The 72,089-nt window shown below is 39.9% G+C and overlaps 2 protein-coding genes across 2 annotated transcripts; both read left to right on the forward strand.

The window, feature by feature from the left end:
- The first annotated feature begins 44,585 nt into the window (after window positions 1-44,585).
- LOC148861014 (pectinesterase/pectinesterase inhibitor-like) lies at window positions 44,586-46,771 on the forward strand. Its single transcript, XM_088983392.1, has 2 exons — window positions 44,586-45,667; window positions 45,767-46,771. The coding sequence occupies exons 1-2, from the start codon at window positions 44,662-44,664 to the stop codon at window positions 46,462-46,464; spliced, it is 1,704 nt and encodes a 567-aa protein (XP_088839518.1). The 5' UTR covers window positions 44,586-44,661; the 3' UTR covers window positions 46,465-46,771.
- A 4,216-nt stretch (window positions 46,772-50,987) lies between these two features.
- LOC148861015 (putative pectinesterase/pectinesterase inhibitor 13) lies at window positions 50,988-53,106 on the forward strand. The gene is made up of 2 exons (XM_088983393.1): window positions 50,988-52,050; window positions 52,155-53,106. The coding sequence occupies exons 1-2, from the start codon at window positions 51,039-51,041 to the stop codon at window positions 52,850-52,852; spliced, it is 1,710 nt and encodes a 569-aa protein (XP_088839519.1). The 5' UTR covers window positions 50,988-51,038; the 3' UTR covers window positions 52,853-53,106.
- The last annotated feature ends 18,983 nt before the right edge of the window (window positions 53,107-72,089 follow it).

Here is a 72,089-nt window from a genome sequence, read left to right on the forward strand (position 1 = left end):
ATTTGATGTCTGTCACTTCTGCAAATAGACCGGCCATTGGAAGAGGAACTGTCTTGCCCACCTAGAATCTAAGAAAGGTAACATCAAAACTTGTGTCATAGAAACTAATATGTTAATTACTTCTATGTCCTGGTGTGTTGACTCCGGGGCTTCAACTCATGCGTGTAACTCACTACAAGGGTTCAAAGTTAGCAGAAGATCGAGTGATGGCAAAGTGACACTATTTTTGGGAACGACTGCAAGTGTTGCAGCTGCGGCAATAGGAACCATAGAATTAGTTTTTAGAGAAGGAGTCCTTGTACTTAAAGAATGTCTTTATGTACAGAACTTGAGAAGAAATTTAATTTATGTTTCTAAACTGTGTGCTGATGGATATACTGTTTATTTTAGTAATATGATTACTGTTAAACGGAATGACAAATTCACCGCATGCGGGGAACTGGAGAATGGTCTCTATGTTCTACATCCTTCTTTGGAAACTAACCTAATGACGGGTTTGTCAAAGCCCTCAAAATTATTACTAGTCCCACAATAAAATATTTGCAGTAAAAGTGGTTCTAGGTCGAATCCCACAGGGAGCAAATCAGTAATCTCTTAGCCGAATGGGTAAAGTAATTGTGTGGGAAAATTAAATAACTAAAATTAAAAGAATAACAAACTAAACAAACAAGAGAAAATCAGTCTTACCGAATTCTGGTTCAAGGGTTCGGGTTGAATCGATTGGCCATCGATCCTAGGTACAATTTAGCATTCTTGCAATTCAAGCATTTAACCTTAGATTTATTAGGATAGCCATAATAAACCTTGTGTTTTCCTAATTCAGTTGACCAAACCCAGCATTCGATCAACACTTATCACCACTCAACTGGGTACGATAGCGTTCCATGTTAAACAATGATAGCATTAAGATTTGTGAAAACAGTTAAACCAAAATAACAATAATTGAGATAGCTGCAATTACTGAATTTTGTTCCATCAATCCTTTTAGGTTGAACCATGTTAAAACATTGGTCAAAGGCTGTCACGAACAATTGACCCAAAAAGATATCAACCTAATTGCTACTTGTACCATTATTTGTGACAATTATGGATCACCGAAATCATGGATAGCAGTAGGAAAATCAACATTAATTCAGTTTGTCAGACTAGTTAACATTAACATCCAATAAAAATGTGCACAAGAACCAATGAATACTTAAATTAAAAAGAAAGAAAATAAAGTAACTACAGAACCTTACAATGGAACAATCGAACCTCCCCCCTTGAACCAGAAAAAGAAGCTTAGCTACTCATGATCTGCGCAATCTCCATGCTCTTCTTCTCCATAGCTGAATTGCCTTCTTGCTTCTTGGTCTTCTTGATGATCTCTTGGATCTTGGAATGAGTGATTGCTAGAGCTGGTTTGCCCCCCTCTTTATATAGCCAAAGGAGATGGCTGTTTTCCAACTCCTTCTAGGAGATCATCTTATCCTTAGGGAGTTTTGATCTTATCTTGAACTAATCCTATCCTATCTCTTATCTAATGCTCTAATCTCAATCTTCTTATCTCTGTAGGATTACATTCACGAATTTAGATCTGATAAAACTCTCTCCTTGGAGATTACATTCGAAATTCGGACTCTTAACTCTTGAATTCGAGTTGGGCTGCTTCAAGCTACTTCTGCGAGTTGGGCTTAAGTTGTGAAATGGGCCTGGCTGCGAACTTGCTCCGACTTTGGGCTCGTTTTTGTACTCGATGCGGGCCGAATCTGTCAAAACCCAAAACATAAAATTTGTGGGCCTTCCTTTCTTCTTTCTAATGCTTCTTTAATTGTCCAATTCGGTGCCGGAATTGAGAGTTAGGCCCAGATTACTGACTGTCGCCGAAACTGTGCAAAATCACCCGATTTGTCCTATTTTCTTCCAATTGCCTTCTTTATTGCCCTGAATCGAAATACAAGAGTAATGAGTCCACTTAAGTGATAAATAAATGTAAAAGAGTGAATATTAGGGGATAAAATTAGGGTTCGTTTTGGTCTCATCAAATCCCCCCACACTTAAACTTTGCCCGTCCTCGGTCAAGCAAAAACTCAAGTAACACAAGAGAGGCTAACTATTGATTTTCAATCTCTTTTTTTTTTTTTTCTACATGAGGCCTGGTTCATTTCATGCTTTAGTTCAGACTTGGTAACCTTTTCCTTTTCATCTCTTTCTCCCCTTTTTCTTGTCCAAGAGTGATCACAAATCACCATTCCTCATGGTCCCAAGTTAAATCGATAGTCAAGGAGACAAACCTTCCAGGGCTGAAACTCCTTGGACTGCACGGGTGCTCATTGCTTTTAACAAACCAATTCAGCCAGATGCAATTACTTTCCTTTGAATCAAAACAAGGTGTGCTTATTGCCATAAGCTTGCTATGTATCACATCTTCACCACTTAGTGTGAATTCCTAGGATCTGAAGGTGAGAATGGGGTTGGGGTTCTAGGGTGAGTGCATTTTATGCTCCATCTCACCCTTGCCTTCTTTTCAAGATGTGAGTGCATTTTATGCTCCATCTCACACTTGCTTTCATTTCTAGATGTGAGTGCATTTTATGCTCTGTCTCATACTTTTTTTTTTATATTTCTAGATGTGAGTGCATTTTATGCTCCATCTCACATTAGTCACGATTTTAGTTTCAAACTCCCTTTCTCTTTTTTTTTTTTCACAAGAATCCCAGGGTTACACCACCTGATCCATGAATTCATTGATCGTGGTCTCTATATGCCTAACATAGCAAGTTCTAGAATAATCAACCCATGTTTGATAGATAATTATGTGAAAGTCAATCAAACCCTTATGCATCTTGCCTATTGATCGATTAAAATCATGAGATACCATATACAGCCAAGAAAGATTCAGTTAGTCATGCTTGCATCCTATCTTATCTATTCAGCCTAAGCACATGATTCCTGATAAGTTGAAATCGTTCAAGGATAAGTTTTCGGGAGCAGAAATTTGAAGAAGGTAAGGTATCCCAAATTTCCATCAGATTTTCCTAATCCCCCCACACTTAAGTTATACATTGTCCCCAATGTATGTGATTATGCATAAAGTAGAAGGATTTGGGGGTACTTCCCTGTTTGTCTTGTTGGGTTCCTGCTAAACACAAAAATCAAAACCAAACAAAATAACAAAATTAACTAAACACAATGGGTTGCCTCCCACAAGCGCAATTGTTTAACGTCGTTATGCTCGACGTCCTCCTTTGCTACTTTAGCTCTTGTGGTTTCAGCTTTCGGTGTGCTCCCCTTCCATCCATCATGGGCGGGTTCAAATCTGGAATAGGGGCCTTCGTATCCAATTGTGCACTCGATTCTAGCTCCTCATTCATATCTTTTTCAAAAAATTCCTGCATAGTTGGATCAATAGTGTCAACCGAATGGTCTTCATTTGGGTACTTCATAGCTTCAAAAATATTAAATTTAATAGTCTCTCCGTCACATTCGACGAAGAGGGTACCCTCATCCACATCTATTTTGGTCTTGGCCATTTTCATAAATGGCCTGCCTAATAGAAGTGGGGCTGAACTTTTGATCGTGTCCTCCATCTTCAGAATGTAAAAATCAGCTGGGAAAATTAAATCGTTAACCTGCACCATTACATTCTCAAAGCATAGTAAATCGAGTATGGCATGACATTGATAGATGCACCTAAGTCTACCATGGCATGCTCGATTTGCTTATTGCCAATCGCACAAGGTAGGGTGAACATACCTGGATCAGCATGTTTTTCTGGTAAGGTCCTCTAGATCATGGCTGAAACGTTCTCTCTAACTCTTGAGTCCTGCACCTTGTCTTCTTCTTGTCTTTTATCCACCTTCCTTGGTGAGGTAGGTTCTAGCTGCAGTTCCTTCCCGCTTCTCAGCACCACTGCACTTACATTCTCCTTGGGGTTGACTACCGTTTGTGATGGTAGTTTCTCGGAGCTCTGCACCTCCAACTTGCTAACGGCAGTGGCAAGTTGGCTGATTTGGTTCCCCAAATTCTGAATGCCGGCTCTTGTTTCCTGTTGAAATTGTTGAGTATTAGTAGCTAGAGCCTTAACTATATCTTCTAATGACATACCTGAATTCGAGGGTTGGCCTTGCGCTGTGATGGGTGTTGAAAACTGGGGCTGTTGACTGAAAAAATGGGGCTGGTATTGCTGCTGTCCTCCTTGGTTCCCGTAGCTTAGGTTTGGGTGATCTCTCCACCCCGGATTGTAATAATTGGAGTAGGGATCATACTTTCGTTGGGGCTGGCCCGGGAATCCTCCTACGGCATTGACTTGCTGCACCGAACCATCTTGCAATGATGGACACATGTCCGTAGGATGGCCAGGAATCGAACAGATACCACACACCCTGGCAGTTTGTACTTGTCCTGCAGCGAGTTGTCTTACCAAAGCAGTTAGGTCAGAAATCTGATTTTCTAAATTTACATGGCTTACCTCATTAACCCGTCTAATGGTACCGTCTGTCCTAGCACCGAACTGTTGTGAATTTTCGGCCATGTTGGAGATTAACTCCCTGGCTGCTTCGGGTGTCTTGTTCGCCAAGGCTCCTCCACTGGCTGCATCGACCATACTTCTATCCATGGGCTGAAGCCCTTCATAGAAGTATTGGATTAACAATTGTTCAGAAATTTGGTGGTGGGGACAACTAGCAACAAGTTGCTTAAACCTTTCCCAATATTCATATAATGTCTCACCACCAAACTGCCGAACTCCACATATTTCTTTTCTTATATTCGCAGCCCGTGATGCAGGAAAATATTTATCTAAAAATATCCTATTCATTTCATCCCATGTGCATACAGAACCGGGAGGGAGAATATAAAACCAATCCTTTGCTTTCTCTCTTAAAGTAAATGGAAAGGCTATGAGTTTTACCTGGTCCTCGGTCATACCGTGGGGTTTCATGCTTGAACAGATGACATGAAATTCCTTTAAATGTTTGTGAGGGTCCTCATTTGGGAAACCATGAAACAGAGGTAATAATTGAATCAAACCAGATTTGACTTCAAAGGCTACCTCAAGAGTGGGGTACGTGATGCATAAATGTTGTTGGTTCAGAATTGGTGCAGCCAACTCCCTTAATGTCCTCTCTCTGTCAGCCATTCTTTCTACTTCTTCAAAGATGGGAAGATCACAATCTGAATTCACCTTCTTTGGTGAACGATCCTTCCTTTGCTTCGCCTCTTTTATTAAACGACGGGTGGTCCTCTCAATTTCGGGATTGTACTCGAGTTCACCTCGTTGAAAAGCACGAGTTATAAAACAAAAGAGGTTAACAAGAGGAAGGTAATAGCTAAGAAATTAAAGTTGCTCCCCGGCAACGGTGCCAAAATTTTGACGGGTTTGTCGAAGCCCTCAAAATTATTACTAGTCCCACAATAAAATATTTGCAGTAAAAGTGGTTCTAGGTCGAATCCCACAAGGAGCAAATCAGTAATCTCTTAGCCGAATGGGTAAAGTAATTGTGTGGGAAAATTAAATAACTAAAATTAAAAGAATAACAAACTAAACAAACAAGAGAAAATCAGTCTTACCGAATTCTGGTTCAAGGGTTCGGGTTGAATCGATTGGCCATCGATCCTAGGTACAATTTAGCATTCTTGCAATTCAAGCATTCAACCTTAGATTTATTAGGATAGCCATAATAAACCTTGTGTTTTCCTAATTCAGTTGACCAAACCCAGCATTCGATCAACACTTATCACCACTCAACTGGGTACGATAGCGTTCCATGTTAAACAATGATAGCATTAAGATTTGTGAAAACAGTTAAACCAAAATAACAATAATTGAGATAGCTGCAATTACTGAATTTTGTTCCATCGATCCTTTTAGGTTGAACCATGTTAAAACATTGGTCAAAGGCTATCACGAACAATTGACCCAAAAAGATATCAACCTAATTGCTACTTGTACCATTATTTGTGACAATTACGGATCATCGAAATCATGGATAGCAGTAGGAAAATCAACATTAATTCAGTTTGTCAGACTAGTTAACATTAACATCCAATAAAAATGTGCACAAGAACCAATGAATACTTAAATTAAAAAGAAAGAAAATAAAGTAACTACAGAACCTTACAATGGAACAATCGAACCTCCCCCCTTGAACCAGAAAAAGAAGCTTAGCTACTCATGATCTGCGCAATCTCCATGCTCTTCTTCTCCATAGCCGAATTGCCTTCTTGCTTCTTGGTCTTCTTGATGATCTCTTGGATCTTGGAATGAGTGATTGCTAGAGCTGGTTCGCCCCCCTCTTTATATAGCCAAAGGAGATGGCTGTTTTCCAACTCCTTCTAGGAGATCATCTTATCCTTAGGGAGTTTTGATCTTATCTTGAACTAATCCTATCCTATCTCTTATCTAATGCTCTAATCTCAATCTTCTTATCTCTCTAGGATTACATTCATGAATTTAGATCTGATAAAACTCTCTCCTTGGAGATTACATTCAAAATTCGGACTCTTAACTCTTGAATTCGAGTTGGGCTGCTTCAAGCTACTTCTGCGAGTTGGGCTTAAGTTGTGAAATGGGCCTGGCTGCGAACTTGCTCTGACTTTGTGCTCGTTTTCGTACTCGATGCGGGCCGAATCTGTCAAAACCCAAAACATAAACGTTGTGGGCCTTCCTTTGTTCTTTCTAATGCTTCTTGAATTGTCCAATTCGGTGTCCGGAATTGAGAGCTAGGCCCAGATTACTGACTGTCGCCGAAACTGTGCAAAATCACCCGATTTGTCCTGTTTTCTTCCAATTGCCTTCTTTATTGCCCTGAATCGAAATACAAGAGTAATGAGTCTACTTAAGTGATAAATAAATGTAAAAGAGTGAATATTAGGGGATAAAATTAGGGTTCTTTTTGGTCTCATCACCTAACCAAAACTACGTCAGTCAAAAATCCCAAGAAAATGAATCATGATACAATAAATCCCACGTGCCTCTGGCATTACTGACTTGGCCATATCGGTGTTGACCAAATCACAAGACTGGTAAAGGATGGTCCTTTGGATTTTCTAATCGTAGAAAATCTTCCCACTTGTGAGCCTTGCCTTCAAGGTAAGATGACTAAGCGACCATTTGACGGTAAGCCTGAAAGATCTGGAGGCACACTTGACCTAATACATACTGATGTATGTGGTCCCCTGAGTGTTAGGACACGGAATCAACATGTGTATTTCATCACCTTTATAGATGATTTTTCACGATATGGTTACGTGTACCTAATGAGACGCAAGTCTGAATCCTTTGAAAAGTTCAAAGAGTTCAGACAGGAAGTCGAGAAACAGTTAGGGAGAGAAGTTTAGGCCCTTTGATCGGATCGAGGTGGTGAGTATCTCTCTAACGAATTCAGGGACTACTTAAAGGACAATGGGATAGTGTCACAACTAGCTCCTCCTGCTACACCTCAATCAACGGTGTTTCAGATAGGAGGAATAGGACCTTGTTGGACATGGCCCAGTCACTTTTCGTACGCTCAGAATTACCCACATCTTTTTGGGGATATGCATTAGAAACTGCTATCTACGTGCTGAATCGGGTTCCAACCAAATCAATTCCGAAAACTCCATATGAACTATGGACCGAAAGGAAGCCAAGTGTAAGACACTTGAATATTTGGGGTTGTCCTGCACATGTTAAAAGAACAAGTGTGGACAAGTTGGAATCCAAAACCAGCCGTTGCCTATTTATAAGCTACCCAAAGGATTCAGTGGGTTATCTATTCTATGACCCAAGTTAGCAGAAAGTGTTTACAATCGAAATGCCTAATTCTTAGAATCTGAATACATACTGGACACTCACCGTCAAGAAATAGTTCTTGATGAGGAGAGCTCAGGAGCAGTGGGAGATGTCCCACAAGTTCTAGGTAGTGACCAACCTAGAAGGTCCACCCGGGTATCCAGACCACCAGTCCAATATGGTTATGACCAAGATAGCTACCTAGTGGAAGCCTTGACTAGTGAAGAAGATCCCGTGACTTACGTGGAAGCTATGTTAGAAATCTTAATGAATGGAAATCTTAATGAAGATATCTACATGCAGCAGCCGCAAGGCTTCATTGCTGCTGGTCAGGAACACATGGTATGTAAACTCAATAGATCCATATATGGACTTAAGTAGGCTTCTAGGAGTTGGAACATCCGTTTTCATTCTGCCATCAAAACGTTTGACTTTGAGCAGAATCTGGATGAGCCTTGTGTTTACACGAAGTCCAATGGGGATAAGATAACATTTTTGGTATTGTATGTGGACGATATCCTACTCATTGGGAATGATGTCAAAATTTTGACTTCGGTCAAGGTATGGCTATCACAGCAGTCCTCCATGAAAGATCTTGGAGAAGCTTCTTATATACTGGGTCCTCGACTCTATAGAGATAGATCGAAGCAGATAATTGGATTATCCTAAGCTGCTTACATTGACAAAATTGTCAAAAGGTACAGCATGGAAAACTCCAAGAAAGGAAATGTTCCTTTCAGACATGGAGTCACTCTCTCCAAGAAGATGTCTCCTAAGACTTCTGAAGAGATTGAGGGCATTCAAGACGTTCCCTATGCCTCAGCTATAGGGAGCATCATGTATGCCATGCTGTGCACTCACCCAAACATAGCTCAACGATGAGTGTGGTAAGCAGATTCCAGGCCAACCCAGGCCAAGAGCATTGGACTGCTGTGAAGAACATACTTAAATACCTTCGAAGGACAAAAGAGTTTTTGTCTGGTATTCGATGGTGGTTCACTACAAGTTCTAGGGTATACCGATGCCGATTTTCAGTCGGATCCATATGATAGAAAGTCTACATCTGGGTATGTTTTCATGATAGGATCGTGTGCTGTTTGCTGGAGAAGCAGCAAACAGGGGACCACTGCAGACTCCACAACTGAGGCCAAGTACATTGCCGCAAGTGAAGCTGCCAAGGAAGCCGAGTGGATGAAGAAATTCATACACGAATTGGGAGTGATTCCGTCCAGCACATCACCCATCCCGTTGTTGTGTGAGAACAATGGAGCTATCGCCCAGGATAAAGTACCATGTACTGCGGGAGATCGTTGGTAGAGGGGACGTCCTAATTCAGAAGGTAGCATCAGCGGACAATGTGGCAGACCCATTGACTAAGCCACTGACATAGAAGGTGTTTGAGAAACATGCGGAAAGCATGGGACTCCGACTTGTACCAGATTGGACCTAAGTGCAAGTGGGAGCTGTTAGACAGTTTTGTATGCCCTTAGCTTCAATCCATTTTGATGTACTTTTGACATTTAGTGTAAATAAATAAAGTACATGTTTGATTCATGTTGTTTGGTATAATTCTGTGCAAGACCCTAAAACTGGACACTTATAGAAACTTGTGTTAGTTTTAAATGTTCACAACCATTGGATAAGTATGGGGAGATTTATCCTGCCAATGCTGATACTGATGTGCCACCAAGTGTTGGGATGGCTTGTTTCGGCCATCAGGGTAAGACCCAAGGCACATGCAGTATGTGATTGCTTGAACCCTTGAACTAGATCAGATTTCCAGTATTGCCCTAGACCTTGGAGACAGATGAGAAAAACTGGAATGTTACACCTGACCCCTAGACTCGATTATGACACATCACTAGGTGTCGGATCGGGCTGTCTTTGATGTGTCAATCAGTGAGATCCTTAGTGGGGGTCAAAACCTGGACATGTTGGGGCAGTCTAAGAATTCATCTGAGTGAGTGATCATAGTGACAGGATCAGCCCCTTTGTCGGACAATGGTAATGATCGGGAATGCACTCTCTTTGATGGAAACCAAACTGCCGGCAGTTGATTTCAATCGTTGGAATTTTGTTTTGAAAAATTAATATATATATATATATATATATATATGTACGGTATCAAAAGATTTGCAAAAGGTTTTAATTCCTAGGATCCATGTGAGTTTTGAGTGCGGCACTGTTCCTTGCAGCCGAGGGAGCAGTCTTCTCTTGTCGGGCAGTGCTTGAACATTAAGGGCTGAGAGGTTAAGTGTAAGACCATTTAGGATAATATCTGATGGGCTACTGTTGCACCTGCCCATAGTCCCTGGGTTTTTATAAGATGGCTTGGCCCAGGGACCACTTAATGTAAGTGTTGGGCCCATAGGGTCCATGTGATGGGTTCAAGGGGGTCACTGAGTCTTTCAGTGAATTCGGCTGGGCCTTGTAATAAAGGCTGGGCCGAACCCATGTGGCTGGTGTGTAGATCAATGCTTGGGTCCCACGCCATACAAAGAAGCCCAACTGGGCAGTAAACCCTTAATGGGCCAAAAGCCCATTGCGAACTGGGCTGATATGATTACCTATTCATGGGGCGAATTTGAGATTAATGTTAGTAAAAGGATTGGGTCTTTAACCTTATCCACTCTAAGAGACCAAGTTCAAATTAAAATTGAATCTGGTAACCTCCTAATAAGATCAGGAGTCAGCTAACTTAATCTGCAAATAGGACTAAGATTATCCCCTATCCAAATACTGATTTGGATTGGGATAACTCCCAAAAATTAGGAGGTTTCTTAATCAAGAAGAAAGAGGAGAAAACCCTATCAGAAATATCAGATTTTGAACTAGGGTTTGTATGCAAGAGATACCTCCTACGAATTGAGATTTGATCTCTCACAGACTCCACAGAGAAGAGACACAGTTCAGCCCTCTTCGTCCCTGGATTTCTCCTCCTCCAGCAACCGCCATTCCCTGTTGCAAGATTGGATCTTTGTAGCATTAGGAAGTCAAGAAATTAGTTCTTGACAACAGTCTTGCAAGAAAGACCAAAAAGGTTCAGTGTTCAAGGTTTCCAGAGGATTCTTGCGAAGAATCCATTGTGTAGGACGCACCCTGCTAGTTCTGTTCCATCCACAGCTGTGCCATCTTCAGCAGGAGAGGATCTTGATTTCTTCTTTGGGCATGAACACCAACTTTGGGAGATATTGTTTCTCCAGATCAGGTATAATCCTTCCTGTTTCCTTTTGGTTCAGATCTGGTTTGATTATGGTTCAAGTAGAATCCTTGAATATTATATTCTTAATTTAGGGAATATGATTCCAAGTTGGAAGAAGGTAAGAAATTTTTGAAATTCGCCCACCCATTCCGCACCCTTCATGGTGTCCATTAGATGGATCCTACCATTCTTTCAGGAAGGGGCTAGGCACCCCCTCCCAAGTCCAACAAGTGGGACCCTCGTAGAATCCCAAACAAGCATAATCACAATTATTTAATCAAAAGAAAACATACTAACAAAGGACAAGATAAAATCAACAAAACTACCAATTTTATCATTATTTTATTTTTATTTCAATTATTATTTTTTATTTATTTTTGTACGTGCATTTTATCATTATCTACTACTATTATTTTTAGTTATCCTTTTATTATTATTATATTTATTTATTTATTATTAATTTTTATTTAATTTTTCCTATCATTTATTTCATAGTTTTTATTTATTAATTTTTTTATATTTTATTGGTTTTATAGAATTTTTATATATTTTTTAATAATATTTTTTTTTATTTTTGTGTAATTTATTAATATTACTATTTATATTTTTTTGAAACTTTTATACTTTTTATGTTTTTTACTTTCTCTTTTTTTTTCTGATTTTAATTATTTTTTTATTTCATTTTTATTAATATCTGCTTATTCTTCCCTGAAATATATCATACCTATCAAGCTATACACCTGAATCTGTAACTGACATCCATCCCCAGTCTCCCAATTTGCAAATAAATGATCTGATGTTGTTTTATTACCTCTTTTAATTCCTCTTTCCTTATGCAATTTCTTTGTTTATTCACCTAGTTCCTACCATATCTATTAATGAGAATATCACATCTTTTAGCATGACATTCATAACACAAAATACAAATCTATTTGCTTCAAACATGAACTGTTGAAACCTCGCCAAATAGCATAAAAAGATTAACATCAAATCATATAGCCAGTTTTAATCATACAAGAGTATGGATTCAAAAAGAGGTGGATCGGTGGCAACATTAACACATAAATTATCCACATCAGAAACTAATAAGAGACCTTGAAAAAGGATAACAAATTGAACTATAAACCCTGCATCTTCAGTAGCGTAAACTCTATATTAGGCGAAGTAAGTTGAAAACAAAGACAACGAAAACCATATCATTAACAGCATTAAACATAAGAAATCTAATCTCAAAGGTAAAACAGAAATGGAGAAAGAAAAAGAAAAAGAAAAAAAGAAAAAGAAAAAAAGAAAAGAAAAAAATTATTAGCCATCTATCACTATGAAACTACATTCAGAATTGACTATCGCATGGGAGCAGACAATGGAGTTTAGGTTGGATTGGGTTGAGGATGAAAGCCTGTGGTAGTGAGTTCGATGTCAGCTGATTGATGGCAGAAATGCTTAGGACAAAAAAACATGGGGAATCTCAAACGACAGTAGTTAGGCTTGGCTTCTCTTCACTAACTTCGAATATGGAGAACTAGAGAGAAAACAAGAAAAAATAGAGGAAGTTCACCCCGTTTTACCTTCGGGTACCTCTTCCTTAATGGATGTGACTCAAGAGAGAACAACCAACGCTGTCGAGACTGACTAATAGTGATAAGCCGACCTATACTGTCTAGCATAGATGTTGTTGATGTTGTGTTTAGATTTTGATGTAGCACAATCCAGTCACTCCTACCTGGCACTCGTGTGGCTCCTGGAAGACACTTGAGATGGGGAAGAATAAGAAGAATCCCTTGGGGGTCTGCCCGGTGGGGACACTCCGATGCTTAAGTCAGTACTCGGTAAAAACAAGGAAAAGGCGAAAGGCTAAGAGTGCAGATAGCGCGTTACCACTATATTCAAGAGTTCAGAAGTTCAAGAAGAAGTTTTTCTTCTGCCCTAAGGGATTTTATAGGGACACTCTCACTAGGTCCGGCATAACCGCCACTGGGCTCCTACCACAGCCGTTTCCTGCCAGGGCTGCACGGGTGGCCGCTGTGGTGTACGCCTCGCCTGGGTGAGTGACACATTTCCAAAGTGGCAGGCATGCCTTTACCTGCTGAGAGATGTGACGCAGACTGTCAAAAGGACTGGGACTGCACCATCAGTAGAGGATATGGCACAGTCTAACCGGTATGGTCTGTTAGTCGGAAGCTTCCTGAAGAGTGCTAGTGTGGCTCATTCACGAGCTATTTTGCGGCAAGCATGGAGCATTCCAGGATTACTCTTAGTGGAATTGGTCCTCGTAATGACTTGTCTACTAGGGAACTCGGGCGAGCTAATAACTTTAGCTCGTGAGATACAGTTGCCTTGGATTATCTCTTCAAAGATAGCCCAGGGAGCCCAGAGTTTGCGTCGCAGTGGACTTCTCCCCTCATGAACTGTAACATAGCAGACTGCTTCGTGGGCCCATCACTTGGTCGCACTGGGCTTTAACGCTGGGCTGTCACTCATGCCAAGTCAGCATCTACGTGTCATCGTTTCATAGGTTGGGTCAAATCATCCTTCATCAATTGCCCCCCACTCCTCGAGCTAAGAGTACTGCCTTAGCCGGGGGAGTTTATGAAGCGCAATGGACTGATTTAACTGAAATTCAAACTTGATTGACTGTCCTCCTTAAATACATTTGCGGGAATCAAGAGATTTTCTAACCTTCCTGACTTTTCGGATTCTGAAAACGTGCTGAGGTGGATTTTAACTCCGACGTCGTGCGGCTGCGACTACCTTAATTATGGAAGATGTGCTGCCAATCGTCTTCGGTTTTCAGAAAGCGTCCGGTCAGGGCGCCTGCGGGCTGTTGGATTTGCTTTGATCTGGGCCATCTATTTGAAAGGGTGGAGACTATAAATAGGGGGCCCCCTCGGGCCTCATTTTCTCCCATATCATCTTGCTGTCTTTGGATTTTGAGGTCGCACACTTCACCTAGTCTACCCAAATTCCTCAGCTTGCTTTGTTTCGTCTCTTCTAGTGAGTCTCAATCACTGTCAGCCATGTCTGAGTACCCATACCACACTTGCCACAGGGGCGATAGCCAAGATGATGATGCTCCCTCGAGCTCGGGGGGAGACTGGGAACAGATCTCGGAGGCTCGGGAGGCCTCTGACGACATAGCATCTACTTCTAGGGGGAGAGAGCCTAATACCTTTGGCCCTTCCTTGATGATAGCGGAGAGACTCAGGTCTCCGATCCACTACTTTCGCCTCCCTACGGACCTGGTTTACAGCCTCCCTACTCGCAACTTCCCTTGGGAGCATGGTCCCAATGACATAGTAATCTTTCAGGAACAGCTCGAGGCAGGCTTTGTTAGACAGTTTTGTATGCCCTTAGCTTCAATCAAATGATGTACTTTACGAGTTTATTGTAAAGGAATAAAAATGCATATTTGATTCATGTTCCCTTGGTATGCTTCTATGTGATACCCTTAAACTGGACACTTAATGAGACTCATGTTAGTTTAGAATGTTCATAGCCAGTGGGTCGGTCTGGGGAGACCTATCTTGACAAGGCTGACACTGTGGTGCCACCAAGTCAGTTGGGGTGGCTTGTCTCAGCTACCAGGGTGAGACCCTAGGCACATACAGTGTAGGATTAATTAAATCTTTGAACTGGACCAGATTTCCAGTATTGCCCTGGACCTTGGACATTGATGGGCAAAACTAGAAAGTTACACCTGACCCCTAGACTCGATTATGATACTGCACTAGGTGTCAGATTGGGCTGTCTTTGATGTACCAATCAGTGAGATCCTTAGCGGGGGTCAAAACCTGGGCATGTTGGGACAGTCTCAGAATTCATCTGAGTGGGTGATCATAGTGACAGGATCAGCCCCTTTGTTGGACAAAGGCAATGATCGGGGATGCACTCTCACTGATGGAAACAAAGACTGTCGGCAGTCGATTTCAATAGTTGAAATTTGTTTTGCAAAATATACTTTATATGAGATATAAAACTATATATATTATGGTTTCGAAATTATTTGCAAAAGGTTTTAATTCCTGGGATCCATAATTGAGAGATTGCAACACTGTTCCTTGTAGTCGAGGGAGAGGTCCTCTCTTGTCGGGTAGTGTATGATCATTATGGGCTGAGAGGTTAAGTGTAAGACCATTGACGATAATACCTGATGGGCTAATCTTGCATCTGCCCACAGTCCCTGGGTGTTACGAGGTGGTTTGTCCTAGGGACCACTTAGGGTAAGTGTTGGGCCCATAGGGCCCATAGAGCTCATCTGATGGGTTTCAAGGGATGCACTGTCCATAACAGTGTATTCGGCCAAGCCTTGTAACAAAGGCTGGGCTGAACCCATGTGGCTGATGTGTAGATCAATGTTTGGGTCCCACGCCATACAAAGAAGCCCAACTGGGCAGCAGTTTGGAAGGCTAAATGAATACGTAACCCTAAATGGGCCTTGAGCCCATTTCGAACTGGGCTAATTTGATTAGTCTTTAAGGGGCGAATTCTGAGATAAGATCAACTGATAGGATTGGGCCCACACCCTATCCACTCAGAGAGCCCAAGGTCTAAATGAGATTTAGATTTGGAAACTTCCTAATTAGATTAGGAGCTGGCTGATCTAATCTACAGATAAGATAAGGATTATCCCTTATCTTGAAGGGACTTCTAATCCAGATATGATTTGGGTTAGCAACTCCTAATGGGATTAGGAGCTAATCCCTTTAAGTCTATAAAAGGAAGAGGGGGCGGCAACCTTTAGACACACAATCACCAGCTGCAGTCTTGTCTTCAGAGCTGAAATCACAGAAGAGAGAATTCTGCACCCTACAAATACTCTCTAGCCGCCTCCTTTCTGCAGCCGCCACCTATAGCAGTTCGATCTTCATTGCTTGGGAGAAATCAAGGTTGGATCTTGATTCCAATCTTTTGGAGAAAAGATTGGTAAGAGTTGTATTCATAAGTCGCCCAAGTGATTCTTGAGAAGGATCAAGTTCTTTTGAAAGAACACTACTGATTCTGCTCCACCCTACACTACGCCATCTTCAGTGGGAGAAGATTTTGGATCCTACCTTGGGCATGAACACCTCCATTGAGAGATCTTGTTTCTCTGTATCAGGTATTATCTCTCTCTCCTCCTTTTGGTTCAGATCTGGTTCAGTTTATGGTTCAAGAATGATTTTTAAAAATATGATTTTCTAAATAGGGAATTCGATTCCCAGTTGAAGGGAGAGAAAATTTTTTTGAAATTCGCCCCCTTTATTCCGCAATCTTGGGCGTCCATGTGATGGATTTCCTATCCCTTCAATGGTATCAGAGCCATGGTTCAAATCTTGAACCATTGTGTTTCAGATCTGTACCTGCGCAAATAGGGAGAAGGCGTTCTACCCAGTTTGCGCAGAAATGGGTTTTAGGAAATTTGTTCCCAAAACAGATGGGAAAATAATCTGAAATTAATTTTAAATAAATCTGATTATTATTTAGAATAGTTCTTTATAATTTTCTTGATTTATGGGCTGTTCGTACAAGAGGAGATCGAACTCTTGATTTGCGTAGGGAGAACTGCAAGATTTGCAGTTTATTGAATTTATTTATTACATTTGGTTTGTAAATAATTTTTTTTTTATTTTAGACTCAATGTATAGGTATTTGATCTGATGTAATAATTAATAGAAATAGGATTTCTATTTATTTTTAATTTTGGATCGAAGATGGCAGCGCAGAGAAGGAGATTTCGCAGATGGGACATTCGCTATCTGCGATTTGCAGTTTGTGAAACTGCAATCTGTGATCTAACCTCTGTTTTGCAGGATGGAGTATGCGAACAGCCCTGATTAACTGATTCTTGTTTTCCTTTTATCAGTTATTTAATTTCAGATTATTTTCTTGAATTAAGGATTTAATTAAAGATCAAACCCTAGACCCATTCGAACCAAGATCGGTTCAAACTGTTTGGACCAAATCTAGGGTTTAATCAAGGCTGAAAGTCAGTCCTAATTTTCCCACTAATGGGCATGAGGATTGATATTTAATTAAATGGTTAATTCGGCCCAACCTATAAAGGCCCAATTTTAAATAGTTAAAATTACTAAAAGCCCACTTTAAAGGATAATGCTATATGGGCCGAACTGGGTAACCCAAATTCAGCCCATATACCTAGATAATATTAATGGTTAATATTATCGAATTTTAACGGGCTCCGAATGGGCCTTACAGATATTTAATTGATTGGATCAATTTATCCATGCATGAGATGTATGGATGTGTGATGTGCTGCGTACATTAAGTACTTGGCCCATACTCATTCGACAGTGGCTCTTGCACACACCATGGCTGAATGCACATCATTAACATGGTGTCCCTTTTGGTCATTGGATGACCTCCCTTAGTGGTGGGCCCCACACCTCATCAAGAGGTTACATGCGGAACCCTAGCCGATTTAAGGCCCACCGTAATATGGCTTTATGAAAGTCAGTGGTAGCCACTTTGGTTTGACCTAAATCAAACTAGGGCAAAATTATTTGTTCCCTCCGGCTAATATGAGTGCAAGTGATAGGGAGATTCATATGATGAACTCTCTAAAGTCCTTCCATCATTAGCATGAGGATGGGTCCTTCAGTAATGAGGAAACACACCAAAAAATGGGCTATCCATTTGCTGCTGGGCTTGTCTGAGTGTTTCATAAGATGATAGGGGCGTCATAGACTGATGTGGGAGGGGCTTCACCAGAAAATGGGCTATCCATTTGCTGTTGGGCTTGTCTGAGTGTTTCATAAGATGATAGGGACGTCATAGACTGATGTGGGAGGGGCTTCATCAGAAAATGGGAACTCTCTCACGGTACCTTGGCATTCACGAATATGATGGGTAAGCACTCACAGGACAGAAATGTTTACTTGAAAATGGCTCTGAACCTTGTCTAACAGAGGCCAAAGGGAAAACTCATATGATGAGTGGATATGATCCTTCACAGAAAGGTGGTGGGGTGATGTAGCTGAAACAGTTGGCTCCATGCACCCTATGTGATTTCCCACATTTCCAAAAACAACCCATAGTCTCCGTCACTAAGAAAGGAGGAAAATCTCAGAGATGAATAAATGGAAATGGATCATAGAGTAAAAACCATATCTATGAAATGAACATGAATCAAATTAGGTTGTGGACTAATGTTTGCTCTTTTATCAGAAAATGGCAAATGGATCTTTTGCAAAGCTTCTTGATGACAACAAGCTTAAGGGCCCAAACTACGCTGACTGGTACAGGAACCTTATGTTGGTCCTATCTTAAGAAAAGCTGGACAAAGTGGCAAAGAATCCTGCCCCGGAGCATCCGGGTGACAGGGCTTCTGAGGCTCGGAGGAGAGACTATCAGGAATGGGAGGAGAAGAACTCCCTAGCCTGGTGTTACATCATTGCCTCCTTGGACAACCCAATACAGAGGCAGTTCGATCAGATCGAACTTGCCAAGGACATATTGGACAGCCTGAGGACGATGTAATGAGAGCAGAATCGTTCTACTCGACAAAAGGTTTTGAAACAGTTCATGACCACTCAAATGTCCAAGGGCCAACAAGTTCACGACCATTGTCTTCAGATGATGGGTTACATCAATGAACTGGAGGCTCTTGGATCCGGGCTGGACCTCGCAACCCAGATAGATGCTATTCTTAATTCTTTGCCTCCTTCCTTTAATCCGTTCATCATGAACTACAACATGAACAAGCTGAATGTTAGCTTGCAAGAGCTCAGCAATATGTTGCAAAGAGCCGAAGAACTGATTAAAAAGGATGAGCCTGTAACTATGCTTATTGAAGCTAGCAAAGTGGGCAAGAGAAAGAGGAAGGCAAAGAAGCCTCAGAAGAAAGCCACTGAGAGCAAAAGGCAGAAGAAAGACAAAGCATCGGATGCCTGTTACTTCTGCAAGAAGATCGGCCACTGGAAAAGGAACTGTCCTGCCTACCTGGAATCTAAGAAAGGTAATTTCAAAACTTGTGTTATAGAAACCAATTTATTGGTAGCTTCTGCATCCTGGTGTATTGACTCCAGGGCTTCAACTCATGCGTGTAATTCACTGCAGGGGTTCAAGGTAAGCAGAAGGCTGAGTGAAGGAGAAGTCACTCTCTACTTGGGGACTACTGCAACTGTTGCAGTCACGACAATAGGAACCGTGGAGTTAATTTTTAGAGAAGGAAATGTTGTACTGAAAGATTGTCTTTATGTACAAAACTTAAGAAGAAATTTGATTTCTATTTCAAAACTGTGTGCAGATGGTTATTCTGTCTTCTTTAGTAATACGATTACTATTAAAAGAAATAACAGATTCATCACATATGGGGAACTGGAGAATGGTTTCTATGTTCTACATCATTCTCTAGAAACTAACATAACCAAAACTACGTCGGCTGAAATCCCCAAGAAGAGAGCCCGTGATACAGTTAATCCCACGTGTCTGTGGATTTACCGATTTGGCCACATTGGTATTGACCAAATCACAAAGTTGGTAAATGATGGTCCTTTAGATTTTCTAACTGTAGAAGATCTTCTCACCTGTGAGCCTTGCCTACAAGGCAAGATGACGAAACGACCATTTAATGGTAAGACTGGAAGATGTACAGGCACACTTGACCTAATACATACTGATGTATGTGGTCCCCTGAGTGTTAGGACGCAGAATCAATACGTGTATTTGATCACCTTCACAGATGATTTCTCATTATATGGTTACGTGTACCTAATGAGACACAAGTTTGAATCCTTTAAAAAGTTCAAAGAGTTTAGACAAGAGGTCGAGAAACAGTTGGCGAGAATAATTAAAGCCCTTCGATCTGATCGAGGTGGCGAGTATCTCTCTGATGAATTCAGGGACTACTTAAAGGACAATGGGATAGTATCACAATTAGCTCATCCTGTTACACCACAAGTTAATGGTGTGTCAGAGAGGAGGAATAGGACTTTATTGGATATGGTCCGGTCACTTCTCATACACTCAGAGTTACCCACATCCTTTTGTGGTTACGCAGACAAGTTGGAATCCAAGACCAGTCGCTGCCTATTTGTAGGCTACCCAAAAGGCTCTGTAGGTTACCTTTTCTATGCCCCAAGTGAGCAGAAAGTGTTCTGTAGTCGAAATGTGATGTGTGGCTCATTGTGACACTAGCAAGTGCACTGGCCATTCAAGTAATAAAGTAATGAGTGAAGTATCGTTCCCACGAGGATTTAGGAAACAAGTATCAATACTAAATTGAGTACTTCTTATCTTATTAACAAATAAATCAAAACTTTAATGAAAGCTAAAAGAATCCTAAATTAAAATCTATCTAAATCATTGGTCCAATTGCCTTCAAATCAGGTTAGAAGAGTAAGCAGTAAATGTTACTCTCAGAATTGATCAATCTATCAATTTGGATCATTCGAATAAATCATAATTAAGCCTTGGTTTGGTGAAACCCCAAGGTCATGAACAGCCTCTCTCAAGCGTATCTTCATCCTATGATGAGTGACAATTCTTCTATCTCTAACAAGAATCTAATCCCCATGCATGCATTTTTTCAAACACATCTAAGGCATCAATTCAAAACTGAATTGATCACCAACTGAATTGTGCAAATTATCTCTGATCTTGCATCCAATTCAGTTCTTGAATAGTAGATGTGAATTCCTAGAGTCTCTCTCAAGCACTCTAGGAATTCCAAGCTTTACATCCATTCGGCCAATCTCAAAATTGCAGATCTGAATTCTCTTTCAAGCAATTCAGATCTTGCAATCTCAGATCTGAGAATTCAGATCTTAGTTTTGAAGGTTAGTTGGCCGAATTAATCTACAATAACACCCTTATTCAAGAAACTCCAAATACAATTCATGACCATTCGAATGAATAAAAAAGAATTAGATTTCTGAACTAAAATTTTACAAGCTAAAATACATCAAGGAAGAATGGAAGAAGGAGAAAGAAGAAAGAAAATATAACAAAGAAACAAAATTCAAATTAAAGGAGAATGAAACTACAATTGAGTTATTATAAATGATCTTTGAATCACAAACCCCCAATTTTGAACTCACCTTCTCTTCTAGCTTGTTTGCCTTGAACTTCCTTCAACCCTTCTTCTTCTTCTTCCTTGCGCCTAACCTTCTTCTCTTCTCTTCTCTCAAGGTGGCTGAACCTGTAAGAGTGGGAGAGCCTTCCTCTTCAGCAATTGAACACCTCTCTCACTTCCTAGAGGCCTCCTTATATAGTTTTTCAAGGGGGCTCTTGCCCCTTCTTGAAGCCTCTAGAATGGGGTGTATTACGCCCCTTTCTTGAACTTTCTAGAGCTCTCTTGAAAGCCTCCTATGAGCTGCTATTTGGGCTGCACTTAGGCTCTCTCTTAGCACATGATAGCTATACATTGAGCTGCTCTTTTGGGCTGAGAATGGGCCTTCCTTGCTGGGCCGAATTCTATTCTTAGCTAGGCTTTCTTTTCTTGGGTTTTTTCAAGGAATCCACTTGCTCTTCTTGGGCCGAAGTGCTCTCTCTTGCTTCCACAATCGGGCTGGGCCGAATTTGGTCTTTTTGAACCTTCTTTTCTTGCCTTTTTCCTTCATTTTCTTAGATTAATTACCCCTGAAACTTATTCTTAGCATTAAGCTAAATTAAGGCAAAAATTAATAAAACCGGCACAAAAATCCATGCTAAAGTCCTAAAAAATTATAGATAAATTGTAGGTTCATCAAAATGCCCATTTCTTGGAGACTGATTATATCTTGGACACCCATCGTTAGGAAATTGTTCTTGACGAGGAGAGCTCAGGAGCAGTGGGAGATGTCCCACAAGTTCCAGGTAGTGACCAACCTAGAAGATTCACTCGGGTATCCAGGCCACCAGTCCGCTATTGTTATGACCAGGATAGTTACTTGGTGGAAACCTTGACTAGTGAGGAGGATCCCGTGACTTACGCGGAAGCTATGTCGGACATAGATATCCAGAAGTGGGTGGAGGCCATGAGAGCAGAGATGGACTCAATGGAGACCAATGGAGTCTGGACTCTAGTATATCCGCCCTCCGAGGTAAAAGCAATCGGTTGCAAATGGATTTACAAGAGGAAGAAGGGCCCCGATGGTAGGGTTGAGACATTCAAAGCTCGTTTGGTGGTGAAAGGGTACATTTAGAAAGAGGGCATCGATTATGAGGAAACCTTTTTGCCTGTGGCCATGCTTAAATCTGTTAGGATCCTGCTAGCTGTAGCAACATACCATGATTATGAGATTTGGCAAATGGATGTCAAAACTGCATTCCTGAATGGAGATCTTACTGAAGATATTTATATGCAGCAGCCACAAAGCTTCATAGCTGTGGGTCAGGAAAACATGGTATGTAAACTCAATAGATCCATTTATGGACTTAAGCAAGCTTCTAGAAGTTGGAACATCCATTTTGACTCTGCTGTCAAATCATTTGACTTTGAGCAGAATCCGGATGAACCCTGTGTTTATAGGAAGTACAGTGGGGATAAGGTTACCTTCTTGGTTCTGTATGTAGATGACAATCTACTCATTGGGAATGATATAGGAATGTTGACTACCATGAAAGTATGACTCTCACAGCAATTCTCCATGAAAGATCTTAGAGAAGCCTCCTATATACTGGGTCTTTGACTCTATAGAGATAGATCGAAGTGGATAATAGGATTATCCCAATCTGCCTACATTGACAAAAAAGTCAAAAGATACAGCATGGAAAACTCCAAGATAGGAAATGTTCCTTTCAGGCACGGAGTCATCTCTCCAAGAATATGTCTCCTAAGACTTCTGAGGAGATTGATGGCATGAAAGACATTCCCTATGCCTCTGCCGTAGGGAGCATCATGTATGCCATGTTGTGCACTCATCCTGACATTGCTTAGGCAGTGAGTGTAGTAAGTAGATTTTAGGCCAACCCAGGGCAAGAGCACTGGACTGCTGTGAAAAACACACTTAAGTACCTTCAAAGGACAAAAGAGTTTTGTCTAGTATTCGATGGTAGCTCACTACAGATCCAAGGGTATACAGATGCCGATTTCCAATCGGATCCAGATGATAGAAAGTCTACATCTGGATATGTTTTCACGATAGGATTGTGTGTTGTTTGTTGGAAAAGCAGCAAACAGGGGTCCAATGCAGACTCCACGACCGAGGCCGAGTACATTGCCGCAAGTGAGGATGCCAAAGAAGCCGTGTGGATGAAGAAGTTCATTCACGAGTTGGGAGTAGTTCCATCTAGCACATCACCCATCCCATTGTTATGTGACAACAATGGAGCTATTGCTCAGGCTAAGGAGCCACGAGCCCACTCGAAGTCAAAGCACATCGAAAGGAAGTACCATGTACTGAGGGGGATTGTTGGTAGAGGGGACATCCTGATTCAGAAGGTAGCTTCAGCGGAAAATGTAGCAGACCCATTGACAAAACCACTGTCACAGAAAGTGTTTGAAAAACACGTGGAAAGCATGGGACTCCAGCTAGTACCTAATTGGACCTAAGTGCAAGTGGGAGCTGTTAGATAGTTTTGTATGCCCTTAGCTTCAATCAGAATGATGTACTTTATGAGTTTATTGTAAATGAATAAAAGTGCATATTTGATTCATGTTCCCTTGGTATGTTTCTGTGTGATACCCTTAAACTGGATACTTAATGAGACTCGTGTTAGTTTAGAATGTTCAAAGCTAGTGGGTTGGTCTAGGGAGACCTATCCTGACAAGGTTGACACTGTGGTGCCACCAAGTTGGTTGGGGCGCCATCTTCAGTGGGAGCAGATTTTGGATCCTACCTTGGGCGTGAACACCTCCATTGAGAGATATTATTTCTCTGTATCAAGTATTATCTCTCTCTCCTCCTTTTGGTTCAGATCTGGTTTAGTTTATGGTTCAAGAATGATTTTTGAAAATATGATTTTCTAGATAGGGAATTCGATTCCTTGTTGAAGGGAGAGAATTTTTTTTTGAAATTCGCCCCCTTTATTCCACAATCTTGGGCGTCCATGTGATGGATTTCCTATCCCTTTAGGCTTGTGTCTACCCCTGTACCCCTTGATAGTGGATGTGTTAAATCATTTTAACATCATCATTGACCAGCTTCATCCCAATGCCATTCAAAACATGGTTGGGACTATATCCCTGCGTTACGAGTACTGCCTTCCTTTGAACCTTGGTATTTTTGCCTCTATCCTTTGTATAAAGAATGCTGCTCTTGGGTTCCTCCAGAGAGGCACTTTTATTACCTCTCTCCCTATCGCTGCTATAAGCTCTTATACGAGCTGCCAAATAAGATTCCCGCCTAGAAGTGGGATTACTTTGTGGTCTGTAACCCCGAGGGGTGGCCCTTCCCAACAGCTTGGAGGGGTGCCATCTAGGACCTCGGGGCCGAGATGAACCCTAAAATTTAGAAAACGATGTTGTCCTAGGCGTCGTTAGGCTTCCTTTGCTCATACTACTTGGCCAAGGAGAAGCTCGCGTAGGCAAGCTTGAGCCCAGGTAGGTTGCCTTTTTAGGTCGCGTAGTGCATTGTAACAATATTGTGTACACATGTATTTTGTTTCTTGCCGGATTAATATCTTGTGGATTTTTTTTGGCAGCCATCATGTCTCATGCCGATTCGTGCCACCTTCTCTCATGCAGCCAGAGGTGCCATAAGAAGAGGACGTGCCTTGACCAGACCCCCCCTTTAGGAAGTACTGAGTTCGGGTCTACCGAGCCAATTTTACCCTCTCCTCCGCCCGAGACTCCGACGCCCCTACTTAAGGGGACTAGCGGGATTAACCTTGGGGGGGACAAGCTCCCTCAGTCGGGGGAGGCTCCCTATAATTCCCTCCAGCCATGTCCTTACCCTCGGTTCCCAGTGGGGAAATGGGAAGGGGTAAATGATTATCTTGTGGCTCGCCGAAGGAGTCGGAAGGCGATTACTAATGATGAGGTCACTCAGTGGGGGAGTATGGAGCCCAAGGACATCTCTACATTCGCCTCTGCCCATTGCATGGTGATATGTGACCCTTTTCCCTTTTCCTCTCTTGTTTTGCTCTTCTCCGCTGTCCTCTGATCTTCTCTTCCGTTGGCAGGTGAATTCCGCCATCCATGCCATGGCTCTCTAGACGCACATCTATCGCGTCGATGCCCTCGACCAGTGGGCTGCTAACAAGAAGCTCTAGGGCAAGCTTGACCAGATCCGAGGTGAGCTCCATCACATCCGCAAGGGGAGCGAGTCTCAGGAGCTACTCGTCCACGACTAGGAGGCTCAAATCGCTCGGCTTTCAGAAGAGTGCACACGTTATAGGGAGGAATCGTCGAGGATGGCGACGGAGAGGGAGCTCCTCAGGCAGAAGGTGCGGGACTTGGGGTCCACTCTTCTAAATTGGACTCGAAACTTTGATCAGATGGTAGAGGCTGAGCGAGAGAAAGCGGTCTGGGATTTTAAAGACTCTCAGGAATTCCAGGACCTCCAAGCGGAGTATGGTTTGGGTTCGTACCGCTCTGGATTTAAGCTTTGCCGATGGCTGGTTCGGAAGAAGTTTTCCGAGCTCAACTTCAATGGCATTACTATGAAGGGTCTGTCTCTTGAGGCGGCGGACCAAGCGAAGGAAGAGGAGCCTGACTCCCTAGAGGATGAGGAGGCGGATCCTTGAGGCAGCGTTTCTCTGGACTTCTGGTGGCTTCTGGGTGCCGTAAACCCGGTCTTTCACAAGTCATTGGTTGGGCGGTTGTGCCCCGTGATAGTCAGACTTTCTCAAGCTGTTTAGCTCGGTTATTGCACTGTTACTTTTCTTCTTTATTTTATTTTATTTTTTCTCAAGTGAAAATGAAAGTTTTTCCTTCTTCTTCCAAGTATGATAGGCTCTTTGTATCTTTGCTAAGGTGATCTCGATACCTAAGCTACTAGAGCTATTTACCCGAAGTAAGGCATCTCCATGGTGCACGACAAGTCGATTGCCATGTGCACCCGAACTATTTGTCTGTCGGTTATTCTTTACTTCGATCGTTGTACTAGGACAAGCTATGTTTGGTGGGGTTTAAGCCCAAGCTGCTTACACTCCTCACCTTGACAAGCTATCATGGAGACGATTGGGTCTGACTGCGCCGAGATCGTGTTAGCTCGACATTCTTTGCCCTTAGCCTCTGGGGGTGACTTATAGTCTATTTTTGAGATTTTCCCGTGCCTCAGAGGCGATCGGGTCTTATTGCACCGAGATCATGTTAGCTCGGCATTTTTTCCCTTAGGCTTTGGGAGTGGTCATGGCCAACTCGGTTATTACAGATAATATTGCCTTAAGTTGACAATATTCCATGCCCGAGGTACTTGTTTCTCTTCGAGGGTCTCGAGCTCGTACGTTCCTTCTCTGAGCACTCGCTTCACTCAATAGGGACCTTCTTAGTTGGACCCGAGCTTGCTAGCATCAGGCTCAGGTACCATAACCTTACGAAGGACCAGGTCGCCAATGTAGAGGTTCCACCTCTTGACCCTGGCGTTATAGTACTGAGCTACTCTCTGCTGGTAGGCTGCGGTCCTGATGTACGTGAGGTCCCTTACTTCGTCGAGTAGATCGAGGTTGGTACGTAGCTCATCTTCGTTTGTCTGATCACTATATGCTTCTAGTCGCAGCGTAGGTACTTCGATTTCTGCGGGGATCACCGCTTCGGTGCCGTAGGTGAGATTGAAGGGTGTTTCTCCTGTGGCGATCTTCTCTGTGGTCTGGTACGCCCATAGAACACTTGGTAGTTCATCTGTCCACAATCCTTTAGCTCGGTCCAGCCGTGCTTTTAATCCGCGGAGGATGGCTCTGTTCATGACTTCCGCCTGACCGTTTGCTTGAGGGTGTGCAACTGAAGTAAAGTTCTGTCGAATTCCCATGTCCTGACACCAATCTTGAAATTTGATATCCTTGAACTACTTGCTGTTGTCAGAAATCAATACCCGATGTAATCCAAAGTGGCACACGATGTTCTTCGAAAAGAACTTTTGAACATTTTGGGTTGTGATCATTACAAGGGGTTCGGCTTCTACCCACTTGGTAAAGTAGTCCACTGCTACTACTAAGAACTTCTTTCCACCCGTTGCTGGCGGGAATGGCCCGAGTAGATCGATGCCCCACTGTGCAATGGGCCACAGGCTGGTGAGATACTTGAGGTCGACGGCGGGTTGGTGGTGAATATTGGCATGTCTTTGGCATTTGTCACATCTTCTAACGAGTTCAATGGCATCTGCCTTCATTGTTGGCCAATAATACCCTTGTCGAAGTGCCTTTTGGGCGGGGGCCTTGCCCCCAAGTGTCTGCCGCACAGACCCTCATGAGTGTCACGGAGGACGAGCTTGGCTTCGGTAGGTCACAAGAAACGTAGGTAGGGGAGCGCGTAGGATCTCCAGTATAGCCGTTCGTCTATCATAACATATTTGGCTGCCTGGCGCTGCACACTTCTGGCTGCATTGTGATCTGTAGGGAGGATCCCGTGTAGCAAGAAGCTCACGAGCGGGTCAATCCAACTCAGCTCTGCATGAACGATAGGAGCGACCTCCTCTGCCCCCCCGAGAATTTTAGGCCGAGGCAAGTCCTCTATGTACACGGTTCTCATGGTGATGTCGCTGGTGCTGGCTAACCTGGATAGGGCGCTGACCTCAGTGTTCTCTGACCTAGGGATTTATCTGATGAAGTGTGACTGGAAGTTGAGCAGGGCCTCTCTGACTTTGGCTAAGTAGGCGACCATGGTCGGCTCGTGAGCTTTGTACTCACCAGTGACCTAGTTGACCACGAGCTGGGAGTCGCTGCAGATAATGATGTGCTTGCTTTTACTTCTCTGGCTAAGGCTAGTCTAGCTATCAACGCCTCATACTCTGCTTCATTGTTAGATGCTGCGAACTCGAAGCATAGCGCATACTCCAGTTCCGTACTACTTGGGCCGTGCAGAACTATTCCGGCTTCGCTGCCCTGTTGGTTCAAGGAGCCATCTACATGAAGGATCCAGGGCTCCTCATCCCAGCTCACACTTGGCCTAGCTAGGATAGATGCCACACTGGCTGCTACCTCATGGGGCTTGGACTGAACCGGCTTGGGAGCTTCAGGTTCACCCAAACTGGGGACCTCGTGCTCAATCGGCCTGGGAACTTTGGAGCCGAATGTGCACTCGGCGATGAAATCTGCTAAGACTTGAGCCTTAATGGCAGTTCGCGGCTTGTACTGGAGGTCGTACTTGCTGAGCTCAACGACCCACTTCGTCAACCAACCAGAGACCTCAGGCTTAAGTAAGACCTTCCTCAGAGGTTTATTGGTGAGGACGATAACATTATGAGCTTGGAAGTACGGGCGAAGCTTTCGAGCTGCAACTACTAGTGCATATGCTAGCTTTCGTATCTCTGGGTATCTCATCTCTGCTCCCTACAATACCTTACTAACATAATAGATGGGTCGTTGGATCCGATCTAATTCCTTTATTAGTACCGAACTGACCACTTCGCCGCTCGCCGAGAGGTACAGTTCTAAAACATCACCCTCCTTAGGTTGGGTTAAGTTTGGCACACTAGCGAGGTATTTCTTGAGCTCGTCGAATGCGAGCTGGCAGTCTTGGGTCCATTCGAACCCTTTGCTCTTAATTGCCTTGAAGAACGGTAGACAGTGGTCCGCCGATTTAGACATGAAGCGGCTTAGGGCGGCTATGCAGCCATTCAACCTCTGAACCTCCTTCAACTTCTGGGGTGGTCTCATATCTAAAATGGCCTTAATCTTATCTGGGTTGGCCTCAATGCCACGCTGGTTAACGATGTATCCTAGGAACCTACCTGAGGTCACACTGAATATGCACTTGTTTGGGTTTAGTCTCATATTAAACTTGCACAGAATTTCAAAAATAGAATGCAAATCTTGTATTAATTCATGTGAGAAATGAGTTTTGACGACCATGTCATCTACATAGCATTCTACTTCTTTGCCGATTAACGGCACAAATAATTTATTTGCAAAACTTTGAAAGGTTGCCCCTACGTTTTTCAACCCGAAGGGCATAACCTTGTAACAGTATAGGCCGAATTCCGTGATGAAGGCAGTCTTTTCTTCATCTGCTGGGTCCATCTTGATTTGGTTATAGCCCGAATAGGCATCCAAGAAACTTAGCAACTCGTGCCCTGAGGTTGCGTCCACCAGGCAGTCAATTCTAGGGAGCGGGAAGCAGTCTTTTGGGCAAGCTCGGTTCAGGTCGGTGTAGTCGACGTACATGCGCCACTTGCCGTCAACCTTCTTTACCAGGACAGGGTTGGCTACCCAGCTCGGGTAATGGACTTCTCTTATGAAGTCAACTGCGAAGAGCTTCTCGACCACTTTCCAATGCTCCGGGGCTAGGTTGTGTTTCTTCTATCTAACGGTCCTAACTACAGAATCAGTATTCAGCTTGAGTTATGAGTTCGGGGTCTATACCAGGCATCTATACCATGGACCATGCAAAAATATCTAAATTTTGAAGTAAGAAACTTACTAGTTTGGACCGTAGAGGTTCCTAGACGAAAGCACCGATCTGAAGCATTCGAACTAGGTCTGCTATTGAGGTCGGAACTGCGACTGTTTCTTCTGTGGGCGACGCTCGTTCTTCACCTTGCTCCATAGGCCACTCTAGCTCGAGGTCAATGACCACCTTGGTTTTTCCCTTAAGTGCGGCGACGTAGCACTTGCAGGACTCGAGCTGGTCGCACCGCACTACTCCCACACCAAAGTCTGTTGGAAACTTCATAGCCAAATGGTAAGTGGAGACCACCGCCCGTAGGACATGGGTGATCAGTCGACCTATTATGGCATTGTAGGGGGAGGGGGTCACGACCACCAGGAGGCCATGTGCCGACTTCCACAAGTACTATTATTTTCCCAAGGGCCGGACTTCTGCTCCGCTGAAGCCCACCAAAGAAGTTTCTGTAGGCTTCAGGTCGCCTCTCTACAACTGAAGCTGATCAAACGCAGCTTTGAAGAGGATGTCAGTTGAGCTGCCTGAGTCAACGAGTACGCGTCTGACCTCAAAGTCGTTGATTCTTAGCTTAATTATGAGCGCGTCATCATGGGGATAGTGGACCCCTCGCGCATCATCTTCTGTGAAGAAAATTGGCTCTTCCATCCTCGGCCGCTTTGGGGGATTCTGCTCCTCCTGGGTGGCCTCACGAACTGATGTCCGAGTGACGGGCTTGTCGAATCCCTCAAAATTAGTACTAGTCCCACAATAAAATGTTTGCAGTAAAAGTGGTTCTAGGTCGAATCCCACAGGGAGCAAATCAATAATCTCTTAGCCGAATGGGTAAAGTAATTGTGTGGGAAAAATTAAATAACTAAAATTAAAAGAATAACAAACTAAACAAACAAGAGAAAATCAGTCTTACCGAATTCTGGTTCAAGGGTTCGGGTTGAATCGATTGGCCATCGATCCTAGGTACAATTCAGCATTCTTGCAATTCAAGCATTTAACCTTAGATTTATTAGGATAGTCATAATAAACCTTGTGTTTTCCTAATTCAGTTGACCAAACCCAGCATTCGATCAACACTTATCACCACTCAACTGGGTGCGATAGCGTTCCATGTTAAACAATGATAGCATTAAGATTTGTGAAAACAGTTAAACCAAAATAACAATAATTGAGATAGCTGCAATTACTGAATTTTGTTCCATCGATTCTTTTAGGTTGAACCATGTTAAAACATTGGTCAAAGGCTGTCACGAACAATTGACCCAAAAAGATATCAACCTAATTGCTACTTGTACGATTATTCGTGACAATTACGGATCACCGAAATCATGGATAGCAGTAGGAAAATCAACATTAATTCAGTTTGTCAGACTAATTAACATTAATATCCAATAAAAATGTGCACAAGAACCAATGAATACTTGAATTAAAAAGAAAAAAAATAAAGTAACTACAGAACCTCACAATGACACAATCGAACCTCCCCCTTGAACCAGAAAAAGAAGCTTAGCTACTTATGATCTGCGCAATCTCCATGCTCTTCTTCTCCATAGCCGAACTGCCTTCTTGCTTCTTGGTCTTCTTGATGATCTCTTGGATCTTGGAATGAGTGATTTCTAGAGCTGGTTCACCCCCTCTTTATATAGCCAAAGGAGAGGGCTGTTTTCCTACTCCTTCTAGGAGATCATCTTATCCTTAGGGAGTTTTGATCTTATCTTGAACTAATCCTATCCTATCTCTTATCTAATGCTCTAATCTCAATATTTTTATCTCTCTAGGATTACATTCAAGACTTTAGATCTGATAAAACTCTCTTCTTGGAGATTACATTCGAAATTCGGACTCTATAATCTTGAATTCGAGTTGGGCTGCTTCAAGGTACTTCTGCGAGTTGGGCTTAAGTTGTGAAATGGGCCTGGCTGCGAACATGCTCCGACTTTGGGCTCATTTTCGTACTCGATGAGGGCCGAATCTGTCAAAACCCAAAACATAAAAGTTATGGGCTTTCCTTTCATCTTTCTAATGCTTCTTGAATTGTCCAATTCGGTGTCTGGAATTGAGAGTTAAGCCCAGATTACTGACTGTCGCCGAAACTGTGCAAAATCACCCGATTTGTCCTGTTTTCTTCCAATTGCCTTCTTTATTGCCCTAGATCGAAAGACAAGAGTAATGAGTTCATTTAAGTGATAAATAAATATAAAAGAGTGAATATTAGAGGATAAAAATAGGGTTCTTTTTGATCTCATCAAATCCCCCCCACACTTAAACTTTGCCTGTCCTCGGGCAAGGCAAAAACTCAAGTAACACAAGAGAGACTAACTATTGATTTTCAATATTTCTTTTTCTCTACATGAGGCCTGGTTAATTTCATGCTTTAGTTCAGACTTGGTAACCTTTCCCTTTTCATCTCTTTCTCCCCTTTTTCTTGTCCAAGAGTGATTGCAAATCACCATTCCTCATGGTCTCAAGTTAAATCGATAGTCAAGGAGACAAGCCTCCAGGGCTGAAACTCCTTGGACTGCACAGGTGCTCATTGCTTTTAACAAACCAATTCAGCCAGATGCAATTACTTTCCTTTGAATCAAAACAAGGTGTGCTTATTGCCATAAGCTTGCTATGTATCACATCTTCACCACTTAGTGTGAATTCCTAGGATCTAAAGGTGAGAATGGGGTTGGGGTTCTAGGGTGAGTGCATTTTATGCTCCATCTCACCCTTGCCCCCTTTTTTTTTTTTCAAGATGTGAGTGCATTTTATGCTCCATCTCACTCTTGCTATCATTTCTAGATGTGAGTGCATTTTATGCTCCATCTCACACTTGTTTTTGTTTCTAGATGTGAGTGCATTTTATGCTCCATCTCACATTAGTTACGATTTTATTTTCAAACTCCCTCTTTTTTTTTCACAAGAATCACAGGGTTTCACCGCCTGATCCATGAATTCATTGATCGTGGTCTCTATATGCCTAACACAGCAAGTTCTAGAATAATCAACCCATGTTTGACAGATAATTATGTGAAAATCAATCAAACCGTAATGCATCTTGCCTATTGATCGATTAAAATCATGAGGTACCATATGCAGCCAAAAAAGATTCAGTTAGTCATGCTTGCATCCTATCTTATCTATTCAGCCTAAGCACATGATTCCTGATAAGTTGAAATCGTTCAAGGATAAGTTTCCAGGGAGCAAAAATTTCAAAAAGATAAGGTATCCCAAATTTCCATCAGATTTCCATAATCCCCCCACACTTAAGTTATACATTGTCCCTAATGTATGTGATTATGCATAAAGTAGAAGGATTTGGGGGTATTTCCCTGTTTGTCTTGTTGGGTTCCTGCTAAACACAAAAATCAAAACCAAACAAAATAACAAAATTAACTAAACACAATGGGTTGCCTCCCACAAGCGCAATTGTTTAACGTTGTTATGCTCGACGCCCTCCTTTGCTACTTTAGCTCTCGTGGTTTCAGCTTTCGGTGTGCTCCCCTTCCATCCATCATGAGCGGGTTCAAATCTGGAATAGGGGCCTTCGTATCCAATTGTGCACTCGATTCTAGCTCCTCATTCATATCTTTTGCAAAAAATTCCTGCACAATTGGATCAATAGTATCAACCGAATGGTCTGCATTTGGGTACTTCATAGCTTCAAAAATATTAAATTTAATAGTCTCCCCGCCGATTTCGACGGAGAGGGTACCCTCATCCACATCTATTTTGGTCTTGGCCATTTTCATAAATGGCCTGCCTAATAGAAGTGGGGCTGAACTTTCGATCGTGTCCTCCTCCATCTTTAGAATGTAAAAATCAGCTGGGAAAATTAAATCGTTAACCTACACCATTACATTCTCAACAATCCCTTCCGGGAAGGCGTTAGAATGATCAGCTAATTGGATAACAGCTTTAGTTTCCCTTAAAGGACCTAATCTCAAAGCATAGTAAATCGAGTATGGCATGACATTGATAGATGCACCTAAGTCTAGCATGGCATGCTCGATTTTCTTATTTCCAATCGCACAAGGTAGGGTGAACATACCTGGATCAGCATATTTTTCTGGTAAGGTCCTCTTCATCATGGCTGAAACGTTCTCTCTAACTCTGGAGTCCTGCACCTTGTCTTCTTCTTGTCCATTATCCACCTTCCTTGGTGAGGTAGGTTCTAGCTGCAGTTCCTTCCCGCTTCTTAGCACCACTGCACTTACACTCTCCTTGGGGTTGACTACCATTTGTGATGGTAGTTTCCCGGAGCTCTGCACCTCCAACTTGCTAACGGCAGTGGCAAGTTGGCTGATTTGGGTCCCCAAATTCTGAATGCTGGCTCTTGTTTCCTGTTGAAATTGCTGAGTATTAGTAGCTAGAGCCTTAACTATATATCCTCTAATGACATACCTGAATTCGAGGGTTGGCTTTGTGCTGTGATGGATGTTGAAAACTGGGGCTGTCGACTGAAAAAATGGGGCTGGTATTGCTGCTGTCCTCCTCGGTTCCCGTAGCTTAGGTTTGGGTGATCTCTCCACCCCGGATTGTAATAATTGGAGTAGGGATCATACTTTCGTTGGGGCTGGCCCGGGAATCCTCCTACGGCATTGACTTGCTGCATCGAACCATCTTGCAATGATGGACACATGTCCATAGGATGGCCAGGAATCGAACAAATACCACACACCCTGGCAGTTTGTACTTGTCCTGTAGCGAGTTGTCTTACCAAAGCAGTTAGGTCAGAAATCTGATTTTCTAAATTTACATGGCTTACCTCATTAACCCGTCTAATGGTACCGTCTGTCCTAGCACCGAACTGTTGTGAATTTTCGGCCATGTTGGAGACTAACTCCCTGGCCGCTTCGGGTGTCTTGTTCACCAAAGCTCCTCCACTGGCTGCATCGACCATACTTCTATCCAAGGGCTGCAGCCCTTCGTAGAAGTATTGGATTAACAGTTGTTCGGGTATTTGGTGATGTGGACAGCTAGCAACAAGTTGCTTAAATCTTTCCCAATATTCGTATAGTGTCTCACCACCAAATTGCCGAACTCCACATATTTCTTTTCTTATATTTGCAGCCCGGGATGCAGGAAAATATTTGTCCAAGAATATCCTATTCATCTCATCCCATGTGCATATTGAATCGGGAGGAAGAATATACAACCAATCCTTTGCTTTATCTCTTAAAGTAAATGGAAAGGCTATGAGTTTTACCTGGTCCTCGGTCATACCGTGGGGTTTCATGCTTGAACAGACGACATGAAATTCCTTTAGATGTTTGTGAGGGTCCTCACCTGGGAAACCATGAAACAGAGGTAATAATTGAATCAAACCAGATTTGACTTCAAAGGCTACCTCAAGAGTGGGGTACGTGATGCATAAAGGTTGTTGGTTCATAATTGGTGCAGCCAACTCCCTTAATGTCCTCTCTCTGTCAGCCATTCTTTCTACTTCTTCGAATATGGGAAGATCACAATCTGAATTCACCTTCTTTGGTGAACAATCATTCCTTTGCTTCGCCTCCTTTCTTAAACGACGGGTGGTCCTCTCAATTTCGGGATTGTACTCGAGTTCACCTCGTTGAGAAGCACGAGTCATAAAACAAAAGAGTTTAACAAGTGGAAGGTAATAGCTAAGAAATTAAAGTTGCTCCCCGGCAACGGCGCCAAAATTTTGACGGGTTTGTCGAAGCCCTCAAAATTAATACTAGTCCCACAATAAAATGTTTGCAGTAAAAGTGGTTCTAGGTCGAATCCCACAGGGAGCAAATCAATAATCTCTTAGCCGAATGGGTAAAGTAATTGTGTGGGAAAAATTAAATAACTAAAATTAAAAGAATAACAAACTAAACAAACAAGAGAAAATTAGTCTTACTGAATTCTGGTTCAAGGGTTCGGGTTGAATCGATTGGCCATCGATCCTAGGTACAATTCAGCATTCTTGCAATTCAAGCATTTAACCTTAGATTTATTAGGATAGCCATAATAAACCTTGTGTTTTCCTAATTCAGTTGACCAAACCTAGCATTCGATCAACACTTATCACCACTCAACTGGGTACGATAGCGTTCCATATTAAACAATGATAGCATTAAGATTTGTGAAAACAGTTAAACCAAAATAACAATAATTGAGATAGCTGCAATTACTGAATTTTGTTCCATCGATTCTTTTAGGTTGAACCATGTTAAAACATTGGTCAAAGGCTGTCACGAACAATTGACCCAAAAAGATATCAACCTAATTGCTACTTGTACCATTATTCGTGACAATTACGGATCACCGAAATCATGGATAGCAGTAGGAAAATCAACATTAATTCAGTTTGTCAGACTAATTAACATTAATATCCAATAAAAATGTGCACAAGAACCAATGAATACTTGAATTAAAAAGAAAAAAAATAAAGTAACTACAGAACCTCACAATGACACAATCGAACCTCCCCCTTGAACCAGAAAAAGAAGCTTAGCTACTTATGATCTGCGCAATCTCCATGCTCTTCTTCTCCATTGCCGAACAGCCTTCTTGCTTCTTGGTCTTCTTGATGATCTCTTGGATCTTGGAATGAGTGATTTCTAGAGCTGGTTCACCCCCCTCTTTTTAAAGCCAAAGGAGAGGGCTGTTTTCCAACTCCTTCTAGGAGATCATATTATCTTTAGAGAGTTTTGATCTTATCTTGAACTAATCCTATCCTATCTCTTATCTAATGCTCTAATCTCAATCTTTTTATTTCTCTAGGATTATATTCAAGACTTTAGATCTAATAAAACTCTCTTCTTGGAGATTACATTCGAAATTCGGACTCTTAACTCTTGAATTCGAGTTGGGTTGCTTCAAGGTACTTCTGCGAGTTGGGCTTAAGTTGTGAAATGGGCCTGGCTGCGAACATGCTCCGACTTTGGGCTCATTTTCGTACTCGATGAGGGCCGAATCTGTCAAAACCCAAAACATAAAAGTTATGGGCTTTCCTTTCATCTTTCTAATGCTTCTTGAATTGTCCAATTCGGTGTCCGGAATTGAGAGTTAGGCCAAGATTACTGACTGTCGCCGAAACTGTGCAAAATCACCCGATTTGTCCTGTTTTCTTCCAATTGCCTTTTTTATTGCCCTAGACCGAAAGACAAGAGTAATGAGTTCATTTAAGTGATAAATAAATATAAAAGAGTGAATATTAGAGGATAAAAATAGGGTTCTTTTTGGTCTCATCACCGAGCTGCTGCTAAAGTGCAACCCGCAATGATCGAACCTCCCACTATCAAGTGGATGGTCCCTCGAACTGGCCTTTCCTCCGGAAGCTGCCTCTACGGTTGTTCGACCGGCCTGCTGTTGGACTCGGGAGCATCCTTACTGTGCTCCCCTTGCCGACTTGTTTTATTACTATTGTTATTATTATTTTGTACAAAGTTTCTCAGATATCCGTGATGGATGAGCTCCTCTATCTCGTCGTGGAGGTTTTTACAACTCTTGGTACTGTAACCGTGATCCTTGTGAAAATTGCAATACAGATTCTTATTTCTTTCATTGGAATTCCCCCTCAAATGGGGTGGCCACTTCACGTACGGGGCGTCCTTGATCTCCATCAAGATTTCAGCCTGCTTCGCGTTCAGTGGGGTTTAATCAGCTCGGTCCGCTACAGGAGCTCGGAACAATTGACCCAGCTTTGCCCCCCGAACTGTATCCTTTTTCTTTCGGCTGTCCCCTTGACTGGAAGGCTCTCCTTCCCTCTTTCTTTTTTCGGGCACGCCCTTGCCCTTTTGGTTGATCTCCTCTTCGGTGGTTATGAACCTGTCCACGAGCTTCAGAAACTCGGTTATGGTCACTGGCTGGTTGACGACCATGTGCCATTTGAACTCTTCGTGTGTCACGCCTTTCTTGGCTATTGCAAGGCATACGGCGGGGTCCAAGCACGGTATCTGCATACAAGCATCGTTGAATCGTTTGATATAGTCCCGGATGGACTCTCCCTCTCTTTGCACTATGCTGAGGAGGCTTTCTTCAGTTCGCGGGCAACGTTTGCTGGTGACGAAGTGGGATGTGAAGGCTTGTGCAAACTGCACCCAACTTCTTATCAACCCAGGTGCCAAGTTTCGGTACCACGTGCGGGCTGCTCCCCTAAAAGTAGTGGAGAAGTCCACGCACATGCACGACTCACTGGCTCTCGCCAGGTGCATCTGCGACTAAAAGGCATCTACATGATCATTTGGGTCAAACGACCCGTCATACTTGTCTAGAGGGGGGAGCTTGAAGTCTTTGGGCATTGTGACTGTCAGGAGTTTGGAAGACAGGGGGGATGGAACTGAGAGGAGGGGAGCTTTGACTTTGGTTGAGCTTACCTCTTCTTTGCTCCCAAGCTCGAGCAAATCATGGGTGATAGATCGGTGAGTTTAGCGACAGTGTCTCTGCTTCTTGGTGGGCTCGACGTTCGTGCTGCTCACCTCTACACTGTCCGGAATGGTTGGTGCAGGAAGTAGCCTGGTCTACTGGTGATGGCTGCAAACAGAGGGATTCTGCTTGGAGTCTGTTGCCAGGATCTCAAATCAGTTCTCAAGGAGCGGCGTTTCAAACTTTGACTGCCGAGGTGATGTAGACCTGGCGAGCTGGGGTCCTTCCGACCTGTCCGCCAGTGGCGAGACCGGGGTAGCCAGTCTCTCTTGTCTGCTACGGGGGGAGGCCTGGTTTTTTGGGAGGTTTTGGGAGGACTCTCCTTGGCCAGAGGGGCGCTCGTCCTGGCGGCGAGACTTAGCTTACTACGAGGCTGGGTGACGAGGTGGGAACTGCGGCTGCTGAAGTTGAGGTTGAGGCAGCTGGCGAAATTGCTGCTGATACTGATACTGTGAGACCTCGTGCAGTACGTGTTGTTGATAGAGCTAAAGTTGCTGGAATTGTCCCATTTGGGCCTACATGGCCCGCATGCTTTGCATCAAGTCCTCTAGTTGGTTCGGGCTGGCCACTGGGGGCACGACCGAAGGTTCAGTGAACGTCGCTCCGACTGTAGCAGAGAGTGGGGCGATGACAGGTGCCACCATGAGAGGCACATTCAAGCTGGGGATTCTGTCCACCGAGAGGGGGACGGTGAACTGTCTAATACAAACAGTAGGAAGCTGGGGTTTTTCCCTGGAATTATCCATTTCTGTGCTTCGTCCGACATTGCTAGAAGAAGCCATGACTATTGAATTTTTTCAATGAAGAAAAGAACTATGAAAGTTTAGAGATAAAGGCCTTTTGAAGCGATTCCCACAGATGGCGCCAAATGATGTAGCGCAATCCAGTCACTCCTACCTGGCACTCGTGTGGCTCCTGGAAGACACCTAAGATGGTGAAGAATAAGAAGAATCCCTTGGGGGTCTGCCCAATGGGGACACTCTGATGCTTAAGTCAGTACTCGGTAGAAGCAAGGAAAAGGCGAAAGGCTAAGAGTGCAGATAGCGTGTTACCACTATATTCAAGAGATCAGAAGTTCAAGAAGAAGTTTCTCTTCTTGCCTAAGGGCTTTTATAGGGACACTCACACTAGGTCGGGCATAACCGCCTCTGGGCTCCTGCCACAGCCGTTACCTGCCAGGGCTGCTCGGGTGGCTGTTGTGGCGTACGCCTCGGCTGGGTGAGTGACACGTTTCCAAAGTGGCAGGCATGCCTTTACCTGCTGAGAGACGTGACACGGACTGTCAAAAGGACTAGGACTGCACCATCAGTAGAGGATATGGCACTGTCTGACCAGTACGGTCTGTCAGTCGGAAGCTTCCTGAAGAGCGCTAGTGCGGCTCGTTTACGAGCTATTTTGCGGCGAGCTTGGAGCACTCTAGGATTACCCTTAGTAGAATTGGTCCTCGTAATGACTTGTCTGCTAGGGAACTCGGGCGAGTTAATAACTTTAGCTCGTGAGCTACAGTTACCTCGGAGTATCTCTTCAAAGATAGCCCAAGGAGCCTGGAGTTCGCGTCGCAACAGACTCCTCCCCTCGTGAGCTGTAACGTAGCGGACTGCTTTGTGGGTCGGTCACTTGGTCACACTAGGCTTCAACACTGGGCTGTCGCTCATGCCAAGTCAGCATCTACGTGTCACCGTTTCATAGGTTGGGTCAAATCATCCTTCATGAGATTTCATCTGAACAGGAGCTCACTACAACTCTCTGCTTCACTATACAATGGGCTGCAAGGGAAGTAGGAGAGGATAATAGGAGGAGAAAGAAAGGGAAGTGTAAAAGGAAGAAGGAAGGAAGAAGATGGTTGGGGAAGGATCGATTTAACGCCACTGTTCACCGAAGAAGACGATGAATAGTAGATTTTGGGGATTTAAGAAGAAGAAGAAGAAGGAAAAAGATAAGGAAAGTGAGAGAGAGAGAGAGAGGGGGAGAGAGAAAGAGAGAGAGAAAGGGTTTTGTGCTTCTGGTTCTCCTCTATAAAAAGGAAGGGGATGAACAAAGAAAACTCTTGAATTAGGGCGAATGAGATAGTTAGGTTATATTTATATCAAGGGAAAATGGCATTTTCATCATTTTGCTAATTTTGGAAAACTAGAGTGTTTTTTGTTCAACCAAGTCTAAGGGGGTTGGATTGGGGGTTCCTGATGGATGGCTAGGATTTAGGGTCTGAATGAAAGGCCGGGATGAATTTTGGGCATTCAAAATAAATCGGTATTTATGGGTTAACAAGAGCAGTCGAAATGTAATCTTTTCAAATGAGGGGGAAAACACAGGTTTTTTTAGCTGAAATTTTGAGGGGAGGGTTTTTCAGTCATTTCAGGTTTAATGGTTGGATCTGATTGTCCCAATCAGGGATGGATTAAGCAAGTTCGGATTCAACTAATCTAGAACGCTAAAATATAATATTTTTAGTTGGAAGGGGTAATATGGAAGACTTTGATTGAAATATTATAGGATGGAGTTTTTGAGCATTCGACGTTGATTGGTGGGGTCGGATTGGGCCAAATGGGTCCAGATCGAGCAGATTTGGAAAAGGGCATAATTTGATCGATCTAGAGCCTCAAAATAGAATCTTTATGCGAAGGAGTGGTAAGCAAGGGTATTTTGGGCAAAAATTTTACAAGCAGGTATTTTAAGGTATCTAAGGCCTGGTGGTAATGTTTGATTGGTTTAGGAGGGTCAAGATTTTTAGAATTTTGGTCAACAAAAGGATCCGAAATAATGAAATCTTGTTTCGATAAAGGGGTAAATGGGGAAATCTTGAGCTAAAAGTCTATGGCATGTGTTTTGGGGTGTATAGGGCTCAATATTATGGTCATTCTTCATTGTTTAATGCTTATTGACTATTATTCTCCTATAAATTGTTAGCTTATAGTTAGCTTTCCTTTCTTGTTTAATTTAGTATGATATAACTTTCTTTGACCAATTTAGTGTGTTATTTATGACTTATTTCAAGCTAAAAAATTATAAAATTTTCCTTGGAATACTGATGAAGTAAAGGCTAGTTTAATTGGATGCGTGTGGGGTTCCTAACACCTTCCTACACCATACCTTGGTCTCCAGACTTTAAGAATTTCAATCTCATTGAAAACAATTCACGAAGAAAATAAAATGTTTAGATTTTCCTACATTACCATTTTACAAAAATTTAGGTGACAGCTCCATCACTCCATAAACCATCCTCAATTTGGGTCAGGTAGCCACACTCTCCTTGCTCATTCCCATCGCTATTTTTTGCCTGTTTTTGAATTTTATACTTTTATACTTCCCTTAAAAATGATGTAATGTGTGATAAAATTATTGTTATAATTTTCTGTTTTTGTAATTATTCTTTATTAATGTATACACAATTTTTTTCTCTCATTAATCAATTTTTTCTCTTTTATTAATTATTCTTAATTAAATTTTATCAATTAAATTAACTTAATCAAATTAACTTTGTAAACATAACACAAGTTAATTTAGTTAATTGGGATACCCACCTAGTTGTGGGGCCAACGATGGGGGTAAGGAATAACTAGATACCCGATCGAGGATAGGACCAGGGCTGTGGGCCTTCAAGAAACAAGGGTGTTAGGGCCCATTATAGGCAAAATCGCAAGCCAAACTCATTTTGGGCACTAAAATGGATACCAAGCCTGCCCTTACTCCTTGAACTTTCGGGCCTTTCTACAGGCTAGGGCAGGTTGAGTTTGAGCTAGTAAGATCAGAACTGCACCCCATGGTAGCAAGATAGTACAGATAGACCAACATGAGCCATGAGGTGAATTTTGGATGAGTGGTCAATCAATAACCAAACCAGATTAGATATTGACAGGGCAGAGAAACTCTCTGAGTCCAATGATCAAATGTATGCGATTTTGCTTGTCCAGAAACAACAAAGAGGGAGATTAATGATGTCAGAAAAGTGAATGTTTTGAAAATTTAATTTAGGACATTTTTCTGTCAATTTTAACAAATTAAATGCTTTAATTAGGTAATATTTAAGTAGTTTGGTGAAACAACAGGCATAATAAGTAATTAACCCTATATTCTATTTAACTATTAACATGTATATATCCATTTATATTCTGTAGTAAGTAGAATGTTGTCCATGTAAACAAGTGTTCCAAAAATCTTAACAGGAGACATAAAAAAAAGTTCAGTACCAACGGAAAAGTCCAACTGCTTGAGAAGCAATACAGATTCTGCTCTTTCATTTGTGGGTTCAGAATCTGAGTATGGTTGTTCCTGATATGGAAAAAAAACAAAAGAAATTGAACTTAAACAAACAGAAATTGAAGTGGATTTTGTTCTTAAACAAACAGAAATTGAGTAGAACTTAACCAATGAATTATGAAAAGCATAATTCCAGTACAAACCTGCTGGTTGAACCATAAACCTATGAACCAGCTTCCCTTTAGCATGATCAATGGATTTGTACCTAACGAAGTGTACATAATGAAGTGTATAGGGGTTTGCTTGTACTAACAATGATGTTGTACATAATGAAGTAAAAGCATGAGTTTCCAATTCATGATTTGGCGCAATCAGGAGATTGGTATTACCCAAAATCAATATCAAGTGGATGAGCAAATATTCTTCACTTGAGCCCAGAATGTGAATCCTAAAACAGAGTGATTTTACAGCATCTGATGTGGATTTTCATGAACCAAAAGTGGAAAACTGCATTTTCATGTCCTTCAGAACTAATATGTGTTATAGAGGCATTTTTTTGGGACCGCCTCCGCGCAAGAGCCTCTAAATTTATATATTTTAGTAGTGTATGTATAACACATATATATATTATTTATTTATAAATATATTATTTATACTAAATTTTTGTAAATTTATTATATTATTTATTTTTATAAAAAACATGTATCTAAACTATGAAAATAGTTGAAATATACTTGCATTTTTTATTTATTTAAATTGTTATATTTATTTTTATTTTAATAAATTATTATTTTTGAAGAAAATTAAATCGGAACGGATCAGATCCCAAATATCCAATGTCTTGCCTCTAGATGATACATTTGTTTGATCATTTGGGTCAAACATGTCAATTACATGTATACATATAAGTTTTATTTTTGTTTAGTTTATATTTATATTTTTATTTTAATTGTTTATTTAGACAAAAATTCTAAATATTAGGATTTAAGTTTAATTTAGTGTGTAATTTGTGACCCAAGGACCATGATTGGTTAATTAATTTGGTTAATGATATTAGTTCATTGATAGTTAAAAGTTAAAAACCAAACAAACATTGGGAATTTTCCCATATATATATGTTGATGTGGCATGATCTAACCTATTCGACCCAAATAGTCAAATTGGTGACTCATGACTTGGGGGAAAAATTAGTTCAACCTCCCTTTGAGTCGGTTTTTTAAAACATTGATAAAAACCAGCCTAGAGGTTAACCATTCTTACCTCAAGGTCCCATTACCGGTTAAGTTTGTTATCATAGTTGAATTCCAAAAATTGAAATAAAAGCTTAAAACCCAAAAGCATTGAGTTTTCTTCCCTTTTGCATTTTTATATATTTTTAAGCATCTCAATCATTATATTTAAATATTTAATATAGCTTTTACTTGTTTTCTTCAATTTTTTATATTTTATTATCTTATTTAATGAATTTTTTCTATATATTATTTTAATTGTGATGTAATAAGTTGATCCTATTTTGATTAATTAATTACTTGGTTTTCAAATAATAAAATCATTGGAATGAATCCAAATTTGACTCGTTAAAATGAATTCTTGTTATTTATTCCATTGGTTGATGTATTTAATATGTTTGTAACTACAATTTTCAATGATTGTTGCTAAAGAATCAATGGCATTGCTTACTTCCAAAAGATTGAATTCGCAACGGTTGATTCACATTAGTTTCCAATTCACTGATTTAAGTAATAGTTGGATATGCAATAAGTGACGGTGGGAAGCTGTCTCCAATTCATTGCTTTAGCAACAGTTATAGATAAAATGAGCAACAATTAAGTAACCTTTGTTGTCATTTCACTTGATTTAGCAACAACGTTGATCAATTGTTGTTAATGCTTATCTTTTGGCAACAAACGTTTGCAACTATAACAAAGTGCCTGTTACCAAAGGTCGATTTTCTTGTAGTGGATTAATGATTATTGATAAGCGCTAATCCAATTTAGGTTATAATATTTCTTTATTTTAAGCAAATCTTTTTTCCAAATAAAGCTTTTAATTAAAAAAACAACTCAGAGATTAGAGAGTTCACATCTACGCCCCACAAGGGGGGTGCCTCACAATACTAGGTGGAGATGTGCTGTGGGGCATTGTAGGGCATCCCTCTTCGTCGGGTGCAAATGTGAATTAGAGATTTGGGTCCTACATGGGGGAACTTGTCTCCATCAGGTCCATTGACAAAATATAAAATATTGGTGGAAGTATATCGGCCTGTATTGAAGCCCGCTCTCCCTTTTTTTTGTTTTTTCTTTTAAACTAGTCCAAAATGTTGATTTAAGGCTAGTCTACCCCTTGAACCAGGTCACACCCCAATACGACCCTATAAGAGTGTATCGTTAAGCCAACAATATAATATGATAGGCCCGATACCGGGTATATCATATCGATATTTTGAACCATGGGTGACAGACCAAGTTTATGTTCAACACAATCTAAATTAAAATCAATTTGAATAAGAAATTTGAAAGTGTCTCCCACGACCTTTTTGTTAAAGACGAGTGGCGCTCAGTCAATGACCCCATATTTAACGGGGCTTTGATGGTGTTAGTTGATTAAGTAGTTATGCTAAATTGGGATTAACCATGCATGTTATAAACCCCTCGCACACACACAAGTTCCTCAGCCTCAACCTTAATTTGTCAGTTTAAAAGAGCGTGAAAGAGAAAGTGGGCAACTAAAGAAATGGACAAGCTGATAGCCTTTGCTATCTCGCTCCTCCTTATTTTTGGTACCACCATCGATACTTCCGTCGGCCATCATGGATTCTCTGTCGAAGACATTGCCAAGAAAGCTATGTCAGCGACAATGAAAAGTGTCGACGCTATCTGTGCTGCCACTGATTTCAAGGATTCTTGCATTAAAACCCTTACCCCTGTGGCCAACAATGCAAGTGCTACCCCTCATGATTACCTCAAGGCCGCCTTTGAGGTCACCGCCCGAGAGGTGCAAATTGTATTGGAAAAGTCAGGAGTGATTGCTAAAGACGCCCACGGCTCCATTGATAAGATGGCAGTCGAGGATTGCAAGGAGTTGTTGCAATTTGCCATTGACGAGCTCCAATCAGCCATATCCATGGTGGGTCACCATGAAAGGCACAAGGCAGCTGATCTTACTGCAGAGCTCAAGAATTGGTTGAGCGCTGTTGTGTCTTATCAAGAGTCATGCATTGATGGATTCGAACACCGAGAGGTGAAGAGATCAATGAGAAATGGACTCCTCAATGCCACTCAGCTTACCAGCAACGCCCTCACCATCATCGGTGAGATGTCTTCAATACTCGAAGCCTTAAATATCAACGTTGGCTTCAAAATCAAGCCTCGGCACCAACATCACGGACAGCACGGACACCATAGACATCTAAATGCAGATGGTTACCCTACTTGGTTTGCACCATCGGACCGTAAGCTTTTAGCTTTGCAAGACAATGGACGACTGGCGCCTAGTGTAGTGGTGGCCAAAGATGGTAGTGGGCAGTACAAGACAATTGCTGAAGCAATTGCCGCATACCCCAAGAATAGTGCTTCTAGATATGTTATATATGTGAAAGCCGGGACCTACGACGAGTGCATTACAATCACAAAAGAGAAGACTAATATTTTGATGTATGGAGATGGTCCAACCAGTACAATCATCACTGGACACAAGAGCAACCGTGATGGCATCACAACATTTCAGACTGCCTCGTTCTGTAAGCAGGATCAATCAACTTAATATTCCTTTCTCCTTTAGTACCTATTTTCTTGATTCTAACAAGTTTGTTTTTCATAAATTTCTATTCCTCTCGTAGCTGTTATTGGAGATGGATTCATCGGCAAGTCTATTGGATTTGAAAACACAGCCGGTCCAGAAGGGCATCAGGCAGTGGCGCTTCGTGTCCAAGCCGATAGGGCGGCCTTCTTCAATTGTAGAATGGATGGGTACCAAGACACCTTGTATGTTCAGGCCCATCGTCAATTCTATAAAAACTGTGCCATTTCTGGTACCATCGACTTCATATTTGGTGACTCGATCACATTGATCCAAGATAGTACGATCATCATTAGGAGGCCTCTGGACAACCAGCAAAACACAGTGACCGCACAAGGAAAGAAATTGAAGGGTGAGAGCTCTGCTTTGGTTCTCCAGAACTGCAAGATCGAGCCAGAACCGAAGCTTGTTCCCGAAAGGTTGAAGATCCCTTCATACTTGGGCCGCCCATGGAAAGAATATGCAGTGACGGTTATCATGGAATCAACAATTGGTGATGTAATCAGACCTGAAGGGTGGTTGCCATGGGCAGGCAACTTTGCACTCGATACTTTGTTCTATGCCGAGTATAACAACGTTGGCCCAGGTGCTAACACCAACCAGAGGGTCAAATGGAAGGGTTTCAAGGTCATCACCAATAGAGACGAGGCTCTTCCTTTCACTGCTGGATCACTCCTTCAAGGGAACGAGTGGTTGCCAGAAACTGGAATACCTGTCACCCTTGGGTTGAGCCATTAAGCTATGAAGCAATTATTTGACAATAGGCATCAGAATGGAAGAGAATATGAGACATAAGACGTCCCATATTATGTTTTAACACATAAAAGTACAAATAATGAGACAGCAAGTGAGAATCGTACAATGTATTATTGTTTTCATTATTTTCTCTCTTTCTTAGTGGGAAGTGAATAATTTCTTCCCGGGAATGTTCCCTTCTTTGGAGTCTGGAGGGAAGTCTATCCTAACTATGTTAATTTTGAAATTAGTCAATGCTTAATAATGTGCCTTTTATTTTTCATTCAATAATATCTCGGTTTTATCTTAATTCTAATCTCAATCAATGATGTTAGAATCTATTTAGTTTTCATTAGTTATGTTTCATAAAATATACTTTCATGTTTAACATGGTAAATTTACCATCACCATAAAGTAAGTTTATGAGTGGAAGATCTTTTATGAGAGAGGGACGGTAGAAATACTTTTAGGTAACTTGGTTGGGGATACATGAGGTAGGTCTACACGTCACACACGCTTTTTAACATTTTTTAAAGAATCTTTATTATTTACTAAAAGAATTTCATCCATGTCAGGTGGCCTCTCCTTTTAATGTGTGACACATGTAAACTTATCTAAATCCATTCTCAGCCAGTTACCTAGAAGTATTCCGGAAATATCTCTCCACCTCCAAAATTATTGTTCTCAGTTAAAAGTTAAAACTCACCTCATCTCCAAAAAATACTCTCTTACTTTAATCTTAACTATTTTTATTATCTCTCTCTCTTTCTCTCTGATATTAATTATTCTTTAATAATTTAAGGTATCTTGAAGTTTCTGATAATCATAAGTCTCCCCTATAATTTCGCTTTAACAAAACCTCCCCTGAATTTTTAAAGAATTCAACAAAATCTCCCTTCTCTTATTGACCCAGATGAAAAACTGATAAAGTTATGAAATTGCCCCTCACTAGTGTCATTAATTACTTCTCCCTCCCCTGCTCTCAACCTGTTGTTTGTTAGGCTGAAGTTTCGAAATGGCCATGATCTCATTTCATTTTTTTCTTGGCTTTGCTTTGTTGTAGAAGGAGAACAAGAATGAAGGTGAGAAAGAAGGTTGGCAGAGGGAAAAAGGATGATGGTTTGATTACCGTGGTCTTGAAGGATGATATGCACTGTGAAGGTTGCGCCAAGAAGGTCAAACGATCTGCTATGGGTTTCGAAGATACATCAAAAACATTAGAATTAATCTTTCTGTTTCTCTTGTCATTGGTGTTAAAAGTAGCACCTGTAGGCTGTAGCATCTTTTCACAGTTCTATTTCAAATTCCTTCCGTTTTTCTGAGTATAGACATACATAAGTCAATGAGAAAGAAGCAGAATCCGTTTCCTGTTTTCTCAAAATTTTTTCTTTCTTCTTCTGGGATTTTACAAAAATTGCTTTGAGATCGAGATCCATTGCTCCCATCTCTACTGATTTACTTATAAAATATTTTGGGAAGAAGTAGTTTTGATTTTTCAAATAGGAGCTATTTGTTTTGATTTCCCCTTTTCTTATAAAAATGTCTCTATATTTAAATTTCACTATTGCTTAGACTTCTTGGTGCATATTATTCTCAACTTTGGTTTCCTACTTAACTTGGTTTACATCTCTTCATTTTCTTGCCTCTAAATATTTTAATCATCTCTTCATTTTGCTGTTGCGTCTGTGGTGGATAAAGGTAGTGAAGACGTCAAAGGAGACAGTGGCAACAATAGGCTAACCGTCGTAGGGAAAATAGACCCACTGAAAATTCGAAAGCAATTAGAGTAGAAGACGAAGAAGAAGGTGGAGCCCATCTCCCCCATACCCAAGAAGGAAGACAAGAAACCAGAAAGGCAATAAAGAAGATAAGAAGGAAGAATACAAAAAAAAAAAAATGCTATAACAATTGCAGAAGGGTTGAAGGTCATGAGCCATAACGGTGTCGCATACAGAGACTTAAACACATATATAGAGGATCCACTTAGACAAGCAGGGGCGGTTCTGGTATTTTGAAATATTTTAATGATACACTGACGATTTAATCAAGGGAAGTTTTGTAATTTTAATAGTTTTTTGTCTAGGTCAAAGGTCAAGGATGGAAGGGAGATTTTTGTCGAGTTCCTTAAAAGTTTGGGGGAGGTTTTTGTTAAAATAAAACTACAGGAAAGGCTTTTATGATTATCGGAAATTTCAGGGGAGGCTTTTGTATTTTACCCAATAATTTATGCACAAATTTCCCTCTGTATTATCAATCAATTGCCTCGCTTTTATTAATTATTCTTAAATAAATTTTATGAATTAAAATAAATTAATCGAATTATAAAAAAAAAAAGAACTCAGGGATTTGGGTCCTACACGGGGGAACTTGTCTCCATTAGGGATGGAGGTTCATTTTTCTCCCTGAGAGAAATCGAGGACATGAATGTGGAGTTGCTTCAAAAATTAGGGGTGACTGGGAATATGGTTCTTGCCCTAAGCCCACCCCATTGACATTCATAAATTTCTCCATGTCTATATTAAATTAATAAAAAAATTAAATATGTAATTAAGCATCTCAATGGACTGGATTTGAGTTGGACCTCATCCAAATCAACACCAATTTGAACTCGTTGGACGGTCCAATAAGACATGTTGAATTGTACTAGTCGAGAAGTAATGTTCCAAATATTTTATTGGATTGGATGGGACTTAGTCCATCTATAATAGATTTATATTGCACTCTATTGGGTTATACCAATACCCTGTCCATTGACAAAAGATAAAATATCGATAAGGCCGAAACGCCAATAGAGGCATGTCGGTGTGTATCGAAGCTCACTCTTCCTTTTATTGTTTTTTTTGAAATTGGTTCAGAGTGATTGATCTAAGGCTGGTCTACCCCCTGAACTAGGTCACACCCCGATACGACACTTGTAGGGGCGTATCGTTAAGCCAACGATACGATATGATATATATCAATATTTTGAACCTTGGGTGTCAAAGGACTAAGTTTGTATTCCACACAATCTGAATTAAGATAAATTTGAAACCTAGTCCAAAATATTTATCAAATTGAAGTAGACTTAGTTCATCTGCAATGGACTCATGTTGGACCAGATTGAACTGGAGCAATATCCGATCCATTGATAGCCCATAAAGTTGGTAACAATTAATCTTATATATATAATATCAACACATAAAGTTGGTAACAATAAAATAATACTAATACAAATAAGGAAAATTAGAATAAGTATTAATAAATAAATTTTAAACAATTTAATAAGTATTAGTATATATGTATAATATCTCATAAGATGTTTTAACCTAGTGATTTAATCTGAAATTATTATTCTGCACCTATATTTAATAGTAATGAAAATAAATAAAATGTAGTAAAAAACAAAAAAAAAAGCTATCTAGCAAAAGTTAATAAAAAATTAAATTCATTTAAATTCAAATTAGAATAATAAAAATTATTAACAATTTATCTAACTAAAATAAACATTAATAGAAAAAAGAAAATTGCAATTGGACACGTGGTGTATTACAATTGGACACAATCACGTTAAACATTTTATATTACTTAATAAGTGTAGCACATTAAGAGCCCACTTTCTATAGAGTCGAGATTTGGTCCGAACACAACTATTTGAACCTAATACAAAATACACGGATTTGCACTCTACATATTTGTATTTGTACTTCTTCTAAACTGAGCCTATGTTTAATTTGGAAGGAGTACAGATGAAAATACGTAGAGTGCAAAACCTTATATTTTGTATTATTTTCTATGTATTTGCATTATACATATTTGCATTTATACTCTTTCCAAACTGAGCCAAAGTAACAAATTATGAGTGAACATGCCAATATTCCATACACCTGGTGGTTGTGGTTACACCACATGTGGATCTCATGTTTAAGGAACATTGGTCTCTTTACTCATGATTTCACATGTGGATTTCATAGCAGATCTGTGTACGCTTTCTATGATATCCATTTTGCCATGGAAACAATTTAAACCAATTAATCGAAAATAAAGATGATATGTTGATAGTATATTGATTATATTTTATGTAGTTTCATTCATTAGTTTTTAATTGTGACATATTATGCATTACCATTTTGGCAGAAACTCGGTACTTGATAACGCCCTTTATACAAAAGAACAAAACATAAGAAAGATTATGTTTAAATATTTTTTATATCCAATTAATTTCTCCGATTGTGAAATCAATAAAACTAGTTTAGAACCTCAAATGGTACATCAAATAGCATTTACGATTATACTTCAAGGCTGAAATATATATACAAACACAAAGATAGAAAATAGAAACAAAAAAAGAAAGAAAAACAGAAAAGTATTGTGTTTTTTATTAATTATGAGTTGTTGTAGAACTGGTGGTGAATAAGAAATTGGAAACGGTCTCCAATCGCTTGTTTTCTGAAGACAAATAGAGCGCAGTCAATCACCCCATACTTAACGCAACTTTCATGGTGTTATTTAATTAGTTATGCTAAATTGGGATTACCATGCATGTTATAAACCTTTGTCAGTTTAGCGGAACGGGAAAGAGAAAGTTAACAATTAAAGCAATGGGTAAGCTGATAGCCCTTGGTATCTCGCTCCTCCTTGTTGTTGGTACCGCCATCAATACTGCCGTCGGCCATGATACCGATGGCTTCTCTGCCGGAGACATTGCAAAGAAAGCTATGTCATCAACGGCAATGAAAAATGTTAAAGCAATCTGTGCGCTAACCGACTTCGAGGATGCTTGCATTAAAACCCTTACCCCCGTCGCCAACAATAAAAGTGCTACCCCTGAGGACTACCTCAAGGCCGCCTTTGAGGCCACCAACGGGGAGGTGGAAGCGGCATTGGAAAAGTCCGGCTTCATTGGTAAAGATGCCCAAGGCTCCATTGATAAGATGGCAGTCGAGGATTGCAAGGAGTTGTTGCAATTTGCCATCGACGACCTCCAGTCAGCCATCTCCATGGCGGGTGACCCTGAAAAGAACAAAGCAGCTGATGTCACTGCAGAGTTCAAGAATTGGTTGAGCGCTGTTGTGTCTTACCAAGAGTCGTGCATTGATGGATTTGAACACCCAGAGTTGAAGAATTCAATGCAGAATGGGCTCCTCAATGCCACTCAGCTTACTAGCAACGCCCTCACCATCATCGGCCAGATGTCTTCAATACTCAAAGCCTTAAATATCAACCTCGACTTCAACATCAAATCTCGGCGCCGACTCCTAGATGCACAGGGTTACCCTACTTGGTTTGCACCAACAGACCGTAAGCTTTTAGCTTTGCAAGACAATGGACGAGTGGCGCCTAACGCAGTGGTGGCCAAAGATGGTAGTGGGCACTACAAGACAATTGCTGAAGCACTTGCCGCATACTCCAAGAAAAAAGGGTCTCAGAAAAATGACTCTAGTACTTCTAGGTATGTTATATATGTGAAAGCCGGGACCTACGACGAGTACATTACAATCACCAAAGACCAGACTAATATTTTGATGTATGGAGATGGGCCAAGGAGGACAATCGTCACTGGACACAAGAGCAACCGTGAGGGCATCTCCACATTTCAGACTGCTTCGTTCTGTAAGCAGGATCAAATCAACCTAATATTCCTTTTTCCTTTTGTTCCTTTTTACTTGATCCTAGCAAGTTTATTTTTCATAAATTTCTATTAATTCCTCTTGTAGCTGTTATTGGAGATGGATTCATCTGCAGGTCGATGGGATTCCATAACACCGCCGGTCCAGAAGGGCACCAAGCAGTGGCGCTTCGTGTTCAATCCGATAGGGCGGCCTTCTTCAATTGTAGAATGGATGGGTACCAAGACACCTTGTATGTTCAAGCCCATCGTCAATTCTATCGAAACTGTGTCATTTCTGGTACCATCGACTTCATATTCGGTGACTCGAGCACAGTGATCCAAAATTCTCTCATCATCGTTAGGAGGCCTCTGGACAACCAGCAAAACACAGTGACAGCACAAGGAAAGAAATTCAAGGATGAGAGCACTGGTTTGGTGCTCCAGAACTGCAAAATAGTCCCAGAACAGAGGCTCGTTGCCGAAAGGTTGAAGATCCCTTCATACTTGGGCCGTCCGTGGAAAGAATATGCAGTGACGGTTATCATGGAATCAACAATTGGTGATGTAATCAGACCTGAAGGGTGGATGCCATGGGCAGGAGACTTTGCACTCGATACTTTGTTCTATGCCGAGTATAACAACCGTGGTCCAGGTGCTAACACCGACCATAGGGTCAAATGGAAGGGTTTCAAGGTCATCACCAAAAAAGATGAGGCTCTTCGTTACACTGTTGGACCATTCATTCAAGGGGATGAGTGGTTGAAAGACACTGGATCACCTTTCACCCTTGGATTGAGGTACTAAGTTGTGAAGCAATCACTCGACAAAAGGCAGCAGAATGGAAGAGAATGCGAGACACATGAGATGTCTCATATTATGTATTTACAAGTAAATTTATTAACTTACAACTAATGCCAGATCAAGTAAGAATCATGCAATGTTTTAATAATTTTTCTTTTTTTCTTTTTTATTTTTTTCTGGGAAGTGAAGAATTTCATTCCAAGGATGTTGCCTTTTTTGAAGTTTAGATGGAAATAAACTAGTAAGCTCTCAAATCAGTCTATGCACCTCATCGATCCAGATGAACTTTTTTTCTTTTTAAATTTACGAAGGTGTCTTCATTAATATTAAATTTTGATCTCAAGCAATCATATTGGAGTTTGTTTCGTTCTTATTAGTTAATGTTTGTTAAAAGTTTACTTTCGTAAGGTATTTACCATCAAGTTCATTCAATCATGTCTTTTGTTCCATGGCATGGTGCAACGGATGCACCATAGATTTTGCCTTTTTTTCTCACCTTTTGATTTGATGAACTGTATATTTAATTTGTTATCTTGTTTATTTAATTTAGTAGCTCTAATTTTTTTGATATAATCAGAAATCCAAAACAGGACATACAACAAGGGGTAGCCCATCCCCATATGTCATCTAAAGAAAGACACTTAAGAAAGAAAGGCAAATAAGAAATTGAACTAAGATTTGAATGAGCACAATTACCAAGCCAATCAGCAACTCAGTTCCCTTCCCAGAATGTGTGTCTGTACTCCAACGCATTGTCCATTCTCTCGACCAAAGACTTGCAACCTTCAATGATCATTCTCAGTCTCCATGGAGGGTCCACCTGGTTTTTTAGACAGTCAATGACAAGTTCTGAATCGTATTCAATGATAATGGATTTTTTTGTTGAAATTGAGAGCAAGATTGTGAGCTTCCCAAGCTGCCCACGCTTCAGCAAGATTGATAGTTGAGGATCCTATACCATAGGCTTTGAAATCCACAATCTGGCCAAGGTGGTTTCTGACCACACAAGCAATGGTGCATCTGTTGTTTATGCAAGATGTATCAAAGTTTATTTTGATTTCATCTAGTTTTGGCTTAACCCACTTGATAGGGATGACCATCTTAATTGGAGCCATCAATGAATCACTAACAAAACTTGCTTTTGCTTCCAAAAAGGAGCTTTTAGCTCTGCCAATGATAATTGGAGGAGGGATTGCCTTGTTATTGAAAGTTTTATCATTTTGATTCTTCCAAATTTGGCATAGCAAGATAGATATTTTTTCTTTTGCAAAGGGAATCTTCGGATAATGAGAAATATCATCCAAGGATGCCCACCATTCAAGCACCGAATTGCAATTCCCCTGAGGAGTCAGAATAGTATCCTTCGTTATGCTCCGAATTTGTTTAGTGAAATGACATTTTAAAAAGATATGAGTAGAATCCTCTTCACCACAAAAGTCACAACAGCCATCAATATCAACACCTCTTTTCCTAAGAGCTATCTTGGAGGGGAGTTTATTATTAAGCAAGATATATAAGAACATCTTGATCTTGGGGGCCACTTCCAGATTCAAGATTTTGTTGATTTCCTTTGTCACTCTGGTAGGGACACCATACATCCAGCAAGCCTCATTATATGCTGATTTGATAGAGAAATCACCTTTTGGGTTAGGTCTCCAAATTTTACAATCCTGTTCACCGGATGGAACAAAAATATTTCTAATTTTTTCCATGCACTTACTGGTACAAGGTTCTTGATCAAATCTTCATTCTAGGTTTTTATCTCGTGATTGATGACATCACTAACTTGGAGGTCAATGTTACTAATATCTATTTTGTTAACCAAAATGATCAGGGGAACATCATCAGACCACTTATCCAACCAAAATTGTCTCATTACCCTTGCCAATAGTCATTCCTAGCCCTCTCTTAAGTAGATTACAGGACCCAAGGATGCTTTTCCAAGTCCATGAATGGTTCTTATTTGGCTTAGTCTCCCAAAAGTCTTTTCTCCGGAGATATTTGCTACTTACAATTTGGACCCATAAGTTATCTTTTTCATTTAGAATTTTCTAACCTAATTTGGCAAGGCAAGGTTCATTTATCCAAGCTAGATTCTTTAGGCCCAACCTACCCCACCATTTTAGAAGTTCAAAGTCTGTCCCAATTAATGAGATGAAGGGGTTTCTAATCTTTACTGTTAGTCCATAAAAAATCTAAGCCTTAATGAGAGTGACTTTACAAGCAAGGTAGAGATAGTTCCTTTTCCATCCAACCAGTTTGCTCTCCATCTTTTCACTAAAAAATTTGAAGGTGTCGTTATTATATTTTGTTGTTAAATATGGGAGTAACAGGTAAATTTCATTCTTTGCCTGTAAAGGAATTTTGAGAATTTTTGACATGATTTTCCTACATCTTTGGTGGATATTTTTTGAGAAAAGTAAGGTTGACTTGGAAAAATTTGGGGCCTGCCTTGAGGCTTTGGCAAAATTAGACAGGATGTTCCTGATTGTACAACAAGCCTATATGTCAGCCTTGGCAAAGATGATGCAATCGTCAATAAACTAAAGAATAGCTAAAGAAGGCCCACCTCTGGAAACCCGACAACCAATAGGACTCTCGGGGCTAGAAGCTTCCTTCAATAGGTTAAGCGTGAGTGCCTCCGCACAGAGGACAAAGACATATGGGGATAGGGGTCCCCTTGTCTTATCCCTCTGAATGGGGTAATATCTCGAGCAGGAACCCCATTCACTATAATCCTATATGTTAACATTTTAATACACTCCATGACCCAGTTCACCCATGTATTGTGAAAGCCAAAATGTCTAAGCACTTTGTCAATAAAGTCCTAATCAAGTTTATCATAAGCTTTCTCCATATCAATCTTACATTGCCATATGCCCTTTTTTACCCTTTTTCTTCTTCATAGTATGCATGATTTCATGAGCTATGAGAACATTATCTGTGATTTGACTAGTAGGAATGAAACCACTTTGAAAAAAGGAGACAATGTCATTATGGAAAGGCTTGTTTCTATTTACTAAAACTTTTGAGATAATTTTATAAATGACATTGCGCAAGCTTATAGGCCTATAATTATTAGTTGTCTCTGGGTTGGCAGTTTTAGGAATAAGTGTGATAAAGATTTTATTGATAATTTTATTCATCTTCCCAAAGTGGAAGAATGCTTTAACAATACTGCAGATGGAATTTCCAATTATATTCCAATATTTTTAAAAAAATAGTGCATTAAGTCCATCCGGGCCCGGAGCCTTGAGATCCTTCACAGCAAAGATTGTGTCTTTGATTTCTTTATCTGTTACTTCTCTAAAAATGGATAAATTCTGCTCATTGGTTATGGAGGAATGTATTACCTAAATAAATTCATTAGCATCAACTAGACCATTAGTTTTGAATCTCTTCTCAAAATTATCACTTAGATATTCAGCTATATCATTCTAGTCACACACCCATTTCCCCTCATTATTTCTGATTCTAGAAATTCTATTCCTATTCTTTCTTATTGTGGTCGTAGTATGGAAAAAACTGTTATTCCTGTCTCCAAGTTTGGTCCAATTGAGTATGGCATTTTGGGCCCAATAAGTCTCCTCTTTAATGAGTATAGAGTTGAGGTGTCTTTGGAGAGCTGACACCAAATTTAGAAGGGAGATGTTTTGATTATCATTTACTATTCTTACCTGGACCTCACCTAACTAATTCTTGATTTTATCTTTGAAATGGAAAATATTACCAAATTTTTTCTTGTTCCATTCTCTTAAATTTTTAACAAGTAAATTTCTTCTCTTGATAAATTAGGAGGCTCTTGATCCCTCAAAAGGACAACACCATGAATTTTGAATAACCTCCTCAAGACCAGGCTCAAGGTACCACATAACCTCAAATCTAAAAGATTTGGTGCCCAATATTCAGTTTAGCATTAGTTTGAAGGAGAGGGGAGTGATCTGAAGCCAGGGAGGTTGGTAAGAGACGCCTCCAGATGGCGAGTCCTCCACCAACCATTAGAGAAAAACCCAATCAATCTTCTCTCTGACATTGTTATTTCTCCAAGTAAATTGAAGACCTTGCATTTCTATCTCAATTAAATTGCAGTAATCGATAAGATCATTAAAATCTCTGGTCTAGCTACTTGTTACAGCTTGGCCACCACATTTTTTTTCACTACTTCTAAGGGAGTTGAAATCCCCCATGATACAACCAAGGCTGGTCGACATTATCAGCAATTTCTTTGAGCCAAGACCACACACTTTTTTGTTCAACATGATTTGGAGGAGCATATACAAAAGTACAAAGCCAAGATCTACTTAATATTAGATCCTCTACTAGCGCATGAACAATTCTATCATTCAAGAAAATAACTTTCAGATTACATTGAGTTTTTTTCCACATGATCCATAGACCTCCAAAAAATCCAACAGACTCAACAAAAATAAAATCATCAAAAGGAAAAGTTCTAAGAATTTTCTTTGCATATCTAGACCAACTCTAGTTTCCATCAAAAAGCATAAATCAATACAATGAGATTTTGAGAGGTCGATGACTTGATGTCTCAGGTGAGGTCTGCCCGCCCCTCTAACATTCCACATTAGAATTTGCATTGGTCACCACACAGATTTTCGAGTCCATTTTCACCCCATCAAAATTATCATTTTGTTGGCTAGATTGGATCTCTTTTCCTTTCTCTTGTACTTCTAGTTGCAGCTCCTAGTCATTCCAATCTTACTCCATTTCTCCTTCTCCAACAAAGTTGTCACCATCAAAATTGCCTTCCCCACTGCCTCAAGATTTTCAAGGCCATTGGAGGAGTTTTCAAGAAGAGGATTTTCGCCATCACCAAAGTCAACCTTACAATTAATTTCTTTATTTCCATTAAATTTGGGAGTCCAAATTGGATTCGGTTTTGTCATATGAATTGGCTCAATGATCAAGTGTCTCGGGTTTACAACATTGGATTTGCTGTAATTTTAATTTTATCAAATACCAAATGAACTTTCTAATACTACCAAAAATAAATGAACTTTCTAAGTTTTAACTTTATCTTTTGAAACCTGAAACATCTTTTTAATTTTCGAGTTTGAAAGATCCTTTAGAAACCCTGACCAAGTGCCACCGAACGTTGTATAGAAGCTTCCAAGCATGGTCATGGTCCAAGACTCCAAGCCAGACACCACGAACCAAAAATAACATCCACCTTGCACTATTAGAAGACTTGGGTTTAGTCGTGAAACTTTAAGGGTCTGTTCTATTTTTTTTTTCTGGATTTTGAGGGGGGGGGAGTTTGTCAATGGGATTTTGGTTCCCACTAGCCAAGATATTCATGTTATTTTTGTTGGAAGGGTTTTGAATCCATCATATGGATAGCTGAACCATGCTAAATGGTTGGGCAAAATTTCAAAAATTTTTTACCCCTTTCAAGAACCGATTTCCCAATGAATTTGAAAACTAAATTTTTCGAGTTGATCTTGCGCTGAAGCAGACCAGATTTGAAACCAAATTGAAAGGAGATTATACCTAATACAAAGACTACAAATTGAAGATCGATCCCAAGCTAGAATTTTACACCCAATATCAATCCCAAAATTGGCCTCCAACTGAAGATAGCATAGTGTACGGGAGAAACCAATTCAACAACTCTGATTTCAACAAATCTGCTATCCTACTTGCTTGGATCGAATAGGATGTATGAGCCTGATTTCCCCAACATTTTTCTCGCAAAAACTCAAAGGAAAAACTAATAGAAATCAGTTCTTGAAAAGCCTCGGTCATGATTAGGGTTTCTTGAGACACAAGAGAGAAGAAGAGAGAGCAAAATGCAGAGTTCAAGACTCATAATCTAATTAGTGTTTCTTCCAAACACCCACTACATGTACTTTGACTCTAACCCCAGTAGTTGAGACAAGTTGCTCCAACTATTTGGCAACACACCAATGTTAGCTTTGTTAGGATAAACTCTCCAAGTCTATTCAATGGCTGGGAACATTCTAAACTAACACAATTATCATAAGTGTCCAATTTAAGAGGTAATATACAAAAACACATCAATATGATCATGAAACAACAATGTACTTTATTCATTTATAGATAAATGTTTGTGTACATCAGACTTATTGGAGCTAAGGGCATATGTTGTGTAACAATTTTTCAGATTTATATGGGGTCCATGTAGAATTTATTTTCCCTCTCCCAAGTGGGTAAGTAACCTTCCCACCTAGGGAAGTTGGCAACACTTGGATGAGACTCTAGGCACATAAAATTTTTGTTCCACATGTCAACATTCTAAATGGGCTAAATTTGAAAATTCAAGATAGAAGCTCAAACTTACAAGAAACTCAAGTCCAAACTAAATAGGCCTTAGCCAAGCCCAGCTCTATAAACACTACAAGAAATATGGCCTTTAGCTATGGACAAAACTGTGGCTAAAGGTCAAAAAACCGTAGCTACAGACCTAAGCTACGGTTTAACTATGGACAGAAAACCGTAGCCTATGTTCATGTGGCTATTGATTACGACTACGGTTTAACTAATCCATAGCTATAACCCATCTATAGCTACAATATCTATCCGTAGATAAAGGGTGAATATAAACCATATGAACCTTTAGCCACGGGCTGAACCGTAGCTAAAAGATGCATATAGCTACGATTTTAAAATTGTCCTAGTTATATAACCAAATCTATAACTACGGATTTTTATAAAACCGTAACTATAATTCTTCTATTTATAGCTATGGTTTGCTACAAAACCATAGCTAAATGTAATAACCTATAACCACGGTTTTTTTGCTAAAACCGAAGCTAAATACTCTAACCTATAGCTATGGTTTTTTGACAAACTGTGGCTAAAAGATTCAATATATGCCCACAATTTCTTGGAAAACCATAGCTAATTATTTCAATCTATAAAAAAACTGTGGCTATATTCCGAATAAAATAGTAAAATAATGACAATTAGGACCTTAAAGCAACACCTATTTTATTCATACATCACATAAAAATTATATAATAACTTCTAGCAAATACTTATATTATTGTAATAATTCAATAAATGCCACATATAATTTGAATACATCCATTGTACTACAAAAAAAAAATACATCCATTGTTTAAAATATAATACAAATGTCAAATTTCCCTCAATACATATTAAAGTCTACATGACTTTCAATAAAAAATAGTGAAATTTTAAATATAAAGGAGTTATCCACTCTCTTCAACTATGCTTGAAGAGTCACTAGTTGCATCTTTAACCTACAAAGAAAAACAAAAAAAATTAGAACAATGAAAAATGTGAAGAAAGATGTGTAACAAAATCCACTAGTATTTTGTTTAATGCAAGATAAATTTTTAAATTTTAATTAAATGGGTTTGGTGCACTTGTTTGACGATTTTCTTACAAGTACATTATTTCAAATAACTCCCTTGTATTAGAGATGGTGCTGTAAATAATTTTCTGAGATGCCTTACTTTTTGCTCGAGCGAACAAATCAGTAGTTGCAAGCCCTCGAGAACCCTTACTAGGATTTACACCACTCTTTACGTGAACATACAAAATATCCAACCATCTTGAGCACTGGATTAGAATCAAATCCCTATAATAAGCTATGGGATGCAAACCAAGTAACTAAGCCCTCTAGTAAATAGAGGATTGTAGAAAATGATTTCAAAATAAAAGATAAGGAAAAAAAGAAATAAGGAAAACGAAAATATTAACATGAGAAGTTGAAATAGGTAAGGATTAAGGGGTCTTAATATCTAAAAATTAGGGGAGTAGGACCAATAGATAACATAGTGAAGCCCATATTTTAGTGTTAGGGAAGAAGAAGAAAATGTAGCAATGCCTCTTTTCACCTTTCTCAACTACAACTACATATGACCAGTTAGTAAGCTCACCCGGAATCATTTCCATCCCAGATTTTTTAGGTAGGACTCTACCAAATCCTCTTGGCTGATTCAGCCATATATGATTAGTGTCCTTCACCTTGTAGTTTACTGCTAGGTGCAAATTGGCTTTCATTTCCCTTCAGAATGAATAACAAAAATAATGGTGAATGCACTGAGAGCTTAATCAAATAATCCTCATGATGCAATCGGTAACTTTCTTTGAGAAATTAAGGAAAATTCTAGAGAAATTAAAAATATCAAGTCCTGTGAAAAACAATTCAAGCATAACTCAATATCAGTGCATGAAGGAAACGTTCTCAAATGGTGCTGACACAATAAATGGGCTTACCCCTTGTACTGAAATGTTTTCAAATGGCTCTATTATGCCATTCCGGAAACAACCAATGAAATTCTATAAAGTGGAAGGAATAAAACAAACCTCAGCCTGAACATTTAGGTGGCCTTATAAGCATACACGTAGCACCCACGTAGTTAATTTTCTTACTTCTTCAGATGGCTCAGTGAGTAGATGGTCCACATATAGGCATATTCCAGCACCACTACAATCTCAACAATAAGAAAAAAAGATGAGTCTAACAACAAACACAGACAGAGATGGGTGCATATATAGATAGGTACATGTGTATATAGTTTTGATATTAATGTTAATAAAATTACATAAAAGGAAAATAAAATAAGAACTAAACATAGGAGCTTAGAATAATACAGCACCTAACCGGAAGAACTACACATGAAAACAAACAAGGGGATTTATCATTCACAATTCAAAATATTTAAATTTAAATTTTTTTATAAAATAAGAACTAAACATAGGAGCTTATAATATGCATAAATTTAATTTTTTTATACTCAAAATAATTTTAATTAAAATGATAGTATAATTAATATTTGAATATAAATTTCTAATATTAATGAATAACTAATAAAATTAATTAATTAATTATTTCAAAACATTAGTTATATTTATAAAACATAAAAGTAAATAGTAAAAATTAAAAATATCACTTAATATATAAACATATTTCTATATGTATTATCAAATTAACTATAATTAACATTACAATTAATTAATTTAAGAAATGATAAAAATTTAGAAATAGTAATAATAATAATAATAATAATAATAATAATAATGATAATAATAATAATAATAATAATAATAATGATGATGATGATGATGATGATAAGTGGTAGTAGTAGTAGACTAAAATTACTTAGCATAAACAACTAAAAATCAATTAAGACTAGGTGGAACAAATTCTAAACCGATAATAATCGGGACAATATATTCGAAACCAAATTCAAATCATCGGTTCCAATTGCTAGAACCATAAACAACCTAATCAATTCATGAACATTGGGTTCGTTGGGTCGAACTTGACCCATTGAGTGCCCTATTTCTATGTAATATAAAATAACTTATATATTATATATAATATAAATATAGTTAAATATATGTAGGTCAAGTTAAGCCGAAGGTGTGTTTATAGTATTAGGCCTATGCCCAACCCTAAAATTTGGGTCTCTAATAAGGGCCCGAGCCTCAACCAAGGCTTAAACACAAAATCTAGGTCCAAGAGTGAAATTTTCCAACTCGCTAAAATGATCACCCTTGTTTTATGGAAAAAATAGCAGAGTAAGGTGCCTTCAGTACTTTAAACACATAGGTGGCAAAATAGTTACCCAAGACCAATTCATTAGTAAATAGGATTAAGTGTATGATCGAATTGGTTAAGGGTTGGGTCATGATTTAATAATAATATGACTAGCTGGTCTAGTCCAACTTTCTAAACATTGGTTAGTGTTATATGTTTTATTATATATAGAATAAATAATGCTGTTTTGAAGTATGTAGAATATATAGATATATTTATATAAAGAGAGAGAGAGAGAGAGAGATTTATTTATATTTTATTTTAGTTTTTCATCTTTCACAAATAAAAAAAAGTTAAAAATTACACTTTGAGGCAAAAAAAAATGGTAAAGTGGTTGAAATAATTTATTAAAAAAATTAATAGTTATTACTTAATTAATAAAATAATAATTAATAATTATTTATCTATATTGTATAACTATTACTTTATTAATAATTTATTTATGAATTTAAATAATTTAGTTTAATTGTTATTATTATTTTCATTCATAGGTAATTAATTAATTTACTATTAGTGTTTTTCATATTTAGTTTATTATTTTCTATTAATTATTAATTTACTTAGATAATTAAATTAATTTTTGATGATTAGTTTTAATTAATTAAATAATAATTAATACTTATTTATTTCTATTTTAGAAAGTATTTTCTTTTTATTAATGTGCTTATGAAGTTATTAATAATTTATTTTTTAGTTTAATTATAATTAAATAGAAATCATTAATTATTATTGTTATGCAATAGTAATGAGCTAATAATTTGTTAATTTTTAATTATTAATTATATTCATTTACTTTAATAAATTCTTAATTATTAATTTACTATTAAAAAGTAATTAATAAATAGTAAATATTTTAAATGAATATTTTATGATTATTATTTATGAGCTAGGAATAAAGTGATTGTAGCTAAGTTCGTAATTATAGCCACGGAGTTTTAGTTATCCATGGTTATAGTGATAAATTGCTCTTTAGCCACGGATAGAATAACTTTTAACCACGAACAAATTGTCCGTAGCTAAAGCTCAATTTCTGATTTTGTAACTTATAGCCACGGATACATTATAACCGTGGCTATAAATAACTTTTAGCCACAGACAAAATAACTTTAACCACGGACAAATTGTCCATAGCTAAAGCTCAACTTCTGCTTTTGTAACTTATTACCACAATACATTATAACCGTGGCTATAATATCTTTTAGCCATGGAAAGAATAACTTTTAACCACAGACAAATTGTTTGTAGTTAAAGCTCAACTTTTAACTACAGACAAATTGTCCATAGCTAAAGCTCAACTTCTACTTTTGTAACTTATAGCCATGGATACATTATAACCGTGGCTATAAATATCTTTTAGCCACGGATAGAATAACTTTTAACCACGGACTAATTGTTCGTAGCTAAAGCTCAACTGTTAGCCATAGACATAAATTGTCCGTGGTTATATCCCATGTTTTAGCTACTGTTTTTTTACCATAGCTACAGTGCCGTAGCTATAGCCCCATTTTCCTGTAGTGAAAACAAAGTTCAAATTCAATGGACTCAAGTGAGATCCACTAAAAGTATCCCTAAACTCCCAAAGTTATCTAGAAAGAAATCTGGATAAAAAGTTAACATTGAGTAAATCCTATGCAAAATGGTTACTCCAACCTTAACTTTACAGATAAGAAGAAAATCCTATCTCTTAACCACATGGGCCCCAAAAATTGAAGGTGATTAGTTGAAACTTTGAAAGATAAGCTTTTACTAAAGAAGATTGAGACCAAGACTTTCTCAACATACTTCGATAAAAGAAATTTCGTTCACAAGGGCATGACCTTTCTTCCAACTCACAAGAGATCTTTGGGAGAACATGAAGAAAGCTCTAAAGACCTTCATTTATAGGAGGCCTCTAGAGTTCTTTATCAATAGAAGCCTCAAGATTCTTCACCAACTCAAGAAATCCTTAATACTTCTCTACAAGTTGTTGGATGGGTTAGAAATCATATTAAACATGGCCAGACCAGATCTAGTGGCTAACCAATTTTGAATTTTTTCTAACCAAACCTAGGAACCTGTTTCCTGGTGATTTTGAAATCCGAAATTTCGAGATCGATTTTGTACTGAACTAGACTAGATTTGAAACTCAAAATAATTTTTTATTATACCTGATATGGAATCCACAAATGCAACTCCTAAAGTGGTAAGTTCATGCCCAGTGACAGACCCGAATTGGCCTCCTGTTGAAGATGGCACAATAATGAAGTGAAACCGATTCAACAATGTAGTTTCTTCACTTTGGACCTCTAGTCTTCATGGGATCGATGCAGCAATGTAAGCGTTATAAAGAGTGATGTTTTTTTCCAAAAACATAGTTAGGAACTGAAGGAAAAACGTCCCTACTAGAAGTTGAATATAATGGTTTGCCCATCCCTCTCTTCTCTTATATAAAACACTCTCCTAGTCCTACTAGAAGCTGAATTTAAATCAGATTTGGATTATGATTTATCCCTAGGCTGTTTTTGGTTGCAATTCAAATAGATTTGCATTGATGCAAAACTATGGCAGTGCAAATGATTTGAGTGTAAATTCTGACCTATTTTTGTTTCAAATTTTAACTTATTTTGTTTGATTGAAATACAAAATGAAGTAAATTAAGATGTGAAGCAAAATAAAGTAAAATCCAAAACAAAATTAAATATTAATTTGCATTGTTTACATTTGCACTCCCATGCATTTGTACTAGTGCAAATAAAATTGCACTCCAAACAAACACAACCTTAGTGATAAACTCTATCTTAATTATTAGAAGAATAAGTGCTCTGCACCTATATCCATAACCCATATTCGCCCCATGTGCCTACTTAACTAATCATATTAGTAATGGGACTAAGGTCCATTTTCTTTAATGGCCCACTTTCCTATGCATTACAAGGCCATGTAGGCTTGAACATTGTATGGCATGGGTCCTGCAAAGGTCTCATACAAGTCCATAGAGGTTCAGCTATAAGAGGCTAATCCAAATTCATTGCTCAAGGGCAGTGAACCCCTAATCTAATAAGCTTGGGATCAGTTGGGCTCAACATTTTACATTTACATGTAAATGGTCATTGGATTCAACCACCCTTGATGAGTACATGGTTTACCTACAATTTATGAAGTTTTATGCTTGATTTTATGATGGTTTGTTTGAGTTTCACCCTATTTTTAGTTTAATTTCAGGAAATATTTCAGGGAAACCAATTCAAGAAAAAGAAGACATAAAACAAAAAAAAAGAGCCAAAATTAAATTACTTTAGCCCAGCCCAGCCAAGAGAGCAATAAAGGATCACTCGGCCCATGTAGCCCATACTACACTCTTTGGGAGAACCCAAAGAGAGAGCCTAGCAAGAAAGCTAAATTCGGCCCAACAAAGAGGAGGCCCATTTCAGCTCAAAAGTAGCATAGATTGCAGCCTAAAACAGCTCAAAATTCAGCTAAGTTGCAGCCCAAAGGGAGTTAGGGGCGGCAACTTATAGAGGCTTCAAGAGAAGAAAGGGGGTCAGCACTCTAGAAGGTTTAAGAGGAGAGAAGGGCAACCAATTGTAGAAGCTTCAAGAGAGGCCTCTAGACTCCTTGAAAGCCTATTTAAGGAGGTCACTTGAAGGGGGAAGGTGTTCAATTGCCTAAGTTCAAGACTCTCTAGTCTCTTGGGTTTAAAATTCAAGAAGAGGAGAAGAGAGAACTAGGCGCAAGAAGAAGGAGCTGAGGAGATCTAAGTATCCAAGAGAGAATAAGGTGAGCTCGAAGGAGGGGAAGCTTGATTAAGAAATCTATGTTATATTCTTACTTAGTTTTTGTTTTCTTTGAATTCGAATTCAGCTTTAGATCATATAGTTTCTCTTTCTTTCTTTCTTCCTTGCTGTAATGGAGATTGTATGTTGTAAATTCAGATTATGTAATTAACTTTTCTTGAATCATTGGAATGGATTAGATCCAACTTTTATGTTTCTTGATTAAAGAATTGATTGTAGAATTGATGGGCTGAATTGTTCTCTTACAAATCCAGATATGAAATTTCAAATCTGAGATTTGTAATGCCTGAATTGCTTAAGAAAGAATTCAGACATTCATTATTCAGCTTGGCCAATTTGTTCTAACCTCTTGGAATTTCTAGAGTGCTTGAGAGAGACTCTAGAAATTTGGATCTGCTACTGAAGAACTGAGTTGAATGCAATGTTATAAATAACTTGCACAATTTAGTTGGTAATCAATTCAATTTGAATTGATGCCCTTGAATTGTTTGATCTAATGCATGCATGAATGAATAGATTCTTGATAGAGATACAAAAATCATCATTCATGCATAGGATGAACATGCACTTGAAAGAGACTGTTCATTGCCTTGGGGTTTCACCAAACCAAGGCTGAATCATACTCTATTTGAATGATCTAAGTGAAGAATGGTAGGATCCATTGTATGGACGCCATAAAGGTTGCGGAATGGGTGGGTGAATTTCAAAAATTTTCCTACCTTCTTCCAACTGGGAATCATATTCCCTAAATTTAGAATATAATATTCAAGGATCCCACTGAAGGAATGAGAGATCCATCATATGGACGCCCAAATCTTGCGAAATAAGGTCAGCGAATTTCAAAAAAAAATTCTCTCCCTTTCAACTAGAAATCGAATTCCCTATTTAGAAAATCATATTTTCAAGGATCAATCTTAAACCATAAATTGAACCAGATCTTAACCAAAAGGAGTAGGAGGGAGGTATACCTGATACAAAGAAATATTATCTCTCAATGAAGGTGTTCACGCACAAGGAAGGATCCAAAGACTACTCCCACTGAAGATGAAGCAGTGTTGGATGGAGCAGAATCAGCAGTGTTCTTCTTCAAAACTCTATCATTCGCAAGAAACAACAGGATGGCACGTGAGCATAGCTTCCTATCAATTCTTTCTCAAAGAACTGATGACAAGATCGAATCTTGCTTTCTCCCACAGAGTTGGAGATCGAACTAGATGTTTGGCGGCTACAGGAAGGAGGTTACAAGAAACATTTTCACAGGGATTGCAGAAATCTTTCTTCTAGGATTTCAGCTCTGGAGAGAATGTGAGTATCTGTCTCTAAAGGCTGCCACCCCCTCATTCTTTTGTAATTCTAAAAGATCAGCTCCGAATCCAATTAGGAGCTACTGATCCAAATCATATTTGGATCAGACATCCTTTTAGATGATAACGATAAACTCCTATCATATCTGCAGATTAGATCAGCCTTCTCCTAATCTCATTAGGAGGTTTCTAGTTCTGAATCATATTCAGATTTGGACTCTCTGAGTGGATAGGGTTAAGACCCTATCCTACCTACTGATCCATCTTAGAATTCGCCCATATTTAACTTATTAAATTAGTCCAGTTCGAAATGGGCTTTAGGTCCATTAAGCTCATGTGCTCACTCAGCCTTCCTAACTGCTGCCCAGTTGGGCTTCCTTGTATGGCGTGGGACCTAATCATTGATCTACACATCAGTCACATGGGTTCGGTCGAGCCTTTTTTACAAGGCCTGGCCGAATACACTGTTATCGACAGTGCACCCCCTGAAACCCATCAAATGGGCACTATGGGCCCAACACTTACCCTAAGTGGTCCCTAGGCCAAGCCACCTTGTAACACCCAGGGACTGTAGGTAGATGCAAGATTAGCCCATCAGGCATTATTCTCAATGGTCTTACACTCAACCTCTCAACCCATAATGATCAAACACTAGCCGACAAGAGAGGACCTCTCCCTCGGTTGCAAGGAACAGTGTTGCACTCTCTACTTATATGGATCTCGGGAATTAAAACCTTTTGCAAACATTTTAGAAACCATAATATATATACTTTTATATCTCATATAAAATATATTTTGCAAAACAAATCTCAACGATTGAAATTGGCTACCGGCAGTCTTGGTTTCCATCAGAGAAAGTGCATCCCCAATCATTACCTTTATCCGACAAAGGGGCTGATCCTGTCACTATGATCACCCACTCAGATGAATTCTCATACTGTCCCAACATACCCAGGTTTTGACCCCTACTAAGGATCTCACTGATTGGCACATCAAAGATAGTCCAATCCAACACATAGTGTAGTATCATAATCGAGTCTAGGGGTCGGGTGTAACTTTACAGTTTTGCCCATTAATCTCCAAGGTCCAGGGCAATACTGAAAATCTGGTCCAATTCAAAGATTCAATTAATCCTAGACTGTATGTGCCTAGGGTCTCACACTGGTAGCAGAGACAAGCCACCCCAACCGATTTGGTGGCACAACAATGTTAGCCTTATCAAGATAGGTCTCCCCAGACCAACCCACCGGCTGTGAACATTCTAAACTAACACGAGTCTCATTGAGTGTCCAGTTTAAGGGTATTACATAGAAACATACCAAGGGAACTTGAATCAAATATGCACTTTTATTCATTTACAATAAACTCATAAAGTACATCGTTCTGATTGAAGCTAAGGGCATACAAAACTATCCAACAGCTCCCACTTGCACTTAAGCCCAATCAGGTACAAGCCAGAGTCCCATGCTTTCCACGTGTTTCTCAAACACTTCTTGTGATAGTGGCTTCATTGATGGGTCTGCTACATTTTCCGTTGATGCTACCTTTTGAATCAGGACATCCCCTCTACCAACAATCTCCCACAGTATGTGGTACTTCCTCTCGATGTGCTTCAACTTCGAGTGGGCTCGTGACTCCTTAGCATGAGCAATGGCTCCATTGTTGTCACACAACAACGAGATGGGTGATGTGCTAGATGGAACTACTCCCAACTCGTGAACGAACTTCTTCATCCACACAGCTTCTTTGGCAGCCTCACTTGCGGCAATGTACTCGGCCTCTGTTGTGGAGTCTGTAGTAGACCCCTATTTGCTGCTTTTCCAACAAACAACACACGATCCAATCATGAAAACATATCCAGATGTAGACTTTCTATCATCTGAATCCGATTGGAAATCGGCATCTATATACCCTTGGATCTATAGGGAGCTACCATCGAATACTAGACAAAACTCTTTTGTCTTTTGATGATACTTAAGTATGTTTTTCCCAGCAATCTAGTGCTCCTGCCCTGGGTTGGCCTGAAATCTGCTTACTACACTTACTGCCTAAGTAATGTCAGGACGAGTCTACAGCATGGTATACATGATGCTCCCTACGACAGAGGCATAGGGAACGTCTTTCATGCCATCAATCTCCTCAGAAGTCTTGGGAGACATCTTCTTGGAGAGAGTGACTCCATGCCTGAAAGGAACATTTCATTTCTTCAAAATTTTCATGTTGTATCTTTTGACTATTTTGTCAATGTAAGCAGATTGGGATAATCCTATTATCCACTTCGATCTATCTCTATACAGTCAAAGACCCAATATATAGGAGGCTTCTCCAAGATCTTTCATGGAGAATTGCTGTGAAAGTCATACTTTCACCGTAGTTAACATTCCTACATCATTCCCAATGAGTAGAATGTCATCTACATATAGAACCCAGAAGGTAACCTTATCTCCACTGTACTTCTTGTAAACACAGGGTTCATCCAAATTCTGCTTGAAGTCAAATGATTTGACAAGTCAAAACGGATGTTCCAACCTCTAAAAGCTTGCTTAGGTCCATAAATGGATCTATTAAGTTTACATACCATGTTTTCCTGACCTGCAGTAATGAAGCTTTGCGACTATTGCATATAGATATCTTTAGTAAGATCTCCATTCAGGAGTGCAGTTTTGACATCCATCTACCAAATTTCATAATCATGGTAAACTACTACAGCTAAAAGGATCCTGATGGATTTAAGCAGGGCCACAAGCGAAAAGGTTTCCTCATAATCGATGCCCTCTTTCTGAGTGCACCCTTTCGCCAACAAACGAGCTTTGAAGGTCTCAACCCTACCATCGGGGCCCTTCTTCCTCTTGTAAATCCATTTGCAACATATTGCTTTTACCCTGGAGGGCTGATCTACTAGAGTCCAGACTCCATTGGTCTCCATTGAGTCCATCTTAGCTCTCATGGCCTCCACCTACTTTTGGGATTCTATGTTCAACATAGCTTCCACGTAAGTCATGGGATCCTCCTCACTAGTCAAGGTTTCCACTAGGTAACTATCCTGGTCATAACCATAACGGACTAGTGGCCTAGATAACCGAGTGGATCTTCTAGGTTGGTCACTACCTGGAACTTGTGGCACCTCTCCCACTGCTCCTAAGTTCTCCTCATCAAGAACTACTTCCTGGCGATGGGTGTCCAGGATATAATTGGTTTCCAAGAATTGTGCATTTCGGCTGCAGAACACCTTCTGCTCACTTGGGTCATAAAATAGGTAACCCATAGAGCCTTTTGGATAGCCTACAAATAGGCAACGACTGGTCTTGGATTCTAACTTATCTGCACTCGTTCTTTTAACGTGTGCTAGACAACCCCAAATCTTCAAGTGTCTAACACTTGGTTTCTTTCCGGTCCAAAGTTTATATGGAGTGTTCAAAACCGATTTGGTTGGAACCCGATTTAGCATGTAAATCGCAGTTTCTAATGCGTAACCCCAAAAGAATGTGGGTAACTCTGAGTGTATGAGAAGTGACCGGACCATATCCAATAAGGTCCTATTCCTCCTCTTTGAAACATTGTTAAGTTGTGGTGTAGTAGAAGGAGCTAACTGTGATACTATCCCATTGTTCTTTAAGTAGTCCCTGAATTTGTTAGAGAGATACTCGCCACCTCGATCTGATCAAAGGGCTTTAGTTTCTCACCCTAACTATTTCTTGACCTCTTGTCTAAACTCTTTGAACTTTTCAAAGGATTTATATTTGTGTCTCATTAGGTACATGTAACCATATTGTGAAAAATCGTCGGTGAAGGTGATGAAATACACGTGTTGATTCTATGTCCTAACACTTAGGGGACCACACACATCACAATGTATAAGGTCAAGTGTGCCTGAACATCTTTTAGGCTTACTGTTAAATGGCCATTTCGTCATCTTGCCTTGTAGGCAAGGCTCACAAGTGGGAAGATCTTCTACAGTTAGAAAATCTAAAGGACCATCCTTTACCAACCTTGTGATTCGGTCAACACCGATGTGGCCAAGTCGGTAATGCCACGGGCACATGGGATTAACTGTATTACGGACTCTCTTCGTGGGGATTTCAACCGACGTAGTTTTGGTTATGTTAGTTTCTAGAGAAGGATGTAGAACATAGAGACTGTTCTCCAGTTCCCTATATGCGATGAATCTGCTATTTCTTTTAATAGTAATCGTATTACTAAAGAAGACAGAATAACCATTTGCACACAGTTTTGAGACAAAAATCAAATTTCTTCTTAAATTTTGCACATAAAAGCAATCTTTCAGTACAATAGTTGATTCTCTAAAAAGTAACTCCACGGTTCCTATGGCTGCGGCTGCAACAGTTGCAGTAGTCCCTAAGTAGAGCATGACTTCTCCTTCACTCAGCCTTCTGCTTACCTTGAACCCCTGCAGTGAGTTACACAGATGAGTTGAAGCCCCAGAGTCAATACACTAGAACGCAGAAGCTACAAATAAGTTGGTTTCTACAACACAAGTTTCGAAATTACCTTTCTTGGATTCCAGGTAGGCAGGACAGTTCCTTTTCCAGTGGCCGGTCTTCTTGCAGAAGTGGCAGGTATCCAATGCCTTGTCCTTTCTCTACTTCTTG

The sequence above is a fragment of the Nelumbo lutea genome, chromosome 4, assembly GCF_056320005.1.
Source record: "Nelumbo lutea isolate HS-2025 chromosome 4, American lotus-T2T, whole genome shotgun sequence".
NCBI lineage: Eukaryota > Viridiplantae > Streptophyta > Magnoliopsida > Proteales > Nelumbonaceae > Nelumbo > Nelumbo lutea.

Excerpts from the sequence above, each read along its gene's own strand:
- LOC148861015 (XM_088983393.1), top strand. The coding sequence starts at position 51,039 with ATGGGTAAGCTGATAGCCCTTGGTATCTCGCTCCTCCTTGTTGTTGGT. Across the intron at positions 52,051-52,154 it reads ATTTCAGACTGCTTCGTTCT|CTGTTATTGGAGATGGATTC; the intron begins GTAAGCAGGATC and ends TTCCTCTTGTAG.
- LOC148861014 (XM_088983392.1), top strand. The coding sequence starts at position 44,662 with ATGGACAAGCTGATAGCCTTTGCTATCTCGCTCCTCCTTATTTTTGGT. Across the intron at positions 45,668-45,766 it reads ATTTCAGACTGCCTCGTTCT|CTGTTATTGGAGATGGATTC; the intron begins GTAAGCAGGATC and ends TTCCTCTCGTAG.